Source organism: Arachis ipaensis, chromosome B6, assembly GCF_059453495.1.
Source record: "Arachis ipaensis isolate K30076 ecotype BB chromosome B6, ASM5945349v1, whole genome shotgun sequence".
NCBI lineage: Eukaryota > Viridiplantae > Streptophyta > Magnoliopsida > Fabales > Fabaceae > Arachis > Arachis ipaensis.
In genome coordinates this window covers 140863393-140935481 of record NC_142441.1, presented here as the reverse complement: position 1 = coordinate 140935481, position 72089 = coordinate 140863393, and the positions used below count along the sequence as shown (strand labels likewise).

At 36.7% G+C, this 72089-nt stretch overlaps 3 protein-coding genes across 4 annotated transcripts; 2 read left to right on the top strand and 1 right to left on the bottom strand.

The window, feature by feature from the left end:
* The first annotated feature begins 14375 nt into the window (after positions 1-14375).
* CCD7 (carotenoid cleavage dioxygenase 7) lies at positions 14376-22718 on the top strand. Its single transcript, XM_088491255.1, has 7 exons — positions 14376-15157; positions 18505-18633; positions 18772-18903; positions 19888-20163; positions 20695-20777; positions 21408-21728; positions 22428-22718. Exons 1-7 carry the CDS (start codon positions 14404-14406, stop codon positions 22581-22583), a joined length of 1851 nt encoding a protein of 616 aa, XP_088347381.1. The 5' UTR covers positions 14376-14403; the 3' UTR covers positions 22584-22718.
* Positions 22719-23806: 1088 nt separating this feature from the next.
* On the bottom strand, positions 23807-27697 carry AUG1 (HAUS augmin-like complex subunit). Of its 2 annotated transcripts, none has more exons than XM_016307119.3 (6): positions 27237-27697; positions 26181-26313; positions 25947-26081; positions 25677-25800; positions 24604-24741; positions 23807-24147 (listed from the first exon to the last, which is right to left on the bottom strand). In XM_016307119.3, the coding sequence occupies exons 1-6, from the start codon at positions 27484-27486 to the stop codon at positions 24040-24042; spliced, it is 888 nt and encodes a 295-aa protein (XP_016162605.2). In that variant the 5' UTR covers positions 27487-27697; the 3' UTR covers positions 23807-24039. The 2 variants fall into 2 exon arrangements, with proteins under 2 accessions (XP_016162605.2, XP_088347382.1); XM_088491256.1 differs by having other exon boundaries at positions 25947-26070; positions 26185-26313; positions 27237-27684.
* A 14595-nt stretch (positions 27698-42292) lies between these two features.
* LOC107647590 (uncharacterized) lies at positions 42293-43651 on the top strand. Its single transcript, XM_016351658.1, has one exon. The coding sequence runs from the start codon at positions 42293-42295 to the stop codon at positions 43649-43651; it is 1359 nt and encodes a 452-aa protein (XP_016207144.1).
* The last annotated feature ends 28438 nt before the right edge of the window (positions 43652-72089 follow it).

The window sequence follows — 72089 nt, the reverse complement described above, 5'->3', positions numbered from 1 at the left end:
ACAAATACAGGACGAGTTCTTCCCGGACCTTAGGTCAGGTCAAAATGGGAGGTTGGCTTAAAAACCTTTTGAATTCCTGGAATGCTTCTTCGCACTCAGGAATCCATTCGAACTGGCATTCTTTTCTTAGTAGAGAGAAGAGTGGCAAGGTTCTTAATGTTGATCCTGCCAATAACCTGGAGAGGGAGGCAAGTCGGCCGTTCAGCTGTTGGACCTCCTTTAAGCAAGTTGGGCTTTTCATTTCTAGGACTGCTTTACATTTGTCAGGATTGGCTTCGATCCCTCTTTGTGTAAGCATGAATCCTAGAAATTTTCCAGCCTCTACTGCGAAGGTGCACTTTGTGGGATTTAACCTCATCCCATGCAACCTTATGGTGTTGAAGACTTGCAAGAGGTCTGTCAAGAGATCGGTCTCATCCTTGATTTTTACTAGCATGTCATCCACATAGACTTCCATTAAATTCCCAAGGTAAAGAGCAAACACCTTATTCATTAGCCTTTGATATGTGGCTCCAGTATTTTTTAATTCAAAAGGCATGACCACGTAGCAATAATTTGCTCTAGGCGTGATGAATGATGTTTTTTCTTGATCCGGCTTATACATTGGATTTGATTGTATCCCGAGTATGCATCCATAAACGACAAGTACTGGTACCCTGAGCTGGAGTCTACTAGGGTATCAATGCTTGGAAGTGGGTATGGGTCTTTGGGACACGCCTTGTTCAGGTCGGTATAATCGATGCACATCCTCCACTTGCCGTTTTATTTTTTGACTAGCACTACATTTGCCAGCCATGCTGGATATTTGACCTCTTTGATGAACCCAGCTTCTAGGAGGGCTTTGACTTGTTCTTCCACTACCTGGGCTCGTTCAGGTCCGAGCTTCCGTCTTCTTTGCTGAACAGGTTGTGAACCGGGATAAACTGATAGTTTGTGCGATATGAGTTTGGGATCTATCCCTGGCGTGTCGGAGGCTTTCCAGGCGAAGAGGTCGGAATTTTCTTATAGGAGCTTTAAGCTTTTTCTTTAAATCTTCTTTCAGGTTGGCTCCTATATTGGTGTTTTTTCCTTCCTCTTCTCCGACCTGTACCTCCTCAGTTTTTCCCCCGAGTTGTGGTCGCAACTTTTCCTTGGCTCTGACCCCCCCCCCCCGAGCTCAATTTTGTGCACCTCCTTGCCTTTTCCTCTTAGGTTCAGGCTTTCATTGTAGCATTTCCTTGCGAATTTATGGTCTTCCCTAATGGTTGCTATTCCTTCTGTTGTTGAGAATTTCATGCAAAGGTGAGGGGTAGACACCACTACTCCGAGTCAGTTTAGAGTGGTTCTGCCGATTAGGGCATTGTAAGCCGAAGCCACATCCACGACTATGAAGTCGATGCTCAGAGTTTTGAATTTTTCCCCTCTTCCAAAAGTTGTGTGAAGGGATATATATCCCAGTGGTTTTGTTGGTGTATCCCCTAGGCCATATAGGGTGTCAGGGTAAGCTCTTAATTCCATTTCCTCTAACCCCAGCTTATCGAATGCTGGTTTGAAAAGAATGTCGGCTGAGCTCCCCTGATCTACCAGGGTACTATGAAGATGGGCGTTTGCAAGGATCATAGTTATCACAACTGGATCATCATGTCCAGGGATGATTCTTTGTCCATCTTCTTTGGTAAATGAGATGGTTGGGAGGTCGGGAGCCTCGCCTCCGACCTGATAAACTTCCTTCAAGTGTCTCTTGCGAGACGACTTTGTGAGGCCGCCTCCACCAAATCCTCCCGAGATCATGTGTACATGTCTTTCCGGGGTCTGCGGTGGTGGATCTCTTCGATCCTCGTCATCTCGCTTTCTTTTCCCATGATGGTCCGACCTTTCCATAGATATCTATCAAGCCGACCTTCTCTGGCCAGCTTTTCTATCACATTTTTAAGGTCGTAACACTCATTTGTTGAGTGACCATATATCTTATGGCACTCACAGTAGTCGTCGCGACTCCCCCCCTCTTTTATTTTTGATGGGTCTTAGGGGTGGTAGCCTTTCAGTGTGGCAAATTTTTCTGTATACATCAACTAGGGAGACTCTTAGAGGAGTATATGAGTGATATCTCCTAGGCCTTTCAGGGCCGACTTCCTCTTTTTTCTTGGGCTCTCTTTCCTTCTCTTTTGATGAGTGAGGGTGTCCAGGTCGCCAGGTCGGCTCTCGAAGTCTGGCGTTTTTCTCCATGTTGATGTACTTCTCAGATCTCTCCTGTACATCACTTAAGGAGGTCGGGTGCCTTTTCGATACGGATTGGGATAAGGGACCTTCTCGAAGTCCATTTACTAGGCCCATAATCACTGTCTCTGTGGGTAGGTCTTGAATCTTCAGGCACGCTTTGTTAAACCTTTTCATGTAGTCCCTTAAAGGTTCTCCGACCTCCTGTTTTACTCCCAGGAGACTTGGTGCATGATTTACTTTGTCCTTCTGGATGGAGAATCACATCAAGAAATTTCACGAGAGGTCGTCGAAGCTAGTGACCGACCTTGGAGGAAGACTGTCGAACCACTTCATCGCTGCTTTCGTCAAGGTGGTCAGGAAAGTTTTGTAGTGAGTAGCATCAAAAGCGTCAGCCAGGTACATCCGACTTTTAAAGTTGTTTAAATGATGCTTTGGATCAGTAGCTCCGTCATAGAGGTCCATATCAGGACTTTTAAAGTTTCTTGGAACTTTTGCCCTCATTATGTCCTTGCTGAATGGGTCTTCTCCCCCTAAGGGAGAATCTTCTCGGTCGCTACAGGAGCTTCGATTTTTGAGAGTAGACTCCAGCCTTAAGAGCTTTTCTTCTAACTCTTTTCGTCGCTCTATCTCATTTCTCATGTTTCTCTCTGCCTCTCGCTGTCGTTCCAGCTCTTGCTCTAACTGTTCCAAGCGCCCTTGGTGGCCGTGGAACAATCCCATGAAATCGGCTGCGTGGGGTTGTCCTTCCTTTTCTGATTCGCGCCCTTCAGAAGAGTTTGCTTTCGGATTTTTCAGTCCTGAGGTGCCTTCTTTGTGCTGATTGGTCACCCCTTTGTGAGTATCGACATCCTCATTGTTGTTTCCAATGTCTAGATTCTCTTGTTCAAAATCAGATGCTGTGTGACCATCCTCGAGTGAATTATCTGCCATTATTGGTTGATCTCTCGGGTCCCCGGCAACGGCGCCAATGTTATCATGGGTAACCGGAGATTAATGGGCTGGACTCGTTGGGTTGGCCCAATCGTCTGATGGAGGAAGCCTTCGAGCAGGTTCGCGCCTGGGAGCCTCTGTCCGACTTGTGTGTGAGAAAGAATGGGGGGTGGTACCTGCAAAGACACTCCGATGCTAAGTTAGCAAGGGTTTGAGCAAGTTTTGAGAGTATTAGAACTTAGAGATACCTGAGGGGTGTCAGTATATTTATAGTGGTGATCCAATAACCACCGTTGGAGTAGTTCCACTTTTTAAGGAGGATAATCGTCCCTTTATCTTAGGGAAGTTGAGATATGGCTCCTAGAAATGAGTTGAGAGATTTTGGGGGCAGTTACTTATTTGAATAAGTGTTATCTGCCAGCTAATCTTCACTTCCGACTTCCTTAGAGCAAATCATGGTTAGATCCGACTTCTTGAGAGAAGGTCGGTGTCGAATGAGAGCCAACCTTTAGATTGGGCCTTTATTTCGACCTGAGCCTTAGTGTTAGGTTAGGATATGAACAATTATTATTAGAAACCTATACAAAGAGACTTCATATTTTGTTAAATGTGATTTCCGAAAATTTAAAATACAGTCATGAAAAAGAGAGAAATAAAAAAATTAAAGTGGTGATAGAATGTACATCATACATATATAATGATTGAGTTATTATAATGCAACTTGCACATTTTCCTTCTCAACTATCATAATGAGAGGTTATGATTGCAGCTCCTATATGATGATCACACATTGCTCCCTCTCTCTTAAACTAAAACCAGCACATTGACCAAAGGGGAAAACCAGTAATTGTAGGATTCATGGAGCACCAAGCTCTACTCTTTCTTCTCTCTATTCCATTAAAACAAACCAAATATTAAGCAATTTAAATTAGTCTAATGATTAATTCATTAATATGTAAGTATTAAGAATTTAAATTCTATCTTATATATATAATATTCTAATAACTAACAATAAAATTTTAATCCATGACAAATTAATCATTAATTTGCCAAACTCAGTAGATATCTGAGAAAAAAAATGTTCAAAAGCAGACAAATCGCACAACCATGAATATTGAAATGCATTGTGTCTGCCACTGAAAGTGCAAGAATTCTCGTGTCCACCACATTGTAAATTGCTAACCATACCCCACATCAACATTGAAAGAGCACAAACTAAATCAACCATGCAACCATGAACCATGTATGTAAATTGCAAAAGCAGCGGTGGCAAATCTGTAATTAAATTAAACTCGTATTGCTCTAATGCTATTGCGTATAGCCACATACCAAACCTACTAGGTTAAAATTATAAAATATGATATTTGGACTTTTGATTTAATTTCTTTTTTTATACACAAATTTAGAAGGATGTTATGCGCATAATTTTCATGTATATCTATTGAATACTTTTTATCTTTTATTTTAAAAATAATTAATAAAAATGAGAAAATATAAAAAAAATCAACTTTTATATTATAAAAAGTATATATAAAAATATGACAAACATCATGCATTTCTTTTAAATTTAAGAGTATGGTAGTGAGATAAGAAAAATTAAATAAAAATAACTATATAAAAATTTTAATATAATTATAATAGACTTTATTTGTAATTTTGTATATATATTATTACCGTTAAAAACTTATATAAATATCTAATTATACAATATAACATTATTAAAAGTATTCAAGTTAAGTATTCACAATTTAAAAATGAATAAGCCGAAACAAATAATTAAATAAAAGTACAAAATTCTTTTATCTATTTTATAAATAGTGATAATTATATAAGGTACATATTATATTCATGATCTTAGTTATATGTATGTTCTTATGTGTATAATTATGTCGTGTAAGATATATAATATACAATATAAGAATATTTATATGTGTTAAAAAAATTGAAATAATAAAAATATAATATTTTATAATAAATATTTAGTTATGCTAAATAATTTTAGTTAATATTAATTGATCTTAATATATTTTAACATTTTTTTTAAATTAGAGTGCAATTTGAGTTTGAAATTTATTTAAAATAATAAACTAAAAAAATTACAAAAACTGATGGAATGGGGAGAATTGCCAGAACAGAACATAGACGAAACTGTTTAAAAGAAGAGCAAACATAACTACTGGAAAAAACGCAGACAAAATTACACTTCAAGAAAAATATTGATTACCGTCAAATTTACGGTTGGATTAATCAAATAAATCTGTCGCTAAATAGATTACCGTCGGATTTACTGTTATCCTATAATTGACGGTATAAACGGCGTCGGAATCTCCTTACCGACGGATTTTTTTGTCTGATGCTAATTACCGGCCGACAGATTTTTCATCGTTGTTTTCAATGGATTGTCGAGTCTGAGTTGATGATTATCAGTAACTTTGGCACCATTTCGCTCGTCGAATGAATCCAACTGTACATCCGCTAGTAGACTTTTTATTTTTTTTATTTTTTTTTTGGCACAGTTAGCCACAACTAACAGTCAAATCAAATTAAAATTCTTGTAACAAAATTGTTAGAAATCTAAAATTACCAGAAATCAACAAATTATTTTATTAAAAATAAATTGTATGAATACAATAAAATGTCACAGAAGTATAACACTGTACCCTAAACAAACAAAAAAGCATAAAACTCTAACCTTACAGATCCTGATAATCGTCGTCCTCGTCGGCGTCGTGGTCCCCCTCCTGAGGCGGTGGAGTAGGTGCTGTCGTTAGTGTCCCACTAGCAGTATGTAGTGGTGCCGCCACCGCTTCCTCTAGCGCACATCAGCTGGCTGTACTCCTCCATCTACTGTTGTTACCTATCAAGCTGCTCTAGGTTCTTCGTCAGGTCTGAGTTGACAGCAACGTGTGCAAGAATCTCTCGATACCTTTGCTCAGACTACTCATGCTGCCGGTGAAGCTCCTATGTCAGCTTCTGCACCTCCTCCCTCAGGTCGACAACTTCCTGGAGATCAGCAGGGATGTGGCAGAGGCAGAGAAAGCCGCCAACGTAGAAGAGCGGAGGCCACTAGTGAAGAACGAGCCCAACTCGAAGCAGTGATTCTTGTAGGGTTCAGAGAACAACCTAAGATTGCTAGGTCGCAGACTCCAACCTCTGCTGATACTCCTCTTACATCACACACGTTAATTGTGATTAGGATAATAGTTAAATAATTGACTTTAAACCAAATAAAATTGAAATTTAGGATTAATTTAAACTCATATAATGGTCCGCTGAATTATCATCAGCAAATCTCTCCTTGTTTGCCTTCAAAGTATAGGTATACTTGAAGGTCTCCGCCAGTGTCGCCTTACGATCCAACGACTTAGACTACAAATTAATATATCAACCAAACAATAAAATAAACGAACAAACTAAACAATGACAGACAAATATATATGAAGCAGGAAATCTTAATTCTAATTTTGAAAACATAATTTTCATTTTTTCGATTTCAATGTAAATCTTATGAAAATTTTGACAGAGTCTCCCCTGAAATTCAGATTTAGCCACCCTTGAAGGGTTCCATCCAAACCAAGTATCCATAATTTTTTTTTTCATAGTCAAGCATTTTCCAAACAATTTCAGCAGCAGAAATTAGCAATCAGTTCAACGATCCAACATTTTTTTAGCAATCTCAGAGTCTAATCTAACCTATTCTAACATATCCCAACCACCTAAATTCACTAAAATTGAAAATTAAACAAACTAAACTCTACTAACTACTTAAGCAATTTGATAATCAACAAGAAAATTAAACCGGTGAAGTAATTCTATATCAGCTCAGCTCAGTTCAGTTCATACAGGACTATATAAGTATATTTCAACAGAGCAAGTAACTTATAAAATAATTGAACAAATTTAAAAACTAATTCAAGTAACTACTATAACATAAAACAATGCCAAAATTCTTACCAGTCTCATCTTCATCTTCATGAAGGTCGCCGACCCACATGTATACCTCAACGACCTGGGCGAAGCTTTGTTGGCGATGTTTGTCAAACAGGGACGCTTAAACCCCTTGTTATCTCTAAAATGAGCTTCCAGTTCACTCTTGATGTTTGGATGGATCAACGATGTCATGTGGTCTTTTCCCTGACAAACATCACTCATCATCTACTGAAACGTTTGACTGCCTAGTGGTCGTAGATCTTCCGAATCATGAGGTGATGCTCCGCATCTCATATGAATTTCAACTGCACAAAGTGATTTACCAACATTAGTTAGTTGGAATAAAATACAGTTCAAATACAATTCAAATACAGTAAATTAATTCTAATCAAATTGGGTTCTTATTGCCTACTTTTAAAATCGGCACTCTCTGGTCTCAGCCGGAATCTGTGTGTAGGTCGGCCACAGGTGGTCATACATGGACTTAATGACCTCGAATATGTTTTGTGTGCAAGCATTGAGGTTTGATGCAAACCTGTCAAAAAACAAACCACACATTAACAAATAAATAAGATAAACAAACTCAAGATAAACAAAGTAAACATAAACAAACTTAAGATAAACAAACCTAATATTAAAAAATTAAACTCACGACTGCATGTCATCGGGCCAAATTCTTAGCCGGATGACGGGCGGTGGTGGAGGAGCATCCTGCTCGGGGCATTGGAGGTATCACCCATTGCTGTCTCTATCGACATCGTCGCTGCATCTGAAAGGGGGCATAGTAGAAGAAAGCACTCAATTTCGGTTTGGAACCATGATAACTTGTTAGTCCGATGGACCCGTCTGTGATGTGACAGGGGTCGACGGGGTAGGTGGGGTAGAGGCAATGATTGGACAAATCCTGGGAGATTCGGTGAAAGTCCGCCCTCTACCATGACCAAGTTTCCCACTTGACCTACCTCTGCTACCTGTCGTCATGTCTGTATAGCAAATATATTAATAATATATTAATAACATAACAACACCAATAAATAATAACATAAGAAAAAACTCAAAAAAATAACAAATAATTTGAAAAGTGGTTTAGTTTAGTAAATAAAAAAAAAAAGAAAATTACATAGTGTTTTAGTTTCAAAAGAACTAAATTAGACTTTTAAAGCATTCTAATTTTATTTTATCTTGTTTTCTTTTCAAAGTATTCTAATTTGTATAGCATTTTAACAAACCATTCTAACTCTCAAAACATTCTAATTTTGTTAACAATTTTTCAAAATATTCTAACTTTCAAAGCATTTTAACAACCCAAAAAATTTGAAACGCAAACTCGAGAAAGCACAAAATAACATGATGAAACATTACTAGCAATGCATACGGCAAAACACTATAATTAATCAGCATAAACTAGCAGTTCCAGTAGCAATATGAATCAGCAAAATAAGCATTAAAATAATAATTTCCTAACAAAGCAACAACAATCAAAGAATCATCAAAACAGTTAAACATTGCTCAAACAAATTCAACAACAATTCTTCAGCCAAATTAATAGTAAAACGCAGAATTAATGATTCAGACCAATGCAAATAATTCCAGCAACAAGAATCAACAATCTCATATAATAATTCCAAACACATTGAGCAGAGATCAGAACCTATCAATCTAACTAAATTATCCTAACCTAACCACCTAAAATCAACTACAACATAAATTAATCTACCAAAACTAATTACCAAAAATCAACTAACTAAATAAAATTAAAAATAACTAAGCAGAAATTAAATAGCGTGAGAAACATATTCAATGAAAACTCCTAACCACCTATAATCAACTAAAATAAAAATTAATCTAACTAAACTAATTACTAAAAATCAACTAACTAAATGAAATTAAAATTAACTAAGCAGAAATTAAACAAGGTGAAAAACAGATTCAATGAAAACCTGGAATGGAAAGCAATTAGAAGAGAGAAGATAGAAATGCAAGCAGCGACGGTCTTTCTAGCAGTGGCAGGACAACAGCGGTGGAAACAGAGAACAGAGAAAAGGACATTTTGAGCAACGGTGGCAGAGGTGGCATGGGCTAGAGAGAGAGAGAGAGGTGAGAGGTTAGAGAGAGAGAGAGAGAGAGAGAGAGAGAGAGAGAGAGAGAGAGAGAGAGAGAGAGAGAGAGAGAGAGAGAGAGAGAGAGGGGGAGGAAGAAGAAGAAGGTGAGAGATTAAAGAGAGAAATCAATTTCAAAATGAAGGGGAAGAGGGTTCGCGGTTCAAATTTAGGGTACGATTGCCGTTGGATTTACCAGCGAATTTATCCGAAGGTAACGTGGTGGGTGTAACCAAAAGGCAATGTTTCACTAAACAAGGTTCAATGTCGAATTTACTCGCCGGTAAATCTGACAGTAGCTAGCATGCCAAAATTTATTTATTCCCTCCAAATTTTACCGTCGATGTTACTGTCGGAATATCAACTCTAACAGTAATATTTTAGGGTGACGAATTTATTGCCAAATCTGACGAAAAATTCACCTCTAATATCCGATGCTAAATCCAATGGTAAATCTAACGGTTCTCAACGTTTTTCTTGTAGTGTTGGCAGAGGAAATCACTGACGAAACTATTGGGAGAAAGAACTGCCGAAAGGAAGCGCGAGGGGCGAACTACCTTCGAGAAGATGATGCACTGCCAAAAAACTATCGAATAAGTGACAAACTGTAAGAGAGGTGGTGAATTGTTAGAGAGATGCCGAAAAAGTGGTGAACTGTCAAAAAGGTATGCAAACTACCGAAAAACATAGTATAAACATATAAGAGATAGCGAACATGGAAAGGCGTATAAAGACACAGGCGGCAAATGATAGAGGTGTTTGACTTATTAGACTCGAAAATACAAGATAAAGAGGATGAGTTAATCGGTGTAGTGAAAATGTATAAATGAGACAAAAAAAAAAAAAAAGGAAAATGACATGAAAAATGTGGCGAACACTAGTGTGGTGAGGTGGGGGGAGAAGCTACTCTGCATGTGGGAAGGTGGTGAGCCTTATGAGATTGATTCTTGGACGTTGGATACGATCGGATGGTATAATATGATGGACGGTCATGATGATTCGATGGAAGATAGTGATGGTGTATGGGAGATTGTTGCCGGCGGCCTCTTGAAGCCTATTTTGTATGGTATGTGTCCGTTTCTTCTTCTGCATTATATTATAGCAGGCTAGCAGCTTTCTGATCTAGACCATTATTAATTATTATTTAAACATTTATTACACTTTTTTTAAGAATACATCTTTTCAATTTTTTTTTAGATTTTTTTTATATTTTTTAATTTTATTTAAAATATATATAATAAAAATCACCCCTCACAAAATAATTGAAAAAAAAATTAAAAGGATTATTTTTTCACATTCTCTTGTTTAAAATCTATAAGATAAATTAGTATAATGAAAAATGTTAAGATTTGGGACAATCAGATTTTGTGATTTATAGTTATTAATTAATTATTATTAATATTTTTAATAATATAAAATTATTTACTTTTATTTTATTAATTAAATACAAACTAAATTTTAATAAAAATAATGCCTATCTAGATTTTCTCTTAGTATAATTGATTAAAAACTTCTTGATTTTGGATTGGAATATTTAATTAATTCAGTAGTTGTTAGCAACTTCTTCGATACAAACAACTTTATCTCATCCAAACAAAACCTTTTATTATTACATAGTTAAAAATCAGATTGTAATTTATGTAATTTTAGTTAGATGTCAGATTGTTTGTAAACAAAAAATCAAAGATTAAATTGACTATTGACTCAAAACTTTAAGTAATTTTTTTTCATATCTCTCATTAATTTTTTTAAAATCAAAGTATATATTTCTAATCATTTTCTTAATTCTTAAGCATCATTAAATTGAAGACTTATTTCACATATATAATAGAAAATAAATATTATTATCATTATTATATGATGAAGTATTAATAATGAATTTTTTTTTTGGGCTTGACAATTTACACATGCATGTAGACAGTTAAATTCATTACATTATATCACATATCAATTCTTTCAATATAATACAAGTTAGATTATTATATTTTCTGGAGTGAAAAGTAAAAGCAGATACAGTAGGAAAACTCAATGAAATTAAAGGTGGTAGATCAAAAGATCAAAACACACACTCATCTATCCACTCCTCCTTCCTTGCAAGAAAGTATCATTATGCCAATCCCTTTACCATATCCAAAATATTTGATAATAAAAAAAATTAATTAATAATAACTATAATTTATTTTATTTTATTTTTATTAATTATTATAATAATTAATAAAAATTAAATAAAAATAAATTCTAATTATTTTTTTATTTTTTTTAGTATTATCTTATAATAAAGCATGGAAACATTTATCTAATTAATAAAGTGATTACTAATATAAAAATATTTTTATGTGAATAAAGTTAGAAGTGAGCCGATCCAAACTAAATTTAAGTTTGGCTCACGAAAATTGAGTTTGGCTCGTGACTTGACTCATTAACAACCGACCATATTTCTTAAGTTTAAACTCGACTCATTTTATTTGTGAGCTTAATTTCAGGTTCAAGTTAGACTCACCAGCTTATGGTTCAACTTATCGAGCTATTAACGAGTCGAGTTTGAGTTGGCTCATAAGCTGACTTGACTCACTTCCAGCCCTATACATAAATAGGATGGATTTTGATCCTCTAAATTTTAGATTTTACTTTATAAAATAAAGTGTAATTTCTTATTATTTATTTCATAAATAAGACTAAAAAAAATATGAGAGAGAAATCATTTAAGAGTAAGAGATCACATTTTACTTTTTAAAATAAAAATACAAAATTTAAAAGATCCAAATTCAAATAGAATAATAGTTAAAATATAGATACATATTATATTAAATCGTTTAATAAAAAATGTCAAACTATCATATTAAAGTTATTTTTATTTTCATCACTTTCATTTAAAACTTCAACCGCGCGCAAATATGTTTTTATTTACTTTATTATATATTTTATATTTAATTTGTTTTTTATGTAAGTGTAATTGGTTTTCTATTTTTTTTTTAAATGATTAAAAACACTTGAATCTCCAAGTTACGTTTAGAAATTTTTTTTCTTCAGAAAATTAAACTAAAACTCAGTTTTTATGATAAGTTTATATATAGTTAATTAATTTTAATAAGTTTATGCACTGCACATGGGTTAAGTAGTTGGTTTGAATGTAAATGCATTTATGAAGAAAATATAGTTAATAATATAGTATATGACAGGGCAAAACGGAACAATAATCGAATTAAAGTTGTTCCTTTTGTCCTAACTGCTAGTTCTTATATTAAATATTTTAGACATCTAGATCCTAGAGTTAATTTTAGTTTTATTTTATGCATCACGCACCAAACAATGTGTCTTTTCTTTTTGTTTTTCAATTTTTAATAAATCGATAATGGTTCGATTCTAATGGTCTGAGAGCGAAACTAACTCATCTTTTACAGGTATCAGGTTTCTATAAGCACATAAGAGGTTCTCGAATTAGACGAGTGCGAAGATAGAAAAAAAGTTCAAAAAGTGCAAAAGGCTAAAGAAGTGTAAAATAAAGGATTCGAGAAGTAAAATTGACTGAAATCGAAATGGCTTGAATTGAATTTTAAAGAAAGCAATTAAAATTTCTTCGATTGGATCAAAGAACTTTAGACATAGAAATTAAAGGTACCGAAATGTAAATTGGACATGGAAATTAAACAATGCTTGAAAGATAAATTTATTTGAAAAATAAAATTTTGCAAGAATCATAAATGAAAGGTAAAGACAGTGGAAGAAACCTTACAGAAATCGAACTCGAACTCGAACGCAAACTCAAGAATTTGCTGGGATATGAGTGTGCTTAAATGTATTTCTGACTTATTTCCTAAAACTTACTAATATTTATAACTCACTTCCATAACCGACCATTAATTACATGATGCTGTCTTGCATGCAAATTCTTAGATAACTCTTCCTACTTATTTAATCATGAACGTTACCAACAAAATTCATAACTTAGAGAAAACCATCAACTTCCCTATTCGTGTAACTGCTCGATTTTTCATTTAAAAGACTATTTAATTTTTTATTCGAGTGACTCGAGCGACTGCTCGATTTATCAAGATGTTAAAATTAAGTCCGTGTCATATAATTTTCACCTAATGCTTATACGTATGTCTTTTCAGCCTTTACTTCCTTCCTCACCTGCATTTTGAATCAACTTAAACTTTCGAAAATAATTATTTAGACTAACACTTTTATCATATATTCACTGTTAAAATTTATTGATTTATAATGTTGTACATATATAATGAAGAAATATTAGCATAACCATCTAGAGTTGGAAGTTAGCTGGAGAAGTAGGAGTAGAAGCAAGTATGGATTCAAATTAAGCGACACATGGAAGTGCTTCTAATTTCTTTCCATCTAATTAAATAAATAAATAAATAAGAAAATGAATAATGGTGGCAAAACTTAGTGTGGCACAAGGTGATATCATAACAGTAGTTTCCAAGGTACTTGTTTGCGCACTAATGTATCTGTTTTGAGGATTATTCCATTTACCCCAAAGGGAAATAAAGTAAAATAAAATAAATTTGGTTATTGATTTTTCAATATAAGGATCTTAATTATTACAAGTTAACTCTTTAAGTAAAGAATTTTGGAATAAGTATATAATGTGTATAATGGGTTGATTCTTTGGCCCAATAATATGAAGTAATTATTTATTATCGTACAAATTCGAACATCTAAAGTAAGATACTATTAATTTATCAAACACAATATACTTATATTATCTAAAATAACCATCCGGATATTAGATATCCTACTGAATCGAACATTCAATTTAAAATATTTGAAACTGTTCACACAAATACACCTTTACATATGAACAACTTTAAATAAACATTCGATACTTTAATTTTAATTTAAAATCAACCTCCATTATATGCATTGTACAGAACATATATTGACTCTCTATACTTCCTCTCAAGTATACTCAATAGTATAAATAATATTCTCAAATGCTTTATTTGGTTAAATCGAAGTGTTAAACATTATTAAACATAGTTAAATCGAAGTGTTAAGGATGTAATTTTGACAGCACTTAAAAAATAGTTAAAAGTATTAAAAATATAAAAAATATTATTTTAATTTTAATAATATTTTTATAAATATTATATCAAAATTGTATAATAATAGTAGTGAACGTACTAATAAGCATTTTAAACTCCAGGGTGCTATAAACTCTTTATATATCACATGTTGGTTGCCACCTTCACATAACAAGACCCAAAAGCCTTTACCTCTAAAAATGAACGCCAAACCAATTCAGACCACACCAACATACATTCCTCCTCCAATAAGGCAAATTCCGGTTCCCCAACAACTTCCATTGCCGCCATCACCACCAACCATACCTCGTGCAATATCCATAACCGCACCCGAAACCCATGTTGCCGTCCCCGTAGTACCTCCTCCATCTATAGACCTTGATGACTCCATAACCGCCTTTTGGGACTACCAATTCCTCTTCGTCTCACAGCGATCCGAAACAACCCAACCAATCACGCTACGCCTTGTGGACGGCGTCATACCGTCGGATTTCCCCTCCGGCACGTACTATCTAACCGGACCGGGGCTTTTCTCCGATGATCACGGCTCCACAGTGCACCCACTAGACGGTCATGGATACCTAAGAGCATTCACGATTGACAACAATAGAGTGACGTACATGGCGAAATACATTAAGACAGAAGCGCAAGTAGAAGAGCATGATCCAGAAACTGACACGTGGCGGTTTACGCATAGAGGTCCGTTTTCTGTGTTGAAAGGTGGGAAGAAAGTTGGGAATACGAAGGTAATGAAAAATGTCGCGAACACTAGTGTGGTGAGGTGGGGGGAGAAGCTACTATGCATGTGGGAAGGTGGTGAGCCTTATGAGATTGAATCTGGGACGTTGGATACGATCGGACGGTATAACATGATGGACGGTCATGATGATTCGACGGAAGATAGTGATGGTGTATGGGAGGTTGCTGCCGGCCTCTTGAAGCCTATTTTGTACGGTATGTGTCCGTTTCTTCTTCTGCGTTATATTATAGCAGCTTTCTGGTTTAGACCATTATTAATTATTATTTAAACATTATTACACTTTTTCTAAGAATACATCTTTTCAATATTTTTTAATTATTTTTTTATATTTTTTAGTTTTATTTAAAAATATATAATAAAAATCACACTTCATATAATAATTAAAAAAAAAGTTAAAAGAATTGTTTTTTTACTTTCTCGTGTTTAGAATCTGTCCGATAAATTAGTATAACGAAGAGTGTTATAATATCGAGTCAGTAGATTTTATAATTTATAGTTACTAATTAATTATCATTAATATTTTTAATAATATAAAATTATATTTAATAGTATAAGATTATTTATTTTTTATATATATATTGATTAAATATTAACCAAATTTTAATAAAATACTAATTTTTTAAACTTTTTTTTGGTATAATTATACATATTATAGATTAAAAACTTCTTGATTTTGGATTGAAATATTTAATTAATTCAGTCGTTGTTAGCAACTTCTTAGATACAAACAACTTTATCTCATCCAAACAGAACCTTTTATTACATAGTTAGAAATCAGATTGTAATTTATCTAATTTTAGTTAAATATCAGATTGTTTGTAAACAAAAAAAAAAAAAAAATCAAAGATTAAATTGACTATTGACTCAAACCTTAAGTAATTTTTTTCCATATAGCTCTTATTAATTTGTCTAAAATCAAAGTATAAATTTCTAATCATTTTCTTAATTCTTAAGCATCATTAATTTGAACACTTATTTCAGATATATAATAGAAAATATTATTATTATTATTATTATTATATGATGAAATATATATTAATAATGAATTTTTTTGGGCTTGACAATTAATATAATACAAGTTAGATTATTATATTTTTTGGAGTGAAAGGTAAAAGTAGATACAGTAGGAAAACTCACAATGAAATTAAAGGTGGTAGATCAAAAAAAGATCAAAACACACACTCATCTATCCACTCCTCCTTTCTTGCAAGAAAGTGAGCAGTATCATTATGCCAATCCCCTTATAATAACAAAAATATTTGATAATAAAAAAATTTAATTAATAATAAAAATAATTTATTTATTTAATTTTTATTAATTATTATATTAATTAATAAAAATTAATAAGACAAGTTTTGATTATTTTTTATTTTTTAATATTATCCTATAATAAAGCGTTGAAATATTTATTTAATTAATAAAGTGATTACTAATATAAAAATGTCTTTATGTAAATAGAGGTGGAAGTGAACTTAGCTAAGTCGAGTTAGACCAAGTTCAAACTCAACTCACAAAAATTGAGCTTGGTTCGCGATTCGACTCATTAACAATTGAGTCTATTTCTTAAATTAAAATTCGGCTCACCAAAAATTCACGAGTTGGCTCGAGTTGACTCAAATAATAGGAACATAATTTATAATTATATTTCAATAAATTATAATTTATATATTTTAAAAAATATTTAAAAAGATCAAATTTATTTATTATCGATCTATCAGTAAATTATAAATTTTTTATTTATATTTACATCAAAATTATATATAAAAATAAATATAAAATTTTAAATAATTAAAATCATTAATATATATATATATATATATATAATCGAAGCCAACTCACGAGCTAATGAGCTGACCTTATTCAAACTCAAGTTCAACTCATTTAATCTATAAGCTCAATTACAGACTCAAACTAGGCTCATCAGCTCACGAGTTCAGCTTATCGAGCTATTAACGAGTCGAGTTCGAGTTGCATTGACTCATTTCCAGCTCTATAAGTGAATCCTGGATTTGGATTTTCTAAATTTTAGATTTCACTTTAGAGGATAAAGTGTGATTTCTCATCATTTATTTCATAAGTGAGACAAAAAAAAATATGAGAGAGAAATCATTCAAGAGTGAGAGATTATATTTTACCTTCTAAAATAAAAATCTAAAATTTAGAAGGATCAAATTCGAATAGGATAATAGTCAAAATATTAATACACATATTATATTAAATCGTTTAATAAAAAATGTCAAACTATAAAGTTATTTTTATTTTCATCACTTTCATTTAAAACTTCAACCGCGCAAATATGTTTTTATTTACTTTATTATATATTTTATATTTAATTTGTTTTTTTTATGTAAGTGTAATTGGTTTTCTATTTTTTTAAAATGATTAAAAACACTTGTAAGTGTAATTGGTTTTCTATTTTTTAAAAATGATTAAAAACACTTGAATCTCCAAGTTACGTTTAGAAACTTTTTTTTGTTCAGAAAATGAAACTAAAACTCAGTTTTTATGATAAGTTTATATATAGTTAATTAGATTTAAGTTTATGCATTGCACAAGGGTTAAGTAGTTGTTGAATGTAAATGCATTTATGAAGAAAATATAGTTAATATTTAATAATATAGTATATGACAGGGCAAAACGGAACAATAATCGAATTAAAGTGGTTCCTTTGGTCCTAACTCCTAGTTCTTATATTAAATATTGTAGACATCTAGATCGTAGAGTTAATTTTAGTTTTATTTTATGCATCACGCACCAAACAATGTGTCTTTTCTTTTATCATATATTCACTGTTAAAATTTATTGATTTATAATGTTGTACATATATAACGAAGAAATTGCTCGTATTAGCATAACCATCTAGAGTTGGAAGTTAGCTGGAGAAGTAGGAGTAGAAGCAAGTATGGATTCAAATTAAGCGACACATGGAAGTGCTTCTAATTTCTTTCCATCGAATTAAATAAATAAATAAGAAAATGAATAATTGTGGCAAAACTTAGTGTGGCACAAGGTGATATCATAACAGTATTTTCCAAGGTACTTGTTTGCGCACTAGTGTATCTGTTTTGAGGATTATTCCATTTACCCCAAAGGGAAACAAAGAAAAATAAAATAAAATTGGTTATTGATTTTTCAATTTACGGATCTTAATTATTACAAGTTAACTCTTTAAGTATATTCAATAGTATAAATAATATTCTCAAATGCTTTATTTTTATGCTGACAATAGAAAAAAATTTAAACTTAATCTCATGCATGAATATAAATACTATCTAAACTCTTAAACGAATTGAAGTTAGTTGAATGATCAATTAACTCGTTTACTTAAATAAGTGTTAGAAATTTAAATTATATTATATATATATAATAATATATAGATCAATAATAAATTTTTAAATAATTTTTTAATTTTTTATTAGTTTATCAGACTAAAAAATACAATAAAAAACGAAAATCTATCTAAATCAAACTCTTCAATATTAAACCACTATTTTAGTGACTTGTACTCTTAAATTTTTAACCTGTAATTTATTGATTACAGGTGTGTTTAAGATGCCACCAAGGAGGCTTTTGTCTCACTATAAGGTTGATTCTAGTAAGAGCAGGCTACTTACTGTTTCTTGCAATGCAGAAGACATGTTGCTTCCACGCAGCAATTTTACTTTTAGCGGTAATTAAGTTATTACAATAATAATGGCATTATTTTTTTTTCTAATATCCCTTTCAATACGTATCAACTAGCTAGATTATTTTATTTTGATAAATTTGCCGGTTATTAGCTCTTATATTTTATTTCTTGTTTTTATAGAATACGATTCCAATTTCAAGTTGTTACATAAGCAAGAGTTTAGAATCCCAGACCACCTTATGATCCATGATTGGGCTTTCACAGATACCCACTACATAGTGTTTGCCAATCGCATAAAACTTGACGTGCCAGGTAATTATTATATTATTATATTATTCCACCAAAGGTAATTATTATATTATTGATTTCCATGGATTTACTCTTCTTGTGAATAATGGTATTGTATGTAATAGTAATACGCATGTAGAAGTAGAACTAGCATCCATGTCAGGAATATTGTAATCATCTTTCTGTTAAATAAATGAATAAAGCATTAGATGTTTTCAATATTTTTTAAACCTTAAAATAATTAATTTTAATTTTATTTAATAATGATTAGTTTAGATGATAAAGATATGATTATTTAGAATAAATATTATTTTCAGTTTTTAACTATTTGTTCGAAAGTTAAACTCTCCTTTGATTTGAAAATCTTTAATTGGTTCTTAACCATCAAAATAACTAGTTTAAGTAGTTTTTGACACATCAGTATGTTACGATTTATAAAAGCAGTTTATTAGACTAACTACTTAAATGATTGAAGACCAATTAAAAATTTTTAAATTATGAAAAAACTTTGTCTTTCTGATAGATGATTAGTGATTAAAAAAATATTTATTTTTATTTAATTTTATTAACAAATTAAATTTGTAAAATAAGTAATTTTGTGATATAGTATTAAAATTTCTATAATTAAAAAGATTTATGACATGATTCATATTTTCAAATAAATAAAAAAAATAGTTTAAGAAGAAAAAATCTATGTAAAATTCACCCTTCAAATGAGAAAAGTCTATAGCAAACATGATATTAGATTTTTTATAACAAAAAAATTTGAATTTAATTTTTGTTACCCAAACAATTTTAGCATAAACAACAATATACCTATAAAGAATTTACGTTCTAAGTAAAAAAATATATATTTTGCTTAAAAAAACATGAAAGATAAATAATAATCTTATACCTCAACCCAATAATTTAAAATTTTAAAATGAGTAATTCTAAGACAATGAGAATCTATAATTTTTTTTTTTTTTTGGTGCTGGGAAAATAATTGTTGTTGTTGATGATGATCAGGATCAGTGGCAGCAGTGTGTGGGATATCACCAATGATATCAGCATTAAAAGTGAATCCAAGTAAGAACACATCGCCCATATACTTGCTTCCTCGCTTCCCAACCAAATCCAAATCCAATTTCAGAGACTGGAGAGTCCCACTTGAAGCACCTTCACGGTTATGGCTGCTCCATGTTGGCAATGCCTTTGAACTTCGTCATGCCAATGGCAATTTACATATTCAAATCACTGCTGCTGCTTGTTCTTACCAGTGGTTCAATTTTCGCAACTTATTTGGTATATATATACATATGCACTTAATAATAATATCGATAAATGATATACACTCTTTCAGCCTCTATTCCAAATATAGTTTTTTTTTTTTTTTTATAACAGTTATATTATTTACACATAAAAAATCAACTAATCGTATAAAATATATATTAAAATATAAAATATATATTAAAAATAAATTAAACAATATATATATTTATATTAAATACATAATAGTTGATTTTGTGGCTGAATTTTTTGTATGTATATATTATTTTTATTTTTTATTAGAAATTTATTTGGACATTAGTTAAAAATATGAAAATATAAACCTTTATTAGAAGAAAAATGAGTCTATTTGATCCAACAATATATAAATTATTTTATTTTCATATTCTCCTATGCATTTACATCCAACGCATTAAGCATTTAATAAGGTTCAAATATTTCTAATCACGACATTTAAGAAGAAACAAAATTAAAATAATTGACTTAGTAATCATATATTTATTCCCAAGCATTTCTAACTGAAGTTGTTTTGGTCAATATTATCAGGATACAATTGGCAAAATCAAAAGCTAGATCCATCAATAATGAACATACAAGGTGAAAATAACTTGTTGCCTCATCTTGTTCAGGTATATATCGATATTCCTCTCCCCTTTTTCTTTTCCTCTGTGCATGCACTTTTAGTTCAACGAGTCATAATTGTTCTTCTAGAAACCCAACTGTTCTTATCAAATTTTTAATTATCAAGAGAATTGGTATATAAATTTTCATTATCAAAATTTTTTATATTATATATAATTTATAAAAAAAATTATTTTGTTCATTTCAAAAGTTGAACTCGTGAATTTTTAGTTTAAATATAACACACTTACCATCTTGATTAATTTTAAATTTATTATTATTATTATTTAATTTACAAAAAAGTAAATTAATAGGTACGTTACTAGTATTTGCCATATAATAACTCATATTCTATTATGTTTGTGCAATGTTTTTTTTTCTTCTACTGTTTATCATCATTTTTTAAATTTTGAATTACATCTTTTCTTGGCTGTTTGTATCACATTCTTACTTCTCAACCTCTTTCTTTCCCTCTCGCTGTCAATTTTAATATAAACTTTTAAATAAATATAAATTAAATTATCAAAGATATATCAAAAAGTGAGTTACGCCATAAAGGAAGAGAAAGTAGAATATTCTCCTAAATAGTCATCTTGATGCTGATCAACATTTATATGAAATGATAATAATGTATGCAGGTATCAATAAAATTAGATTCTGACCACAATTGCCAAGAATGCAATGTGAAGGCTATGAAGAAATGGAAGAAATCTTCAGATTTTCCTACTATAAATCCTGCATTTTCTGGCAAGAGAAACAAGTATCTCTATGCTGCAACTACTTTAGGGTCACGTAAAACATTACCAAGCTTCCCTTTTGATACTGTTGTGAAGTTAGATTCAGAGACAGATTCTGTGCAAACTTGGACTGTTGGAAGCAGAAGATTTATTGGGGAGCCTATTTTTGTCCCAAAAAGTGATTTAGAAGAAGAAGATGATGGCTACCTCCTTGTTGTTGAGGTCAGCACAAATTTTACCAGTTCTTATTTATTTATTCTCTAAACAAATGGCGAATGATAATAAATTATGTTATTTCAATCAAGTAATTGAATAAATTCAGGATTTAACTTAGCTTAAAGAACAATTATAATCTCATTTGCAATTACAATTGCAAATATATAATATTGGAAATGAATTTTGTGAGTCATATTTTGATAATGCCACTTTTTTTTATAAATAATTCATATAAATATATGATTAAAAAAATCATGTAAATAGGAGTGACAATTTCATTACCCTACAAATTATATTGTGACATCAGTAAATGTAATTGCATCAAGTTGTATCACAGTTCTAAAAGTCATAATATATATAAGGTGAAAATTCACATATAATTACTCTAGTATAAAGTTGATAGTTGAAATTGTTAAATAATATTTTACTCAAATATGTCAAATTATTTACAGCATTCAACTTCAAATAAAGATAACTGGAAGTGAGTTTGCACTTATATATACACTCATTTTAAGTTGAAACAGGAAAAAGAAAATCATGACACAAGGACTGCATTGCTCATTGTAAAAGTTGCAATGACTTCAATCACGATAACAACCACAAATATGTATAAATACACACACACACATCAATATAAAAGTTGCAAACGAGGTTTTGTTTATGCACATTTACTTAGCTGATGTTATATATCTATTTGTTTTGCAGTATGCAGTTTCAATGCAGAGATGTTACCTTGTTATCTTGAACCCAAAAATGATAGGAACCTCCAAAGCCCTCGTCGCCAGACTTGAAATTCCAAGGCATTTAAACTTTCCCTTAGGATTTCATGGTTTTTGGGCAGCTAGCGGGAACCAAATTTAAGTTATGAAAAACCTTCTACATTAAAATGAATTTTCACTCATGGTTCGCACAATTGATGGTTGTAGTTTATATGCGTACACGAAAGAGGTTAATGTAAACAACAGGTTATAATTGAAAATTAGATTATACTAAAAATAGTGTAAATATAAGCATGAACTCAGGTTTTTTGGTTTCAAAAAAGTGGATACTTATATGAGAATGTATTCATGTGAAAATAATAATTAAGATGCATATATATTATATTAAATAACTTAGTCTAACATGTCAAATCATTTAATAATTCTTAATTAATAATTTACACATCAAGACATCTTCTCATGAATAATTACATTGAATAAATGACACAAAAGTATGAGGAGCTGTACAATCAACGAACAAAAAGTAACAAACAGTAAACAAAAAAGGTTATTGACTAATTTTTTTCCTATTTCAGGTTAGTGACTTTATTATATAATAATGATTACATTTGTAGATAGGTTATATGCAATACTATCTTTACAATAATTGCTTAAACAGTTTTAGCTAAATACATTAAAGTATTTACTTATCAAACTTCTTATGATATATATGACATTATATGTTAATCAAAATTATATTTCTGTATATTACAAAGATTATCGTAAAAGACTGTAAAAGTATGTTGAGGTCCAAATTTTCAGAGAAATAAACAAAAATTAATTAGGATAAAATGATTGTTTAGCTATGTTACTTTTGATATAAGACAATTTATATTATTAAAAGATATAAAATTATCTTTTATTGAGTTGTCTTAGTATGATACTTTTACAATTATAAAGAATATCTTTTGAATTTTTAAATGTTATCAAATTTATTTTGAGGAATATATTGATCTTCTTTTTGTGATCAATAAGTTAATAAATTAAGAAAAAATAAAAGACAAATAATAAAAATGTTAACCCTTAACATTTATGAATTATTTATTCCAAAGTATATAAGAATGTTAATTAAAAAAAAAACTTCGTACTTGACATTAGCTATTAAACTTGTTATTGTAATTGTGTGAAAATAGGGAGACTAAATTGACTGTTACTCCTACTCCTAGCTTATTATATTAGACTTGCATTAATAGTTAGTGAGCATATTTGTACAAGTAACCCCAAATGATAATTGTAGAACTCTAGTTATCGGTGAACTTTACCTTACTGAGAATTCGTAATTGCCGCTGAAATCTAACTTATTTGGAATTTTCACACTGGACTCGATGGAAGCAGATTAGTATTCAACCATTGTGACAATCAATGTCGAACTTAATAGATACTCAAGCACTAATATCTCACAATTAGGTTGTGTGTACTACTAGCAAGTAGCAAAGCCATAACCTAGAAATGCATAACCTTTTAGCCTATTCTCAAGAGACAAGCCTACAACAACTCAATAAGCAAACATTTTCGAAAGTAGAATAAAAAACGAAATTTAAAAAATGGATGGTAGTATATCACCCTGAATTGGCAAGAGCCGATTGCAATACATCTTCAAGATATTTCTCCGCATCAGCATATTGTCTTTTCTTATCCTCAATAGCCAAGGCAGCCAAAGCTTTATCCTGGAAAATTCCCATTAGCCATAAAATGTTAGAATAGACAAAACATAGTTACTTTTTATACACTTATTCCACTCAATAACTCTTTACTGACATTAAATTTCATTCATCCAAACTTTGAATTAAAAGTCCACCATACAGATCATGTGAATGAAATTTCATAACGTTTGAAAATAATTTGGTGCTTCGTCATCCTCTTTATTTTGACAAATTTTATTTTTATTTTAAAAATACAAGTAAATGTTGACTAATAGAAAAAAACAACCATTGATGTCCTACCTTTTTGAAAATTTGATCATTAAGATAATATAATCAACTCAGTTGGATTCGTAAATTTCAATGTTGATAGAGAATTATCAGTGAACGGATAAGTTTTCCTCTTAGAGTAAACGGATTCCCAAATATATATATAGTTCAGCACGCGAGCAAAAACTGGAGAGAATGTAAAATATCAAATACCGGCGGCAAATCTTGGTAGCTCCTTAGTGTCTCAAGGATGGGCTTAGTTTTCTTCTCCAACTCCTTTTTATGCTCAGCCATTTCAACTAACACCCTGTGGCTAATCTCTGGGGTATAGCCTGCATGATTGAGAACTGCCTGCAAAAGATCAGAAGAATTAAGGAATGTAGCGAAATAACAACTATGTCAATTGGCAACAACGTTAACAGGCAATCAACGATTACAATTTACTAGTTTTAGAGTCTTTATACAAAAAGTGCTCCAGAAAACCCCCATTTGCTATAAAGAAAATGGCAAGCACGGTATGATGTATGAAATCTATAATCGCCAGCCTTAAAACGTCAAGAGATCCCAAAATTTTAAACCTTTATCAGGAACTTCTATCACCCCAACAATTTAGACTTCAATGTAGTGTGCTGGGAAATAGGTGACCCGAACTTGATACCAATAAAAACTTCTGATGAAAGCATAAAAGAACTTTATACTATAAACATGATTTATGGTAGGATACTATTCTCTAGTCTAATCCATCAAACTGGTCTCACCTAGTGGAACAGAGCAAGGTTGTTATTGTTTAACAGAACAGAATATTCAAGTTTAAACTTTGGGTAGGCTGATTCTACAAGATCCATATGTCCTTATTGATCAAGCTAGTTAATCAAAGATAGATATTGAAACGATTCTTAAATGAAACCTTTCAACATCTTCAAACATTTAAAGTATCAATTCATCTAGAGGTTTCAAGATAAATAAGAAAAAAACTTGAGAACATATGATGTTCTATGTCTTAGGAAAGTTGTTTAGAATGCAAGCAAAATATCTGTCCTACTGTATGGATTAATGGGTGCAAACTATAAAGGTGGATAATTCACAGTTTCTCCAATGACAGTAGTTTGCTTCTATACTCCCTGTCTGCGAAGTAGAAAACAACAACTCTTTGGCTATACTATTTTATCTACTTACTTATCCTCATCACTGACTATAACCCTTGCATGCTAGTTCTTCATCCTATCGCTTTCCATCCAAAATATAAATACAAACTAAATTTTGAGGACATAAACAAGAAGCATTACCTTGTAATTGGCGCATTGTTGTATGTATTGTCTTTCTTTTGCAGCCATTACTTGCAAGTTTGTCTTCCAGTTTTCCATCTGAACCTCACATGGAGGTAATTCATCTTCTAGTTGGGCAAGAGTTCTGCCAAAATTTATTTCGTAAAACTGAGTAGAAAATGAAAGAACATTTTTGACAAAAATTAACATACTTCTCAGTTTCACATCTACATTTCCAAGAAATTGTGCTTGCAAGAAGCACACAGAAACATAATTCATTTTAAAACTTACCTTTTTAGATATGTAAGTCTGGCTATAGCCTTTCTAGTGTAGTCAAGGAGAACCTTGGACTCTTTCTGCACTTTAGCCCTTTTCTCCTCAACACCAGTTTTCCGCAAGGAAATATCACCCATTGCTACAAGAAAGCTAAATACAGCCTTCAAGGTTCAAACTTCAAAGCAAAATATAGAAATAAACAATATTAAAATTCCCATCCCAAAAAAGATTTGGTAAAGCAAAACCAACCTACTGAGTTCAGTGTCCCTTATATTCAACAAGTTAGCCACATTGGCAAGAACTTGTGCAGATGCAACCACATTTGAAGGCAAACTCTCCTGTGCCAAACCCACATTCTCCAAAATCTCTCTAATTCTAGCAGCTACACAATGAAACCAACACAGAGATCAAGTTCAGGACAACACTGCAATTTTAAGAACCCAGCCAAAATTTACCAAACCACTTATCCATGATGAACAAGAGACCCTAAATTCATCAATTTCAATCAATTGTCCAAAATATTTTTAACCCTGAGAGTTACAACGACAATACCACATTAGTAAATGTTAGATTTGTTTTGTTTTCTGGTCTCATTCCAATATTTCAATTGATAAGAACAGTGCTACAATCACCAAGACGAACAAGCATGCTACCTCGATTTCATTTATTTTTAAAAGAAACTATAGAACCAGCATTCCTTTAATAAAATCTTGAAGATGAATAAAGCATATCAATCAAAAACAAAAACAGAAAATTAATCAAACCAGCTCTAAATTCCTGGAAATTTAGTATTCAGCGAAGCCACATTTAGCAAACACCTCATTCATCACCCATGAACAACAACCAGATCCAAAACCATAAGATTAATCAAGTAGTAAACTTCAAAAAAATTCCTAGCATCCATTCTATCCGATTCTCAACTCAAACGGTTACGTATTGAATTCTTCTTGAGATCGGTACATAATTTAATTTCAACAAAAATCTGCACATGCCATCATTTGATGTAAAATGAGCATAAGTAACTTGATCAAAGTATTGTCCTTCAAACAATCATCATCATCGTCATCTCAGATCACAAACCAAGAAAATAATAATAATTAAGAATAGAAAAATAGAATTCATCAAATCTGGACTTAGGAATTCCAGTAATCAATCCCTAATAGAAAAAAGATAAAATTAAAAATTAAAAAAGGAAATTGGTAAAGCGAGAATTGAGGCCCCAGTCAACAATAAATCTATAACTTCCATGATGCAGGAGTCTCACTAACTTGAATTAACTTGAATCACGGTTAATTAGAACCGTACCTTGGGATCGGTACTCAGAGGCCTTCTGGCGGAAATCGCGAGCGACGAGACGCGCAGCTTCGTCTTTGGCTTTGGAGACGGTTAAGAGACTATGCAAATGCGAGACGCTGCGAGGCGTGTACTCAAACTCTGGGACGGGTTTGCCGGCGGCTTCGAATGTCTTCGCCAGCCACTCACTCACTTCCCCAATCCGAGAAGACGCATCGGAGCCACTCTTCGGTTCTGGCACCGCAGGATTCTGATCGGCCATTCGTAATTCGAGCCGGGAGAGAGAGAGTGCGAAAATGAGAGGTGATTTTGGGATTTGTATTGACGTCACAGCTTGTTGCTGAAGATCGGCGGTGTCAGAGAAAGGCGTAGATGTCGCCGGGAAGGCCTGATCGGATGCTCTCGCTCACTGGTGGGGAAATAGTGGGTTGAAATTGAAATTGAAATTGAAATTTGAATTAATCTTTGTTCCTGTTCCCCACTATTAAAATACGATTATGTCTTAAGGACACTAAAATTAACTATTAAATCAGTATAAGATATAGGTTAAAATATAAATATATTTTATCACATATATATTTATATATAAATATATTAATAATTAATTTTAATTATTAATTTTAGTGTATAAATAATAATTTTTATTAAAATATTAAATAATTATTCAAATCATTCTTTTAAAATTTAAAAATCTAACACTTTTGTTTTTGTTATTTTAAAATACACAATATAATCTTTTATATTTATTTTTAATAGACAACATAATTTTTATCAATAATTTTTATCAAATTTAATTCAAAAAATAAAAATAACTTTTAAAAAATTCTCAAAATAATTTTTAAAATATTTTAAAAATTTTAAAATAATTATTTTAATTAAACCGATCACATTAAAAGAAGAATGTACTATTTAATATTGATAAATATTAAAGACTATTTTGTATATTTTAAAATCTAAAAAATTAAAGTATTGGTTAATAAAATCTCAAAAACTAATTTAGATAATTATTTTAAAATATTTATATAATTTTAAATTAGTCTTTAAAGCTACTTGCACAAAGAAGTTCTCCAAAATTTTAATTACACCACAAATATTTTCAATATTAAAAAAATTATACAACGTTAGTTTTTGTGCCTTTTTTGAGATTTTTTATTTAAATAAATAAAATAAATGTAATAATTACCAAAATAAATAATTTTAAAAATATTTACCGATTTAAATTCTCTAGTCTTATCTCGTTTACACTATAAACGAGATGATATTTTATGTATTTCGTTTACAGTGTAAATGAGATATGACACGTCAGCTGCAATATGTCTGTCTCGTTTACACTGTTTGTATTTATAAATAGAAGTTGTTTACAGCGGCAGTCTGGGCCTCATTTTGACTGAGTCAACCTCTTTCTCTCCTCTTTTGTCCCTTTCTTACCCTATTTTAGACTGATACGGTGATGGCGCGCGCCAGGCAGGGAACAACAAAGACATCAACAGGCTGAACGACACATCACATTACGCCGGGGTGGGGCGGCCAACTTCGAGGTTAGTTGCGTTCTGTTTGTTTAATCTAAGTATGTGACCATTGTTAAGGTAATCCTGAATTGACAAGAACGTAGTTAAATAGTTTAGTGATAGGTCTCTAAAAGGAATTTAGAACTCTATTTGCTTGTGCAAGGTTGTTATAACTTAATTGTTGGTTTGGAGCTTTTTTTTTTCTTGTGCTAGGTTGTTAGTATGTATAACATTCTAATTATGAAGGGTATCCTGGCATATGTAATTTAGAGACATGTGTAGGCTAGAAACATGGAAGTATGTTCTTAATTAGAAGTAACTGTAAGTTAGATAGAAATATTTGCTTTGTATCATATGTTAAGCTGATCTAAACACACAAAAAAAAGAGTAAGAATTCAATAATATGCATAAATTTATGATCATCTCTTTATAAGACTGAATTTTTATTTTATTGTTCAGAGGCCTCGCCTTCTACTGCCCCGATGAGTGAGCCATATCCTTCCTCCGCCAGACGCCATCGTCCCATATCTGGATAAGGTTGGATTCGGCACTCGTGAAGCGATGGCGTCCGGAGACGCACACATTTCATCTCCCGTGGGGTGGGGTCACTATCACCCTGCAGGACGTGACGTACCACCTAGGCCTACACGCACACGGCAACCCCGTTGGAGGGTGCCTCCGTGACTTCGGTAGGTGGTACAGCATGGAGATGTGGGTTATGGTGGAGCAGCTTCTTGGTGTCAAGCCTCCAGTGGCGACACAGTAGGTTGCGCAGAGGAAGGAGTCTTTCACACTGAAGCTAGTGTGGTTGCGGGATCGTGTCCGCCAGATGCCCCCCGACCGACGACCCGGAGATCCTCCGACAGTACGCTAGGTGCTATATTATGTTACTGATCGGAGGGTATCTGATGACAGACAAGTCTAACAACCTGGTGCACATACGTTGGCTACCGCTTCTCCGGGACTTCGGGGAGTGTAGGGCATTATCTTGGGGCTCGGCTGTGCTGGCCTGGACGTACCAGTCACTCTGTTCGGCGGCACAGCGGGGCATCACGAACATCGCCGGTTGCACTCCGCTGTTGATGAGCTGGATTTATCAGAGATTTCCTCAGTGGTGTCCACCAGATAGAGGAATCTACCAGTATCCGCTGGCTGCGAGGTAACCAATGTTTATTTTTGTATTTGCATTAAATATTGTTGTCAATTCATATGGTTTGTTACTTAACGAATTGTATATATTTCCTTTATTGTCAGGTTGGTTGGATTGCAGTAGTAGAGTAGGGATCAGCATTAGGCCAGGGTCCTGCATTGGAGGGTTTCGATCGACCAGTTACGATTCGATGAGGTTAGTCATGAAATAAAATATATTGTGATTTTAAATACTTGTTGTGTTGTCGTACGTTATATTTTCGACAGTTAGATAGATAGCATATGGTTACTGATGTCGGAGATATTTTTTATTCAGTTTGCATGGAGAGTCTACGATGAACCTGTGATGCAGGCTCTGTGCCTGCACTGGTTCCGTGAGGAGGAGGAGTGGGGGACCTGGTTGTCAGCCGTCCCGCTGGTCTGCTTCAACATTGTCCGGTTTTACCACGTTGATCGGGTGAAACGGCAGTTCAATGGGGAGCAGCAGGTGCCAGGCACTCCAGTGAATCTTGACAGGTATGAATGTTGGATAGTTTTTTGAAATTTATATGAATGTAGTTGTTTGTTATTCTGATAGTGATACTAGTTTATTTACTTAATGTATTGAACGATAGGTATCTGACCATCATTGGCCGTGGTGAGGATGTCTGGTGGCCAGAGCGACTCCAGCAGTGGTACGATGGTTGGTCCCAGAGGTTCGATCCCGGTCGCAGGATCACCGTGCTTTACACGTTTGACACCAGGCCGAACAGATGATACTATGATTGGTGGCGTGAGGCTTGCCGTGTGCGGCATCTATCGGGGCAGGAGGTTTTGGAGGACCCGAGGCTCGTAGAGTTATCCCCCGACGTCCAACCCACTGCCAGCCAGCCGAGAGACGATCTCACCCTTCCGAGTTGCCCCCCGACGTCCAGCCACACCGCTTCTCATGTCGCTCGTTCTCATCCATATCATTCTGGAATCTGGTGGACACGAGCCTTCCAGTCGCCTTCCGACGCATGACTGGATTAGGACGCAGCATCGTCCCATGCCACTCCGCCCACAACGACTCGTCAGGGATAGGGGAAAACTCTATCTCATACACCTTGAACACAGCTTCCTATTTGTACACTGGATGCACATATGGGGCCCACTCAATGCTAGCGGCGGCGCACTCGGCTAGTGCGTGGCGGCACGGATAGTGGAGAGATTGGAATAAGCCACAATCACACGTACCGTCCGATAGCCGAACACGGAAGGAACCTCCCCCCATCCTTCGAACGGCTTTAGCTCCTCCATAATAAACACAAAGGCCTGCATATTACAATGAGTGAGATGCATCTTTGGTATCCCTTCTCTGTTCTTCTCAATGGCGGCCAAGAGTCTTTGGGAGAAGCGGCATCCAGCCACCAGCTGTGACTGTGCCTCCCTGCCCTTCGTCACAAAAAACTTCTGCAATGTTTAGTACGTGATGCGCACAATGGCAGAAATCAGCAAGTATCGGGTCCCCTTCAACACTGCATTGATACACTCGGACAGATTTGTGGTCATGTGACCAAACCGCCGCCCGCTGTTGCAATGTTGTAGCCAAATCTCCTTCCTGAAATGACCCGCCCAGTCCACCATCGACGGGGAGACTCCTCTCAAAGCATCCATGTACCACTCGTACCCAGCCTTACTTGGACTGTAAGCAGCGTTAATGAGGTATCTGTTGCCCTAAGCTGACTTGAACCGAGTCATAAAATTCGCAGCCATGTGTCTGATGCAGTAAGCATGGAAGGCTCTTGGGGGATGCCAACCACTATCATTGGAGCTTAGCGCGGCCTTGATGGCCTGAGATCTGTCGGAGATAACCAGCAGGCCGTCCTGTGGGGTAACGTGGCATCTCAGATTAGTAAGGAAGAACGATCATGACTCGGTGCTCTCGGACTCCACAATGGCAAAAGCAATACGCAGGATGTTATTATTCCCATCTTGTGCCACCGTAATAAGCAACACTCCACCGTACCTACCATACAGATGCGTGCCGTCTACAGATACAAAGGGCTCGCAATGCTTGAAGGCCTCGACACATGACGGAAAAGCCCAAAATACCTTGTTGAACATATTGTAGTCGCGTACCAGGAGGTATCCATCATAGAACAGTTTGACGCGTAGGTCACATATGGTACCAGGAAAACAACTCTGCAGTACTTGAAGCAGCTTCGGCACCTTATTGTACGACTCTTCCCAATCCCCGTATATCTGTGCACTTGCTTTTTGCTTGGCCATCCACACCTTTCTATAGAATGGTTTGAAGTGATAGCTTACCTGGACCGCACCTTGCAAAATCGGATTGCTCATAGAAGGGTTGGACTGAATTAACGGCAAGATGACCTTGCAGATCAGACTACTATCTAACTCACGATGGTTTTGAGACATGGTAGATACTAGACAACTGTGCACACTACCAACCCTCCGAACCTCCCTGAACACAACAAAACAGTATTGCTTTAGCCATGTTTCAAACCTACTTAATATATAGTACAGAAGTATTGAAAAGCACAAGTAAAGTTGAGCTTACCAGTATTCGAGGTTCTGCCAAAGGGCCACACGGAGGCTCCATTGACACCCATTCTCAGCTTGACGGTATTGCACATGGTACTTTAACCGGATCGATTCGATCACCTGGTACTCCGCACTCCTGCGAATACTGTAGTTCTTCACACCCTGAAGCACTACCTCTCGGCTTCTAAACCTGTGGCCGACCCGAAACTCTACACCACCGTTTAGATTGTAATCATCTTCATCAGTGTCAGAAAACGGAGTCCTCTCATGCATGGCGTTCAGATCCAGACTGTGATAGTGAGATGGCACTACCGATAGCGCCGGAATTGGGTGAGGTGGAGTCCGGACATGGTGCGCCACTGATGCGTGAGCATCTTTCCTATCTTTTTCTAGTGAATTTGCATCAAATTTATTGAGTTTAATAAAGAATTAATTATCTTTTAGCCAATATGGATGCTACTTTGAGTCTTTTGCAATTTTGTTTATTTTAGGTAGTATTTGGCAGAATTTGATAGAGTTTCTGCAGCACAAGAATCAAAGGAGATGGTAGCGAGGAGCGACGCGTACGCGTGAATTTGGAACTTTCCATGGCGACGCGTGCGCGTGACTGACGCGTGATTTGAAGATTTGCTCAGCGACGCGTACGCGTGACTGACGCGTACGCGTGACATGCGCCACGTGCAAGAAACGCAGAAAAATGCTGGGGCGATTTCTGTGCTGTTTTAACTCAGTTTTCAGCTCAGAAAATACAGATTAGAAGTTGTAGAATGGACAAAACATGTGGTCCCCACCCATCAACTGAAGACTTGTTAATTAATTCAAATTTAAATTCAAATCTTAAATTTGGAAAAGATATTATTTTTATTTTTAATTTTAAAAATTAGATTTTAAATTTATTAGGATTAGTTATAAAAGGAATGCCAACAGAGTGATTCGAAGACGGGAACATTATTCCTATTCCAATTTACAATCCTTATTTTTCACTCCGAACCATGAGCAACTAATCCTCCATTGTTAAGGTTAGGAGTTCTGTCTATTGTATGGATTGATATTATTATTTTTCTATTTTAATTTATGTTTTGATTTATATTTCAATAATTATTTTCGTTCTTTATTCTATGAATTTGGGTGGAACAGAAGTATGATCCATGTTCTAATTGAGTTCTTGTATAACTTGGAAAATCTCTTTACTTGAACAATAGCTTGAAAACATATTATCCTGAATTCCTAATTGTTTGTATTTAACGGGATACGTGACATATAATCCCTTTATTTTTGAATAATTAGGATTCTTGTGGCATATGAACTAGAATTTGATCGTCACCCTCTAATTGGAATTAATTGACCAAGGAATTGACAGTTGATGAATTTTAGAGGAGACTAGGAAGGTCTAAGGAATTAGGGTCTAGTCACAAATAGTTTGCCATGAATTAAATCTTGCATGATTAAAATAGTTAGTAAGAAAAGTAAATCCGAAAAAATAGATAACTCTGAAGTATTAATTGCCTTCTCAATATTTTATTCCCAACTTATTTATCTACCTATCTTTAATATTCTAAATTTACTGTTAATGCTTTTGAACTTCCAAACACTATTTTCTATTTGTCTAACTAAGCCTACCAAACACTATTGTTGCTTAATCCATCAATTCTCGTGGGATCGACCCTTACTCGCGTAAGATATTACTTGGTACGATCCAGTGCACTTGCCGGTTAGTCTGTGATTATAAATACCACACTAAGGTAGCGTTTGTTTTGAGGTACTGAGACAGAGACTGAGAGACTGAGACTCAGTATCGTGTTTGTTAGTTCAGAGACTGGTACTAAAATTTCTGTCTCTGTCTCTAAAATTTCAGTATTTCAGTACCTCCAAAAAGTAGGGACACAGGGGACTGAAATTTTTAGAGATGGAGACTGAAACTTTAATAACATTTTATACCTAAAATACTTTCATTTCAATTAATTAATTCCAATTTTACCCTTCGTGCAAATTAAATTAGAGTTTCATTCTTGTTTTAATTCCTGTCTCTCATTTTGCACCAAACAGAATACTGAGATTTATTTCAATCCGTGTCTCTTAGTTTCTGTCTCTCAGTCTCAGTTTTTCCGTCTCTGTCTCTCCACCAAACGCTACCTAAGTTTTTAGCGCCGTTGTCGGAAATTGACTATGATTAACAACTATTAGTTATTTGATTGTTTAGATTAGGCATTTTAATTTTAATTTTATTTAAATATTATTTTATTATTTTTCAAAAAAAAAATTAAAAAATTTTCCTTGTTTTCTTCCTTTTCGTTCATAACCCCCCCCCCTGTCTTCGTTTGGTTTGATTTTATTTTTTTTCTTTCTTTCCGTGCATTCCTTTTCTTTTCTTTTTATTAATTTTTAATTTTTATTTTCTTGTTTTCAAAACTGTTCGTTTTTCATTTATTTTTTCTTTTTATTTTTATTTTCTTTTATTTTCATTTTTTTTCTTTTCATTAATTTTTATCTTTTTATATTTTATTAGTTTTATTTTATTTTTGTCTTTAAAAAAATATTTAATAATAATTTTATACTAGTAATTTTTCTTAATTTCTAAAACTAAGTTTGGTGTCTCCTAGTTAGTTTTATTTTAATTTTTTTTATTTTAATTTTTAGAATTTTGTTATTTCTTCTTTGCTTTCCTGTTTACCACATAGTGCGTTTAATTCTGTTTGGTATTTTGTGCTAAGGAAAAATGATGGAGAGAGATCATATGGGTTACTACTCACACCCGAGTAGTGACTCATATTATTGTGGATGGAAGAACTACCCAAATTTTGGTTGACAAAGTCAAAACCAAAGAAACTTCAGTGCTCCATGTTCTAACTATCAAGAACCACCATCTCCATATCCATACCAAGAACGACCACCTCTCTATCCATATCAAGAACCATCATCTTTTTACTCTTATCAAGAACCATCACTTCCTTCTTATTCATATCAAGAGCCACCATCTCCCTATTAATCTCAAATACCATCAGATATTGAGCTTCTCATGAAAGAATTCTTACATGATATAAAGACGAGTGTCAAAAATGTAGAGAAACATGTGCAGTCGATTATCAAGTCCCAGGAAGAGGAACAAGCAAATTTCTTCCCAAGAGATATAATGCAGGATCCTATGGAAGAAAGTGAGGAAATCAATCAAAGGAGTTTATACTCCAGTGAATTAGAGGATTTTCCACCCTCACATATAGAAGAAAAGGAAGATGTAAAAATAAAGGAGGTTGATGCACCAACAAAGAAGGAAGATGCACAAACAAAGAAGGTTGCAAGGGATGAAAACAATTATGGAAATCTACACTCCAATGAAGCAGAGAGTGGCATGGAGGGTGAGTTTATTGAACCACCAATTCAAGAAGTTCTTGATGAAGGGTACACTCTAACCATCACACAACACCCACATGTTGAAATCAAAGATGTGAAGATAACCAAGGGAAGCACTAAAAAGAGAATTGTGACAATAAAACAGAAGAAAATATCTATGAAGAAGAAAAGGTCAGCAAAAAGCAATCCAACCTCTACCCCAACAAGCAAGGTGAATCAAGCTAATCACAATAAAAGAAAGCTTGTTAGGAGGAATTTATATCAAGGGGCACTAATTTTCACCTCTCTCCCCTTGGAGACATTTCTTTTAACCAACTGGAAGAAGAGGAAGAAACTTCAATAATCAAGTGTCAAGCTAGTGACGTTAAAGAAGCGCTTGTCGGGAAGCAACCCGATAATTTCGTATCCTTAGTTATTTTTTGTAGTAGTAGTTTTCTTACTTATTTAAGTTATATTGAGTTTTTACTATTTTACTGATCATGCAGCTATTTTATCATAGGAACCGAACACCTCAAGCTATAAAAAACAAAAAACAAAAAAAAAGAGCACACGACGCGCAAGCGTCGCTGACGCGTACGCGTCAGTCATGTGTGCGTGAAAAATAACTTTGAACAAAGAGTTGCATGGGAATGATGCGAAAATGATGCCTCTAGCACAAACAAACCCACGCGTACGCGTATCCCACGCGTACGCGTCACTCATGATTTTGGCACTCCACGCGTCCGCGTCATCGACGCGTACGCGTGACCTCGCAATCGGCGTAAAAGGTGTTTGGGCAGAGAGTTATGCTGGCTTGGGGCTGGAAGTGTGCTAAAAGCACAAAATTGCCCATGCGTATGCGTCCCTGATGTGTGCGCGTCATTTGACCAATCAGCCATCCACGCGTGCGCGTGCATGACACGAACGCGTCGTATGCCAATATTGGTTCCATAGCCACGCAAACAGAGAGTTACGCGTGCGCGCGGCTGGCTTCGAGCGAATTGCGCAAAACCCAGGGCACGCGGACGCGTGCCTGACGCTGACGCGTCATCAAGGAAGTTCCGCGACCCACGCGTACGCGTGCCGTACGCGCATGCGTCGCCTTCGCCGCCCAGTTTTAATTTTCTTTCTCCTTCTCCCAATCCTAATTCTCTCTTGTTCTTTTATCCTTTCCTTTTTCTTTCATATTAATACTTGTCTCTTTTTATTTTCAGTTCTTCTTTGCTTGAGGACAAGCAAACCTTTAAGTTTGGTGTTGACGCTTCACTTAAGGGTTTTCTGTTTATTCCTATGGCACCAAAAGGGAGGCGAATCATCTTCACAGAGGAGCACAACTAACCTAAAGAATAAAACGACTGTTAGGATAACTAAGGTGGTTAAACTCCTTTCACTCTTTATTCCTCCCCTCTTTTTCTATATTATGTTCCGGTTTTCTGCTGTTTCTACTTTGTTTGTTGCATGATCATTGATTAGTTAGAATCCTAGGTCTAGTTTAGTTTTCTCTTAATTGATTTAATTCTGAAAAGATGTCTCATGTATTACTCACTGAGCTTGAATTCAAATAAAAAATACAGAAGTGATGTATTGCATGAGAAATTGAGTTAATTTTAAGAGTAGTCTTATTTACTTAGATGTGGTAGTAATACTTTTTTTCTAAATGAATGTTTGAACAGTGCATATTTTTATAGTGAAGTTTATGAATGTTAAAATTATTGGCTCTTGAAAGAATGATGAAAAAGAGAAATGTTATTGATAATCTAAAAAATCATAAAATTGATTCTTGAAGCAAGAAAAAGCAGTGAAAAAACACAAGCTTGCAAAAAAAATGGCAAAAAAAAAAAGAAGAAAAAACAAGCAGAAAAAGCCAATAACTCTTTAAACTAAAAGGCAAAGGGTAAAAAGGATCCAAGGCTTTGAGCATTAATGGAGAGGAGGGCCCAAAGGAATAAAATCCTGGCCTAAGCGGCTAAATCAAGTTGTCCCTAACCATGTGCTTGTGGCGTGAAGGTGTCAAGTGAAAAGCTTGAGACTGAGCGGTTAAAGTCGTGGTCCAAAGCAAAACGAGTGTGCTTAAGAACTCTGGGCACCTCTAACTGGGGACTCTAGCAAAGCTGAGTCACAATCTGAAAAAGTTCACCCAGTTATGTGTTTGTGGCATATATGTATCCGGTGGTAATACTGGAAAACAAAATGCTTAGGGTCACGGCCAAGACTCATAAAGTAGTTTTGTTCAAGAATCAACATACTGAACTAGGAGAATCAATAACACTATCTGAAATCTGAGTTCCTATGGATGTCAATCATTCTGAACTTCAAAGGATAAAGTGAGATGCCAAAACTATTCAGGATTGCAATTGTAAACCCCACTATAAGAAGAGACATGAGCTTAATCGAACTCTCATTCTCATGCAAATTCACATCCTAAGCCTATATTAATTTTGGTTGCTTGAGGACAAGCAACAGTTCAAGTTTGATGTTGTGATGCGTGAGCATCTTTCCTATATTTTACTAGTGAATTTGCATCTAATTTGTTGAGTTTAATAAAGAATTAATTATCTTTTAGCCAATATGGATGCTACTTTGAGTCTTTTGTAATTTTGTTTATTTTAGGTAGCATTTGGTGGAATTTGATGGAGTTTCTGCAGCACAAGAATCAAATGAGATGGTAGCGAGGAGCGACGCGTACGCGTGATTTGAAGATTTACTCAGCGACGCGTACGCGTGACACGCGAAGAAAACCATCGACGCGTACGCGTGGCTGACGCGTACGCGTGACATGCGCCACGTGCAGGAAAAACGCAGAAAAACGCTGGAGCGATTTCTGGGCTATTTTAACTCAGTTTTCAACCCAAAAAACACAGATTAAAAGCTGCAGAATGGACAAAACATGTGGTCTCCACCCATCAACTGAAGACTTGTTAATTAATTCAAATTTAAATTCAAATCTTAAATTAGGAAAAGATATTATTTTTATTTTTAATTTTAAAAATTAGATTTTAAATTTATTAGGATTAGTTATAAAAGGAATGCCAACAGGGTGATTCGAAGACGGGAACATTATTCCTATTCCAATTTACAATCCTTATTTTTCACTCCGAACCATGAGCAACTAATCCTCAATTGTTAAGGTTAGGAGTTATGTCTATTGTATGGATTGATATTATTATTTTTCTATTTTAATTCATGTTTTTTATTTATATTTCAATAATTATTTTCGTTCTTTATTCTATGAATTTGGGTGGAACAGAAGTATGACCCATGTTCTAATTGAGTTCTTGTATAACTTGGAAAAGCTCTTTACTTGAACAATAGCTTGAAAACATATTATCCTGAATTTCTAATTGTTTGTATTTAACGGGATACGTGACATATAATCCCTTTATTTTTGGATAATTAGGATTCTTGTGGCATATGAACTAGAATTTGATCATCACCCTCTAATTGGAATTAATTGACCAAGGAATTGACAGTTGATGAATTTTAGAGGAGACTAGAAAGGTCTAAGGAATTAGGGTCTAGTCACAAATAGTTTGCCATGAATTAAATCTTACATGATTAAAATAGTTAGTAAGAAAAGTAAATCCGGAAAAATAGATAACTCTGAAGCCTTAACTGCCTTCTCAATATTTTATTCCCAACTTATTTATCTGCCTATCTTTAATATTCTAAATTTATTGTTAATGCTTTTGAACTTCCAAACACTATTTTCTGTTTGTCTAACTAAGCCTATCAAACACTATTGTTGCTTAATCCATCAATCATCGTGGGATCGACCCTTACTCACGTAAGGTATTACTTGGTACGATCCGGTGCACTTGCCGGTTAGTCTATGGTTATAAATACCGCACCAGCCACAGTCTGGATAGGTGTCTCCGGAACACACTCATCCTCATCCCCACCATCGAACGAGTTGCTGTCTGCACTGTCCGCCACGTAATCCTCATCCGACTCCTCCTTGCCCTCGTTTGCCTCATCCATTGGAATGGCGACATGAATGGGTGGTGGTGCGAGAGGTCGGTCGTCCTGTACATAGGTCGAGTGTTATGATGATTCCATTTCAAATGCTATTATTCCTCCAACAGCTTTTTCCCCACTACTCAAGATAAGAAGGCTTTAGGATCTGGGCGATAGTGCTCGGTCTTTAGACGCTCGTTGCTTTTCACTCATGGGCAGCTGTGAAAAAGAAAGAGGAGAAAGCTGCAATGAAGACCAATCCGCAAGCTACTTCATCAAGCCCGGAAAGAAGCTCGACAAAGCCCTCTATCTATTATGGAGAAAGTATATGTGCTTTAGTTAATTAGCCCATTCCAATCCTATTAAAAGTTAAGCTGACACAGCCCTGAATATCCGTAACGATTATAACAGCCGAGGGAATAGTTGAAACGGAACTCCCACCACCACTGTGTCCTATCTCTACGGAAAGCTCCATTACCTGCTCCACCATGATCCTCCCATGGATGTCGAACATCAGTCGCACATGCTCGTCCCCTTGAAGTCGGAATAGTTGAAACCGGAAGACTCCGTTACCCATGGGTGCCAGCAACTTATACGTCACCCTTCTGATTTTTCTCATTTCTGTACCACCGAGCTTGCTCAATATCAAACTCTTCAAATCCGGCAACGTATTCACACGCTGAGTGCGAAACAATATCGGATCCTCACACTCAAATGTCACCTTGTTGTCGCCATTTCTCATATGACAATTGGGATAAACAAGCACAACTATGTATGGATTATTACTGGCCATTGATGCCCTGTATTCGTGAGAAATACTAGATAGAAAAAGTTTGTGAAGAATACCAAAGGTTACACATCCTTTTATAGCTGATGTGGTTGTCTACTATATATCTGTAAATGAGATGAACAATTCATGTATCTCGTTTACAGTGTAAACGAGATAGACAACACGAAATTTTTTAAATAAGACACTGATGTGTCTTATCTCGTTTACATTGTAAAGGAGATACATAAAATGTCATCTCGTTTATCGTGTAAACAAGATAAGACTAAAAAATTTAAATCAGTAAATACTTTTAAAATTATTTATTTTGATAATTATTACATTTATTTTATTTATTTAAATAAAAAATTCCTTTTTTTTGTAGTAAGTGACTTGCCACATAATCTTTTATGCAGACACACAAAATTGTATCACTTTAGTTTTAGGATTAATTTAATTTCCCAAACAAGAGGCCAGCACGAAAACAAAATTGTCTATGAGATGGTAATTGGCAAAGTAGTGAAGATAACTCGGTGACAAAAAAGACTATAGAGAATTTCACCACCAAAGCTGATGTGTGCAAATTGTTACATACATTTTTTATTTGGACATGAAATTGTTACTTACATAAAAATATTATTGGCATTTTTTTTTTGGGTCCTGTATTAACAAAGTCTTGGATAAAAATTTTGCTGTTCCACAAGAGGATCAAAAGATATATTAGTAAATTGATAAATAATAATTTTCAAACAAAATTTTCACAAATATAGATAAATAATATTTATTCATAATTTATTATCACATAATAAAACACATTTAAATTTAATTAAAATATATTATAATAATTACACACACAAATAGTTGCATATTAGCACCGCAAATATTCTCGTTATCAACTTATTTAAGAGATACTTTTAATATCTTCATTTCAGGAACAACAATGTATACCTTTTTAATATTATAATTATTTTGCCATGATCATATTTTCTTCTCATTTATATATATTGAGATTAATCACTGTTTCACCATTTTCTGCGCATCGCACGGACGGACTGCTAATACTCGATAAAAAAGACATTATTTAACCTTAATACTCAAACATGTTTTTTGTGCGGAATAGGATGGTATATGGTTCATTAATATTAAAAAAGTTGTTTTATCAAGTAATTAATATTACAAACTATAAATGTATAAGTACACATAGGTATCATCTCATTATTTTTTAAAGAGAACATGTAATGATTGACTTCAACAATGTTAGCAATTAAACAAGAAAATATCTGAGGCTGGCGTCACATTAAACAAGCTCGGAACAAGAGCAGATAAGCTCGGCCTCACCCATTCGAATAAAAAGACACGTGCATAATAAAGCTCGGTCCCGTATTAAGGACCGAAGCAGCATCACCCAACTGAAAATAAGAAAACGTGCTCAGCTGGTTTATAGCACCAAAACAGAACATCATAACCAACCTACAAACTAGGACTTATCCACTAACGGGTAAAAACCAACTCCTATAAAACCTAGCTAATATGCTCGGCTAGGTCTCAGGTTCTATCACTTTTAGTCTTTTACTTTTTACTCTAAACCCATTCACTCAAAATCATTACTGACTTGAGCGTCGGAGTATCTTGTGCAGGTATTCCTGCCACGGTGTTTGATTTTGGCCGACGTAAAGCTCTTCCCCTTCATCGGCGATTTGCTCGGAAGCGCTTAAGCTCGGCCTCCCTAGTGTTCGGACGAACCAATTGGCGCCCACCGTGGGGCCGAATACATCTAACCCCACTTTTTCCTTCGTTTAGTCTTCTACTCTATTTTGCAGGATTCTCGATCCTCGAACATGGCTGACAAGGAAAATTCACAACTCTCACAGGACGACCTCCTGGCTCAAATCGCCGAGCTTCAGGCGGAAGTACGAAGGATAGCCGAGCTGTCTACACAGAACAATGGAGAAACCTCCAAAAGCTCGGCTCAAGGCACTACAGACCCATTAAACATCATCCCGCCAAAGGAAAAGCTCACCCTCGACAACCCTTTCTCCGAGGAGATCACAAATTACCAGATGCCAAAAAATTTTATACTGCCCACCGCACTAGAGCCATACAAGGGTTTCGGCGACCCCCGAGCCCACGTGAAGAAGTTCCAATCAATGATGTTCTTCAATGGCCCTAACAATGAGCCCGTTCTCTGCCGAGCATTCCCCACATACCTAGATGGTGCTGCGTTACTTTGGTTTTCTAAACTTTCTGCAGGTTCGATTTCCTCCTTCGAAGACCTCGCCAGATCATTCAATGATTATTTCACTGCATCAAGAATCTACGTACATGGCTCGGACTATCTCGGCACCATCAAACAAGGTCAGCACGAGAGCCTGAAAGACTACATGACCAGATTCGCTGACGCCACTATGGAGATCCAAGACTTGGACCCGGCCGTTCACCTGCACGCTCTCAAGGCCGGCCTAAGGCCTGGCAAATTTCGGGAGACCATTGCCATAACAAAGCTGAAGACGCTAGAGGAATTCCGAGAAAGGGCGGCAGGTCAAATGGAGATCGAAGAACTCCGAGAAGCCCAAAAGTCGGACAAACAACCACATCGGAGAGATGAAGAAAGAACTCTCAGATCGCCAGGCAACAGGGACACTAAGAAACCTCCCAAGCCCGCATCAAAGTACAACACATACACCAGATTCAATACCAGAAGAGAAAACATCATCAGAGAGATCTTCAACGCCAAAATCATAAAGCCACCAGCCCGAGCAGGAAACTACCAGGATCAAAGGTTCGTGGACAAGACAAAGCATTGTGCCTTCCACCGGAAGTTCGGTCACACTACGGACGACTGCATCGTCGCGAAGGACCTCCTGGAAAGGTTAGCACGCCAAGGGCTCCTGGACAAATATATCGAAACCCGGAAGGGCAGAGTAGGAAACTCGGACAGGGTAGAGCATAAGCAAGCAATGCCCAGCGACAAAAAAGAGAGGACGACTCCTGATCCACCAAGAGGAGTCATTAACCACATATCAGGGGATTCGCAGGCGGAGGAGAAACAAGCTCGGCCAGGAAACGAAGCTATAGAGCGATGCTGGCAATCGAAGGAACTATACAACCAAAGAAGGACAAAGAACCAGATGTCACAATATCCTTCAACCAAGCAGACTTCAAATCGGCAAGCCCTAACCTCGACGATCCCGTGGTAATTTCAATCCAGGTCGGAGAATTGTTGGTAAGAAAAACATTGTTAGATCCAGGTAGTAGTGCTAATGTTTTATTTTACTCTACTTTTACAAAAATGAAATTATCAGAAAAATTGATACAACCCTCCTCCGGAGAGCTAATTGGGTTCTCCGGAGAGAGAGTCCCCATCATGGGACACATATGGCTAAAGACCACAATGGGAGAAATCCCTATGTCAAAGTCGATTGATATTCAATACCTAATAGTAAACTGTTACAGCCCTTACAATATTATACTTGGGAGACCCGCCCTGAATATATTCAGGGCAGTGGTTTCCACATTACATCTGTGTGTCAAGTTTCCAGTGCAGGAAAACAAGATAGCTACGGTGTATGCCGACCATCAAGAAGCTCGGCAATGCTATAACGCTGGTCTAAAATCAGTACAAACAAAACAGGAAGCTCGGCCCCAAGTTCAAGCAATCCACACGTCTGCCAACACAGCGACACTAGCCGATCTCGAACCCAAGGGAAGACCTCGGCGAAAGACCTCGGCCAATGGACAATCTTCAACAAGTAACACTGACATCAGATGACAAACAATGCACATATGTTGGAGAAGCATTAGAAGGGGCAGACCGAGCAAAACTCATTCACATACTGCGTCAGAATGCCGACCTTTTTGCATGGACACCAGATGACATGCCCGGAATCAACCCAGAAGTCATCTGCCACAAGCTAGCAATCGACAAAACAATCCGACCAGTTGCACAGAAGAAAAGGAACCTCGGAGAAGAGAAAAAACAAGCAGCACTCGAAGAAACCCAGAAGCTCATCAATGCAGGCTTCATCAGAGAAATTCGCTTCACCACATGGTTGTCCAACGTGGTAATGGTAAGGAAGAGCTCAGGTAAATGGCGCATGTGCGTCGACTTTACAAACTTAAATAAAGCTTGCCCTAAAGATGCATATCCACTGCCTTGCATTGATAAATTAGTTGATAACGCCTCTGGTTTCAAAGCTTTGAGTTTTATGGATGCATACTCTGGCTATAACCAGATTCTAATGCACCCAGAAGACCAAAGCAAAACAGCTTTTATAACAGAACATGGGAATTTTTGTTACAAGGTAATGCCCTTCGGTCTAAAGAATGCAGGTGCGACATATCAAAGGCTAATGGACAAGGTATTCCAACAACAGATAGGACGCAATATGGAGGTCTATGTAGATGACATGGTAGCAAAAACACCTATGCAGAGGTCACACTGCGACGACTTAGCAGAAATCTTCAGACAACTCCGAACATATAACATGAGATTCAATCCAGACAAATGTGCGTTCGGAGTACAAGGAGGGAAGTTCCTGGGATTCATGTTAACATCTCGAGGCATCGAGGCCAACCCAGAAAAGTGCAAGGCCATACTGAACATGACAAGCCCAAAAATGGTAAAGGAAGTCCAGCAACTTGCAGGACGAATAGCTGCCCTGTCACGTTTTCTACCTGCAGTGGCAAACCGATCTTATCACTTTTTCCAGACATTCTCTAAAGGCAGGAAGTTCAACTGGACAGACGAATGCGAAAATGCTTTTACCGAACTTAAACAACACTTGACATCACCACCAATCCTCCAAAGACCAGAGACAGGTAACCCACTGTACTTATACCTATCAGTATCTAACCATGCTATAAGCTCGGTTTTAGTAACAGAAACAGGAAGAAAGTAAAACCCAGTATACTTCATCAGTAGGGTGCTACAGCCAGCAGAAACAAGGTACCCGAAGATAGAACAACTGGCGCTAGCACTAATTACCACAGCAAGAAGACTGCGGCACTATTTTCAGAGCCACACAATCATAGTACGAACAGACCAACCGCTAAGGCAGATATTAACCAGACCCGAGCTCGCCGGCAGATTGATAAAATGGTCGGTCGAGCTCTCCGAGTTTGACATCCAGTACGAATCAAGGAAAACACTGAAGTCACAGGTGCTAGCCGACTTTATATCGGAGATGACTAATGACACACATAATACAGAGGCCAGTTGGAGCATACATGTGGATGGAGCGTCAAACAAAGAAGGCAGTGGGGCAGGGATACTACTAAAAGAAGGAGACAAAGTGGTGGCCGAACAGTCACTACAGTTCTGCTTCAACGCAAGCAACAATCAGGCAGAATATGAGGCCCTACTTGCTGGACTAAAGCTCACCCTACAACTACAGATACCTCGAATAACAGCCTACTGCGACTCTTCGTTAGTGGTACATCAAATAAAGGGCGAATTCCAGGTAAAAGATCCTTTGTTAGAGAAATATTGGCTCATAACAAAGGATCTAATTTCAAAATTTAAAGAATTCGATATTATTCATGTAAATCGAGAACAAAACACCAGGGCTGATGTGTTATCTAAGTTGGCCACGACTCGGCAAGCCGAAAACACATCGGCACTGTCCCAGCTAACACTTGACAAACTGAGTTTTGAGCAGGGTACAATTTTGAGTATAACACAGGTCCCAGATTGGCGAACACCTTTTCTCAATTACATAAACACAGGCACTATACCAAATGACGAACCGAACTTCCCGCTCTTCCGAAGAAGAGCAAGCTTCTATACAGTGCTCGGAAACACCCTATACAGGCGAGGACATTCACAACCACTACTCAAGTGCATCAGCAGAGAGGAATGCGAGGAGGTTATGGCTGAAACGCATGAAGGAGTCTGTGGAAACCACATCGGCGGCCGAGCATTAGCAGCAAAGATCTTGCGAACAGGATACTATTGGCCGACGATAAAATGAGACTGCATCACAAAAGTCAAAACATGTGATAATTGTCAAAAGCACGCCACCCTCTCAGAGACCCCGGCCGAGGAGCTCCATACCATAGAGGTAAGCTGGCCTTTCGATAGGTGGGGACTGGATATCCTCGGACCCTTTCCGAAAGCGCCAGGCCAGGTAAAGTTTCTTTTAGTGTCAATTGACTATTTCTCTAAGTAGATAGAAGCACAACCACTAGCGCACATAACAGCAGAGAAAGTGCGATCTTTTCTATGGAAAAATATCATATGCAGATTTGGTATCCCAAGAGAGATAATCTCGGATAACGGGAGACAATTTACAGATCATAAGCTCGCTACCTTTCTAACAAACTTTAACATCAAACATCATTTCAGCTCGGTAGAGCACCCGCAAACTAACGGACAGGTTGAACAGAATTATCTTGCAGGGGTTAAAGAAAAAGCTCGGCGATGCTAAAGGAGAATGGGCCGATCTCATCCCAGAAATCCTATGGAGCTATAATACCAGCATTCAGTCCGCCACGGGAGAAACTCCTTTCAAACTGGTATATGGCGCAGAAGCACTCATTCCAGTAGAAGTCAGCATCCCAACATTAAGGACCGACCTCTACGATCAATCCAATAATTTGCAAGCTCGGACAGCCGAATTGGACCTTGTAGAAGAAGACAGAGAAATTTCCGCCATAAAGCAACGAGCCAGAAAATGATACCTAGAGTGAAGACACAACAAAAGAGTAATTCACAGGTCTTTCAACAATGGAGACCTTATACTCAGACGAACAGAAGATGCTCGAAAACCACCAGCACATGGCAAATTAGCGGCAAATTGGGAAGGTCCTTTCCGAGTTCTTCACAATCTCGGAAAGGGGGCTTACAAACTAGAAACCCTCAAAGGAGACCAGCTACCGGGAACATGAAATATCTCCTCTCTAAAGAAATATCAGTCATAACATAGTATGCAAAATAGCGAATGATGGTACTCTTTTTTCCCTCCGAAGGTTTTTTCCCAAAACACATGGGTTTTACTCGGGAAGGGTTTTAACGAGGCCAGACGCAACAAGTCATTGTACCCACACAACTCAATGTGCAATCAAAACAGTTCTCATTCTGACAGTTAACATACACTTCAGCTAGTAAACACTCCAAATTATCCGAGCATAATCCTCGGAACCCTAACATCACGAGCCGAGCTTATTCCTCGGAAAACCTCGATCATAAGAACGAGTCAAAGTTTTTTCCAATGAACAAACTAGTCCGAGCTTCATACTCGGAATTCTAAATGCACATACCGAGCATAATACTCGGAAAAAATACAACAAACATCAAAATATTTAAACAAGTCCCAAGAGATCAACCAGCCATAACCCTTGTATTAGAGCTACTACTCTCTTTACCAACAATCAAGAAACAGTTGCAACTGTCACCAACACATAATCATGAATTCATCCAAAATATCAGTTTTTACAAAGTCATAACTAAGCCGAGCTATATGCTCGGAAAATAAAAGTATCGCAACCGAATTACATACTCGGTACCCAAAACGTTATCGCCAAATATTCGAAAACAAAGTTCAAGATAAAACAGCCACAAGTTTCAAGCATGCTACAAATATACAAAATAAACAAGATCAAATACTAAAAGCCTAGTTTGCCTTATCACCTATGCTAGATCCCTCACTCTCACCAGTACCTTCATCTTTGACAAGTTCACCATTAACAACCACTTTCATGACATCAAGTTTCGAAGGATCAGCTTCCGGATACACCACCTTGACCTGGGAGACAGCACTGTCAAACCCTTGGGCAAAGGCCTCATAAACTCCGCCTTCCAACTCTTTGACCCGGGCAGAGAGCTGATCGTTCTCAGATTCCACAACCTTCAATTTTTCAGACGAGGACTTTTGAAGTTTTTTCTCATCGGCCAACTCCAACTCCTTTTTCTCCATAGAAGCAGCAAGCTCAGCAATTTTCTGATCTTTTTCCTGAATGATCCCAGACAGCTCTTCTACACGGGAAACTTCAGTCTGCTCCCGATCCAGGGCAAGCTCCTGTGCTCGGCCAATGGCAACAATCCGAGCACCAATCACCTACGAAAATAAAATAACGAAATAAGAGACATCAACAAAAAGCCACAACCTCAAACAAAATAACCTATACCTGTAGAAACCGACTAACACCAGCTCGGCCAACTTCCTCAATCATTTTCATATCGTCCGGAAAGCAACACAGTTCGTCAGCCATAGTACTGAAAGGATACAACTTCGCCCACAGAGACCTAGCGTGCTCATTCTCGTCATAACCGTGAAGCCTTTTCTGTGACTCATATGCAGACTCAACCTTCTCCAAAATCATAGAAGACTCCCCCTTACCCTCCAAAACCTCGGCAAGGCTGCCCTGGGCTTGTCCCCTCTTCCTCTTATGTTTTGGCCCATGATGAATCAAGGCAGCTAAACCTTTTCCAGCATTCGAAGACACTTCCTTTTCACCTTTCTTGCGCTGGTTGAAGAAAGATTTCAGGCCCGCAGTTGTAATCGCAGGAGCCCTCTCAGCTGCAGAACAAAGACAAGCAAATAAAAACCAGAAAGAGCACCTTATAAAGGAAAGACAGAAGCATGACAAATTAAGTTACCTATGTGATCATAAACAGCCTGTCTATTAGTATCCCATTTCAACATCTCGGCAATCGATAACAACCCCTTCGGACCCAATGATTTAAATAAGAAGCTCATCATAATATCATCATCTGGATGCCTATCATCTACGTCTAATACCTGATAAGGTTCGGGACACCAAGACAAGGGAAATTTTTCGACCAAGTGCTCATTCAAATAGAAGGGAAACTCCTCGGGTACACTCCTCACCTTAACGAACATCGACTTAAAATCCTTAAACAAAGATTTATACAGACCAAAGATAGCCCGACGCGGATAACTGCTAAGATTTACCCACAACCCACGTCCCACCCCCTTAGCCTGAAACAACGAGAAGAAAAGCCTCAGAGAAGGAGGGTAATCTAATAACTCCATCAATACCTCGAAAGCCCGTACAAAACCCCAAGAATTCGGGTGCAGCTGGGTAGGGGCGCAGTTCAACCAGTATAAGACCCCACATTCAAATTCGGTAAAAGGCAGTTTGACCCCCAATTCAGTAAACAAACAGCTATACATATAAAAGAAAGACCAATCCCTCAACTGGTCACAGACTCGGTCCTCTTTACCACACGGCAATAACTCTATCCTAATGTTACTACCTTTTCTAACCCACAAATCCGACTCCAGTAACTTTACTGACTCCTCATCATCAAACTGAGATGCATATTCCCTCACCCTGGAATCAACCCACCCACACGGATCAACCACATCACAGTTCTCCATTGCAGACAAAGAAAGAAAAATAAAGCTCAAAAAGGTAGAAGAAAACGTGAATTCAGCACTGACCTTTGCTAGACATTCTCAGACAGGAAACCAAACCAAAACTCCTTTTTTCCAGAAAACAGCAGCAAATAGGAATTACAAAAAGCAAAGGTAATAAAGGAGTAAGCCCAGTAACCTAAACGGTTACACAAAACCCCCGCATTAAATCCTCGTCGTCAAAAAAGAGAGGCATTTAATGACCACGAAATCCAACGGACAAGGGTGCCTGAGGATGCGGGGCACGTTTCACGTCAATCATGTCAAATGGCGCGAAGAACGAAGCAAGTATTAAACACATAAAAAACCGTTTCGTAGTCCAAACAAAACCAAGCCGAGCTTGGGGGCTACAAGGACCATATGCGACAAACAAAATCGGCAACTGAGGATCCAGTACTCTTGGTCCGAAAGCTCGCCTTAGTCCTGTCCACACCAAGGCAAGCTTGGGGGCTATGATACGTTACCTGTATCCTCGGTCGCCCGGAATACTCGTCACGTAAATATCTGAGGCTGGCGTCACATTAAACAAGCTCGGAACAAGAGCAGATAAGCTCGGCCTCACCCATTCGAATAAAAAGACACGTGCATCATAAAGCTCGGTCCCGTATCAGCCGTCCGAAAATCTCGGCACGTGATCAGGACCGAAGCAGCATCACCCAACTGAAAATAAGAAAACGTGCTCAGCTGGTTTATAGCACCAAAACAGAACATCATAACCAACCTACAAACTAGGACTTATCCACTAACGGGTAAAAACCAACTCCTATAAAACCTAGCTAATATGCTCGGCTAGGTCTCAGGTTCTATCACTCTCAGTCTTTTACTTTTTACTCTAAACCCATTCACTTAAAATCATTACTGACTTGAGCGTCGGAGTATCTTGTGCAGATATTCCCGCCACGGTGTTTGATTTTGGCCGACGTAAAGCTCTTCCCCTTCATCGGCGATTTGCTCGGAAGCGCTTAAGCTCGGCCTCTCTAGTGTTCGGACGAACCAGGAGTCAATACTGCTCCACTTTGAACATGATTGACATTGGTGAAATCTTTTAAGTAATCACCAAAAATAGCTAAAACAATTGTCTCATTTGAAAAAAATTGTTTACCAATATTAGAAAAGAAAATATATTGATGGCGAAATAATCCTTCATGATTAACTTTGGTTTTTAACTAAAATAAACTCCAATTTTATAGTACTCGTGTATAAAAGCGTTGAATCATTGTTAATTAAATAATATGTATTAATAGCAAACATAATTAATCTTAATTTTATTATCACCTTACCTAAATTTTTGCTTGAAAAAAGTTTGTATTTAATCATTCGATATTTATCTGTCCCAAAAAGTTAACTAAATAAAAATGTTTTAGACCTATCTAAATATCAAATAGGCATTATGCTTAGAACAATTGATTTTCTATTATATTACACCTTTAATAATTATAATAAGATGTACAAATATTACATTTTACATGTTAAAATGGTTAAAATTAGAGTAAAAACTAAAATCATTATATATGCAAGCTTAACTAACTGACAACTTACTAAATTTATTTCTACTATTGTATTCTTATTTTGCAACGAAGCTTCAAAACTAAAGATGATGGATATTTTTGGTGTAGTATCAACTTACTAATATATCTTTTTGATATGGCATCTAACTTATCATTTTGCTAATATATCTTTATTTTCATTGTTTTCAGAATGCAGATTGAAATCTGCATTAAAATTTAAGACAAATTTACATACGCAATCAATTGGTAATGTTAATTGTTAAAGGAAACAAAATATGTTAGTAATAAAGCTAAATTTGTCACGCAATACTATGCCAGAAGGTAGTGGTGAGACAACAATTTCTATGGCTTAATGACGTAAAATATACTATTCTTAACAAGTTAGCAATCGTTTCTAAAAAAAATCTAATATTTTTTTAATAAAACCAAATACACAACAGTCTCCTATAAGGCCAGAAAATAAAGAAATATATGTAGCTCAACACATATATAGTATTAATTCAAATAAAATTTTTTTAAAAGTATACAATTTTTAATAACTCAAATATTTTTAATTGCCAACTCAATCCTCTCTTTTTTTTTTTATCTTATTTTAAAAGCATGAAACTTTTTCTTTTCTAATCAAATAAGTAATGGATATTGAGTAGCAGTAATCTAAATTCTAAGTAAAAAAAACAAAAAATAGAGAAAACTTATATCTAAATATACTAAAAAGAAATCATACAATCTTTTCTCCTAAATTATTTTTCAAAAAATGTATATCTTTGGGGCGACATTGCATTGCTCGTCTACCCCTCAAAAAGAAGGTTACAATGAAGCCTCATACACTTTCATAAATAGCTATATCAAAATACTCAAACCTAGAAACACTTAATTCACTCAATTTCAAAGCGCAAATGGTAATTGAAGGAAAACTTCACCATAAGATAATTTCCAGCTTATGCAAATTAATAAAAACAATAAAGTCAACTTTAATTCACATAATTTCAAGTATATGTGAATCATGAAATAGAAAATACATTAATAAGAGCCCTTTTATTGGAGAAGGATGAAAATAAAAGGATAAAAAAACAACCTCATGCAATTCCTATCATGCTTAATTTACTTCATTCCATTTCTTATCATACATTTTATCATTTGGTACAACCTCAAGAAGATCAAAGGTACTCCAAAATAGAATAATTGACCATTTGTACCCATGAGAGTTCAGAACGCTGACAAATGTACCCATAGTAGATGAAAACTGACTTTGTAACCATGAGAGATGGGCTCCGTGTGACAAAAATAGCCTGGATTGGGTTGGCACCTGCTTCGGGTTTGTAGCGTTCTACATGGCTCTCCGAACCTCCCAAAGCCCAATCCACGTGGATCTGAACGTTTGTATATGTAGGTAATGGTTGAAATGAAAACCCTAGCAAGTTCTCTTCCCCAATTTGAACCATAACCCCAAATCTGAAATATTGTTGCAATTCAAGTGCACCCAGAGTTATCTCAGAACCCCAGCGATGTCATCACGCAGATTTAACTCAGATGCAAATTTTGGAACTCGCAGCAGTTCTTCCAGTTCGAAGAAGATGAAGGAGAAGAAGCTCGACGGTAAATATTTCTGTAGGAGGGATGTTATGTTGATGGAGTCTGGAACGATTATGAACCCTAACAGATGGTTCATCAGATGTCCTCTATGGGCGGTAAAGGACATCTGCTGTTGTTGTTGAGGTGAGACAATGATTTCTGACTTTTAGTTGACAAATTTGGGGTTTTTTTTTTCTCTCAGACAAGAGATTGCAGATACTTTGTTTGGGTGGATGAACTCGAATAAGGATGGGAGGGCGTGGCAAGATGTTTAGCCAAGAGAAAGTTCGAGCATTGTTATGCAACGCCTGATGATGGATTGACGCTGAATGCAGGGGGGAAAATCTGCAAGCATCCTCAATGATGGCTAAGAAGATAGACAAATTTAGGGTTGAAATTAGGGGTAAAATTAGGGAAATTAGAGTGATGATTATTATTGTTGCACTGGGGGTAGCATTTTGTCTGTTTTGTGAGTTGTATTTGGTTATGAAATCATAAGACTTGTAAAATTGGAGGTCTTTGTTCTGTCATAGTTAAAATTTTTGAATGATATTGGCATAATATGGATTGTTTCTAATCTATACTGGTTTGCTTTTCATGTGATACATTGATGTAGATACACAATGTTTGAACTTGTTGCTGCAATCTGAAATGATTCTGATAACAAAATGGACATAATTCCGTATTTTCCCCTTAAGGATCAAATAGTAAGTTGGAAATTAGCAACCTGATAATTTTGTTTTTCAATATATGAGTAAGGACCAAATTGGGTGAAGAAAGTGTTGTAACAATAAGAATAGTGATATCAAAAAGAGGCAAAAGAAGGCAAGTATATAAATGCTTTAACAAGTAAATTGTTCATTATATATATATATATATATATATATGGATGCTGGAGGTTCCAAACATTCTGATATTAAACAAAAAAAGTCAAGTACTGGCCACTGAGTTTACACCCTCAAAAAAAGCCTTACTAATTCATATCTAAGCAATAGCATGAAAATGCATCAGAAAACACAAGAGTTATGTATCTCACAAGTGTAAACTAAAAACAACAAAAAGCCAGATTCTAAATTTTCAATATTAGTCTATGATATTTGGGTCGAGTTACTGCTCCCGCTTGATAAATCATTTTTTCCTCCGCTTGATCCACGTATCCTGCCTCGACCTCTACCTTGACCTCTCCTTCTATCAGATGTGCCTCGACCTGTAGCAGTTGGAGTCACAACTCCAGGTGTGGGCATGAACTGCATGAATTGGGTGCTTGTTCCTGCACTAGCACCTTGCAGTGGATGTGGTGTAGTTTGAGAGTTGTGTGTGGATGGAGTTGTTGCTGGCTGGTTGGCAGGTGGTGTACTTGGCTACTGTCATTGTCCGGTCGGAGGCGGGCGTTAACACTTCTCCTTTTAACCTGTTTTCTGGTTGTTGCATTTGTTGCTGGTGGCTGTGGCTGTGCAGTCGGTGGGGGAGGCATTGGGTGAGGCTGCTGCAAACCATAGAACAACGCAGTTATTATCACACAAGATTTACAAGGCAGCTTAGTTAAATGATTAAAACAATGTACTTACTTGTTGAGTGTTGGTTCTTGCGGTTTCATTTCCCTCTTCAGTGGCCTCCTGTTCAGCCTCTGCAGATTCTAATATCTCCTCATAGTATATTTCAGCCAGCATATCCTCATCGTCATCAGCTGTTGGTCCTTGTGGGGTAGAACTCCCTTCACCCGCAGCTTCCTTCCGCTTTTTACAACTTCTTTTATTATGACCAGCCTAATGATACAAGGATTAGTCGTAATTTGAACTAAAAATCACATTTATCAATAACTATAGAACAGGACAGAATTTCACCTATAATTGGTTTACCATACCTGGAGGCAGTACTTGCAGATAATAGTCCCAATCCTCTTTGTTGTTCTATGAGGGTCACTCTTCTCCTTAGGGCCATCATTTCTCTTGTCTCTCTTGAGTGTAGGTCACCTGATTGGTTTTCTATACCGAGGTGGCAGAATGGGGAGGGTATCAACATCGTGCTCCCAGTACTGCTGGCTTGGAACTGGACGCATAGAAGTTTGATAGGCTGCGTTGTATGCACCCATGGTGAGCCAGTTGTCGGCATATTCTTCTGGCCTTCTGTTCTAGTAAGCCAAAGCAGCACATGCATGTCTACATGGTAAACCTGTGATTTGCCATAGTCGACAGCTGCATGTACCTTTGCCAAGATCCACACTTACCTTCGTTGGCAGATAATGCACCTCATACACATTCCCTGCGTCATCTCTAGTAGGCAGAGGCCTCCATTTGTTGCTCTCTCGCTTTTCCCTCTCTAATCTGCTCTGTTGGGTTGGTGCTAGTCTTCCGTTGTACCTAACCAAAGCTTTTTTGTTCCTAGCCATAATCCTTATTACGTAGCACCTCACTTCCTCCAACATTGTAATTATCGGCTTACCCCTCATCTTCTTAACCTTGGCATTAAACACCTCGCAGTTGTTGTTGGTGTAGTTATCCAACTTAGGGTATTCACTGAAATGAGATCTGCTCCATTGTTTAGGACTAATCTTATGCAGGTACTCCCAAGCCCCAGCATTGATCCTTTTTAGTCTCTCCATGGCAGCATTGAAGTCTTGTGTTGTGGTTGCCTTGGCACAAGACCACATGCACATTTTCAGCTGTAAGTCAGTCCATTTCTTGCGAAAGTTTTGCCATATATGCATTGCACAAATCTGTGGTTGGCATTTGGGTAAATCTCTTGTATGGCTGGGATTAGCCCCTACAGTAATTCATTTAAGTAAACAGCGCTCAGATTTCAAATAAACCAGAAACAGATTTAAGTATTTAGCTAGACAATTTCCCAGCATTCCAATATCAGTCTCAAAACAAAACAGAATTGTTTATTTAGCTAAACCAGATTCCAAATTCCCAGTAACAGTCTCAGCACAAACCATAATTAACTAAATCTAAACCAGATTCCAATACTAAATCATAAGTCTCATTGACTATTTAGCTAATCCAACAATCCAAACATTTCAATATCAGTCTCATTCTGAAACAGAATTCGGTATTAAGCTACTAATGATTAAGCAATGAAATTTCAATTAACTTCTAAAACAGACCTAAACAAGACCCAAAACAAATAATCAGCCATACATTATTATACATATATTAAGAGAAAACATCAAAGTCACTAAACACATGAATCAGCCATACATGATTATAAGTAAATATGCACAAGTACCTTCTGCATATCTGACATGAAGTTAAACCCATTAGCTTGAAAATCTCCCACATCCTCCTGGAGTATCTCCAAAAACCACTTATAACTTTCTTTGTTCTCTGATTCAACAACTGCGTAGGCAATAGGATAGATATGATTATTTGCGTCCTGTCCTATTGCAGTCAGTAACGGCCCCCCATAGTATCCTCTTATGAAGGTCCCATCCAACCCTATAAAAGGTCGACATCCTCCCACAAACCCCTTCTTGCACGCATCAAAGCAAACATAGATCCTCAGAAAAACTGGATTTGAATCAGGCATGGGATTCGTTTGGATCCTTACTGTCGAACCTGGATTAGTCTTCAGTATCTGGTTACCATAATCACGAAGTCATGCATATTGTGCAATCTCAGAACCTTCAATCCGCTCTTTTGCTTTCTTCATAGATCTATAAATTTTTCTTTCATTGATTAGTACATCATACTCGGATCTGAAGTATTGGTCAGCCTCCCTAACTATCAAGTTTGGCTGCACTCGTATTCTCTCCTCCAACTCATCTATGACCCACTTTCCATCTGCTGACTTACAGCAATTGTCCCTACTACAGGTATGTTCATTTACGAATGTCTTTACCTGAAAACTTGCTGGAAATGTTCTCTTGGCACAGTATATTTGCCAAGGACAGTCCTCATCATAGCATATAGCCTTCGATCTTGTAGAATCACAATGAGCAAAGAATATGCTCCTTCCAATATTGATATTAAACTTTCTGATAGCCTTCCTGAAGTGGCTTAGAGTTTCAAACTCCATCCCAACCTCCAACTGAACCTGGTTAACTGGGGCATCAGCATTGCTCTGAGGAAAACCTGGCGTCTGTTCAGTATTCTCGTCACTTGCTATGCTATGCAATTCCTCTGATTCATAGCAATGATGACCAGGATTTTCATAAGAGAAATCATCATCATCAACAGGGACGTAGAAGGTTGGAGGCTTGTCTGGATCGGGGTTTGGGATGAAAGACTGGCCTGTAGGGGGGCCCTCTTAGTTGATCTCCTCTTGTTCACCTTTGGCCTTCCCTGAACCTCCTCTGAAGGATTGCTCTGATCATTCTGGGGAGTCCTATTGGTCTCAGAGGGTGGAACTGTCTGAGGGATTGATTGTGAGAGTGGATTCCCATATGAATGTGGGGTGTATTGGGTTAGTTGTTCTGGTTCAAGAGGTGCAGAGACATTGGGTTCAGAAGAAGGGACTGAGTCTGAACAAGCAGTGTGTGTTGGTTGCTGATCTTGTTCAATAGGTGGCTGGAAAGGTTGGGACTGAGTTGATGGTGGTTTATCTGGTATGCCAGGTGTTAGGGGAGGCTGAGAAACCTGTCCTGCCTCAACAGATCCTGAAAGTTGTGGGTCTGCTGTCTCCTGGGCCATAGTGATATTGTCCTCTTTTTGGGCCTCCAAACTAGCCTGTGTATGTGCTTTATAGGTCTCTTCCCTGCTCTGGGCCTCACTCCTTTTTCGGTCCTCCATCCCAACTTGCAGATTACTTACAATTTCAGCATCATCCTCATCTTCCACTACTATCAACCTTCTTTTTGGACTCTTTTTTGGAGTTGGAACCCTTTTAGCACAACGCTTTACTCTCATCTTTGATGGAGTCATGTTGTTCTCCTCAACTAATACGGGCTCATCCACCGGATGCTCTGTATATACATTTATTCTGTTACTGTTCTTCACAGCTGCCTCATACATTCTAACTATATCCATGTCAACCTTGAGGTCCCTCAACCCATCATCAAGCTCTTTCCCAGGTTCCAGCCAGAAAAAATTAGTAACAGATGCATATCCTATGTCCTTCACCAAATCAGCTACGAAAAAACCATTCAAGGTATCAACATTAACCCTCTCTATCTCTGTGACTTTACCACCAACGTAACTAAGCTTCCCACACGGCCCTCTCTCAAACCATCCTCTAAGATTAATACACAGTGTTATATGGATGGTGGCCATTTCTGAAAGTGAAATAAACCAACACATTCTAAGAAAACAGTGCATGTTACTACACCTAACACAGACCATAAATCAACTACTTAAGCACCTAACACAAACCCTAAATTAACTAATCAACTAATTTAGCAATTCTCAACTTCGATTTCATATGGTAATGTAATCTGTCCAACTAGTCTCAGTGACATTTGAAATTAATTAACACTGGCAACGATATACCTCAGCTCTCTGCCAACCAAAGGGGGTGACCTCTACACCGTCGGCGACGAAATCCCAGGATTCGAGCTCTGATGCCTATTCCTTGCAAGTTCTTCTTCCACGTTCTTGTCTTGATGGCTCTGTGCTACTCCGAATGCCTTTTCCAACTTCGGAATGACAACGTTGAAAGCCGTAGCTTCAGGGTGATGGCTTAGGAATGTTCCAGACGTCTTCTCCGGCTTGGAAACAAAACGACGATCTCTGCTAGGGCATCAGCAAAATCCTGTGAATTTCTCTTCAATGTTAAATTGTTTAATGTTAAATTTCACGTGGATTGGGCTTTGGGAGGTTCGGGGAGCCATGTAGGACACTACAAATCCGAAGCAGGTGCCAACCCAAGCCAGGCTATTTTTGTCACGCAGAGCCCATCTCTCATGGTTACAAAGTCAGTTTTCATCTACTATGGGTATATTTGTCAGCGTTCTGAACTCTCATGGGTCCAAATGGTCAATTATTCCTCCAAAATATAAGTGAACATTTTGCAGTAAATAACGCTGTGTTTGTTTTTGAGAACATGACAAGACAAGATACTGAGAACAAGACATAAAGGATAAAGGCACAAGATTTTGTGTTCTTGTATCCTGTTTGGTGATAAACTATAACAAATTATGAAAATCTAATTTATTCTCATTTTTTTTTCATTAAAAAAATTTGAGACGAAAAATATAATAATAAAAAATATAATTATAAAAAATTAATAAGAATAATGAAAAAAATGAAAAATAAGTTGTGTCCCTTGTTGATGTCTTTGTATCCTTCATGTCAGGATGGACATAAAATACATTAATTCAGTGTCCCTAGATACATTGTCCCTGTCCATGTCTCCCCTGTCAAATACGATTTTGTGTCTCAGTGTTCCTGTCTTTGTAAACAAACGCAGCCTAAAGGACACATACCCAGATATTAACATCTATGATGACAGGATGCTGATATTAAAAGGCTCTCACTTGTGCCACAAAGCCTCCTGCCTGTATACTAGATGAACATACGGAGCCCACTCGATGCTAGCGGCGGCACACCTGGCAAGCGCATGGCGGCATGGGTAGTGGAGAGCCTGAATGAGTCCACAGTAACACGAACCCGCTGATAGCCGAACTGGGAGGGAACCTTGCGACTAACCCTTGAACGGCTCTAACTCTTCCATGACAAACACAAAAGCCTACCGATCACAATGAGCAACACGCTTCTTCGGGATGCCTTCTCTATTTTTCTCAATGGCTGCCATCAGCCTCTGGGAGAACCTGTTTTTAGCAGCCAGTTGTGACTGCGCCTCCCTGCCCTTTATGTCGAACAACTTCTGCAACCGTTCGTACGTAATGCGCATGATGGCAAAAGTCGGCAAGTACCGTGTACCTTTGAGAATTGCATTGATGCACTCCGACAGATTTGTTATCATATGACCAAACTGCCAACCATTGTCGCAGTGTTGTAGCCATATCTATGGGTTGAAATGGCTAGCCCAGTCTGCTATCCCAGGCATAAGGTATCGCTTGCCCTCGGCTAACTTAAAATGAGCCATGAAGTTCGCGGCCATGTGTCTAATACAGCAAGCGTTGATCGCTCTAGGAGGATGTCAACCACTATCATTGGCATTAAGTGCAGCCTTGATGGCCTGCGATCTATCGAAGATAACCAACATGCCTTCTTTTGGGGTAACATGGCGTCTCAGATTAGTAAGGAAGAATGACCATGACTCTGTACTTTTGGACTCTATAATGGCAAAAGCAATAGGCAGGATCTTGCTGTTGCCGTCTTGTGCCACTGCAATAAGCAACACCCCACCGTATCTGCCATACAGATGTGTGCCATCGACAGAAACAAACGGCTTGCAATGCTTGAAAGCCTCAATACATGATGGAAAAGTCCAAAACTCTTTGTCGAACATGCTACAATCGCGTAGCAGAAGGTGCCTGTCGTAGTATGATACGGTCCGTAGCTCACAAATAGTTCACGGAAAACAACTCTGCAGCGCTTGAAGCAGTTGCCTTTTGCTTTGTAAGAACCGCACTTAATCGAACCGGTTAATTAAGTGGTTAAATTGCCCAAATTTGATTCTGAAAAGTTGTAGTGAGAATTTGAGGTTTTAAACATCATTTTTGGACTCAGTGGGTCTTTTCGAGTCAGAAAATATGTTTTCTACAAAGAATAGTGAAAAACCGCGAACCGGCAGTTGAACGGGTTGAACCGATTCAAGTCTGCCCGGTGCTACGCAGGAAAAAGTTGAAACAGTCAAAAACTTTAGAAAAACATTAGAAATGGAAAACCGAGCGTTAAATTTTAAAGGTTGGTCCCGAAGTTTGGCCAAACAGGCTAAAAATGCTAACGGGTTGAACCGGGCCCAAGTCCAACACATATAAAGGTTCATTTAATGAACCCTAACTTCATAAACACAGACACAATCAGAAATTGAAAGAGGGAGAGGAGAAGAGATTGAATACTATTCACCTCAATCTTCCCAAGTTCATATCTTGAGTTACGGTGCTTCGATTTGCGTGCCGTCAGTGGCTAGGCGTTCCTTGCAAAGAGCTCTACAAAACCCATGTAAGAAACTGGTAAGAAAAATTCGAAATCTTCTCAGTTTCTCTCTTGAAAATTTTGGGTACCTAGTTCTTAGCTTTGGGTTTTGACATCCAAATCTGTTGGGAAAGGTAAGAGGCTTTGATCTCTTGTGAACTTTTGATTTATGTTTAGGGATGACAATACCACCCGAATCCGCGGGTACCCACACCGCCCCTACCCGCTCAGGGCGGGTTCTTGGGAGGGGCGGGGCGGGGTCGGGTTTAGGTAATACCCGCCCCTACCCGCCCCGCTATATATATAATATATATAATTTTAATATATAATATGTATAATATATGTAAAATAATTAGTGAATAATTAATAATATTGTATCATATTTAAATTTTTACTTTAATTTATGTTATGTATGTGATGATAGTTATATAAATTTTGAAATTTAATTTTATTTATTGGATTTTAATAATTATAGAGGCGGGTAGGGGCGGAGCGGGTACCCGCAGGGACGGGTTAGGGTTCAACGTTTTACTACCCGCGGGTAGAAGAGGGGCGGGTTCTATGCGGGTTGTTGTACAGCGGGGCGGGGTCGGGTAAAGCAAAAACCCGTCCCGTTGCTACCCCTCTTTATGTTGAGCCCTAGGTTGATTTTGTGGTGATTTATATGTATATAGCTTGATTATTAAGAGTTTGGAGCTTGCTGGTGCTTGTTGGAGCTACAATAGTGGTTGGATTTTGGTTGAAAGCTCATTTGGTTCATAAAAAGAATCGGCCAAGGTATGGTTTCGATTTCCTCTATGTAGTATATAATATTCATGGACACTTAGGCTAGTGACCCATAGGATAGGATTGGATTTGAATGGTTGATGAGTTGTTGGATGTTATTGTATGATGATGCTTGATGAAATGATGATTTCTGGAGTTTGATATTGATGATTAATAGTGATATGATGAGGATGATTGATTTGTGAAGTTGAGGAGTGAATTATGTTGATAAATGTGATATTGGTGTTGATTGATTGGTAATGTAGTTGGAAAATTGTTAATGAAGTTTGATATATGAGATATATTGATATTGGTGTTGTGGATGAGGAAAAGTGTGGTAATTTTGGTAAAGTATGACATAGAGGGTTGATTTTGATGAAAAGTGGAGTTTGGAATGGTTTGGTTTGGTTTTGGTTGTGTTTTGCAAAACAATTGTGGAAATTGGGATTTTGGGTAAAAGTTGTTTTTTTTATGAACTTTGTCGGATCATAACTTTTATCTCGGTTTTCAAAATTGGTTGAAACTAGTTTAGAATTAAAGATCATTGAAAATCCTTTAAAACAATATAATATTTGTGAAATTTGAAATTTCGTAGAGGGAATTATGATCATTCGAAGTTGGTGTTGAAAATTTGAAATTTTGCAAAGTTACAGAATTCTGAGTTTTCTGGTATGTGCGCACGCACACTCTGCGAAAATTATGACCTGTGCACACGCACAAACCTGTGCATCTGCACACGCAGAGGCAGGCAGTCTGCTTGCAGTGCTGGCACAGCTTGTGTGCGCGCACACCAGTGGGAAATTGCAACCTGTGCGTATGCACAAACCTGTGCGGACGCACACGTTGGGAAGGCTAGTCTGTTGGGGGCGCTGGCACAGGTCGTGTGAGTAAACAGACCATTCTGAGTTTTGACACCCGTGCGTACGCACACCCCTGTGTGTACTGGTGCACAAAATTGTGATCTCTGGTAATGGCTCCAAAAACTTGGTGCTCTAATCTCAATTCATAATTTGTCACAACTTCGATACAACTAACCAGCAAGTGCACTGGGTCGTCCAAGTAATAAACCTTACGTGAGTAAGGGTCGATCCCACGGAGATTGTTGGTATGAAGCAAGCTATGGTCACCTTGTAAATCTTAGTCAGGCAGATAATAATTGATTATGGAGTTTTCGAAAATAGTACTAATTAAACAGAAAATAAGGATAGAAACACTTATGTAATTCATTGGTGAGAATTTCAGATAAGCATATAGAGATGCTTTCATTCCTCTGAATCTCTACTTTCCTGCTGCCTTCATCCAATCAATCCTACTCCTTTCCATGGCTGGCTTTATGCAAGGGCATCACCGTTGTCAATGGTTACATCCCCTCCTCTAGTGAAAATGGTCCAAATGCTCTGTCACAGCACGGCTAATCATCTGAGGTTCCCGATCATGCTGGAATAGGATTCACCCTCCTTTTGCGTCTGTCACTACACCCAGCAATCGCGAGTTTGAAGCTTGTCACAGTCATTCAATCATTGAATTCTACTCGGAATACCACAGACAATGTTTAGACTTTCCGGATTCTCTTGAATGCCGCCATCAATCTAGCTTACACCACGAAGATTCTGATTAAGAGATCTAAGAGATACTCATTCAATCTAAGGTAGAACGGAAGTGGTTGTCAGGCACGCGTTCATAAGGAATGATGATGATTGTCACGTTTATCACATTTAGGTTGAAGTGCGAATGAATATCTTAGAAGCGGAACAAGTTGAATTGAATAGAAAAACAGTAGTACTTTGCATTAATCTTTGAGGAACAGCAGAGCTCCACACCTTAATCTATGGAGTGTAGAAACTCTACCGTTGAAAATACATAAGTGAAAGGTCCAGGCATGGCCGAATGGCCAGCCCCCATGATCTAAGAACCAGACATCCAAAGATGTCTAATACAATAGTAAAAGATCCTATTTATAATAAACTAGCTACTAGGGTTTACAGAAGTAAGTAATTGATGCATAAATCCACTTTCGGGGCCCACTTGGTGTGTGCTTGGGCTGAGCTTGAAGTCTACACGTGAAGAGGTCATTCTTGGAGTTGAACGCCAGCTTTTGTGCCAGTTTGGGCGTTGAACTCCACTTTGCAACTTGTTTCTGGCGCTGGATGCCAGAATTAGGCAGAGAGCTGGCGTTGAATGCCAGTTTGCATCATCTAAACTTGGACAAAGTATGGACTATTATATATTTCTGGAAAGCCCTGGATGTCTACTTTCCAACGCAATTGGAAGGGCGCCATTTTGAGTTCTGTAGCTCCATAAAATCCATTTTGAGTGCAGGGAGGTCAGAATCCAACAGCATCAGTAATCCTTCTTTAACCTCTGGATCTGATTTTTGCTCAAGTCCCTCAATTTCAGCCAGAAAATACCTGAAATCATAGAAAAATACACAAACTCATAGTAAAGTCCAGAAATGTGAATTTAACATAAAAACTAATGAAAACATCCCTAAAAATAACCAGATTCTACTAAAAACATACTAAAAACAATGCCAAAAAGCGTATAAATTATCCGCTCATCACAACACCAAACTTAAATTGTTGCTTGTCCCCAAGCAACTGAAAATCAAATAGGATAAAAAGAAGAGAATATACTATAAATTCCAAACTATCAATGAAACATAGCTCCAATCAGATGAGCGGGACTTGTAGCTTTTTGCCTCTTGAATAGTTTTGGCATCTCACTTTATCCATTGAAGTTCAGAATGATTGGCTTCTATAGGAACTCAGAGTTTAGATAGTGTTATTGATTCTCCTAGTTCAGTATGATGATTCTTGAACACAGCTATTTTATGAGTCTTGGCCGTGGCCCTAAGCACTTTGTTTTCCAGTATTACCACCGGATACATAAATGCCACAGACACATAATTGGGTGAACCTTTTTAGATTGTGACTCAGCTTTGCTAAAGTCCCCAATTAGAGGTGTCCAGGGTTCTTAAGCACACTCTTTTTTTGCTTTGGACCTTGACTTTAACCTCAGTCTCAAGTTTTCACTTGACACCTTCACGCCACAAGCACATGGTTAGGGACAGCTTGGTTTAGCCGCTTAGACCAGGATTTTATTCCTTTAGGCCCTCCTATCCACTGATGCTCAAAGCCTTGGGATCCTTTTTATTTGCCCTTGCCTTTTGGTTTTAAGGGTTATTGGCTTTTTGCTCTTGCCTCTTGGTTTTAAGAGCTTTTGGCTTTTTTGCTTGCTTTTTCTTTTTTTCTTTCTATTTTTTTTCGCCTATTTTTTTTTCTGCAAGCTTTGTTCTTTGTTGCTTTTTCTTGCTTCAAGAATCATTTTTATGATTTTTCAGATTATCAAATAACATGTCTCCTTGTCATCATTCTTTCAAGAGCCAACATATTTAACATTCATAAACAACAACTTCAAAAGACATATGCACTGTTTAAGCATACATTCAGAAAACAAGAAGCATTGTCACCACATCAATATAATTAAACTAAGTTCAAGGATAAATTCGAAACTCATGTACTTCTTGTTCTTTTGAATTAAAACATTTTTCATTTAAGAGAGGTGATGGATTCATAGGACATTCATAACTTTAAGACATAGTTACTAACTACTAATGATCATGTAATGAAGACACAAACATAGATAAGCACTTAACATAGAGAAAATGAAAAACAGAGAAAGTAAGAACAAGGAAGGAGTCCACCTTAGTGATGGTGGCGTTTCCTTCTTGAGGAACCAATGATGTCCTTGAGCTCTTCTATGTCTCTTCCTTGTCTTTGTTGCTCCTCCCTCATTGCTTTTTGATCTTTTCTTATTTCATGAAGGATGATGGAGTGCTCTTGATGTTCCACCCTTAATTGTCCCATGTTGGAACTTAATTCTCCTAGGGAGGTGTTGATTTACTCCCAATAGTTTTGTGGAGGAAAATGCATCCCTTGAGGTATCTCAGGGGGTTCTTGATGATGAGCTTCTTCATGTGCCTGTTGAGATCCATGAATGTGCTCTCTTGTTTGCTCTATCCTTTTCTTAGTGATGGGCTTGTGAGATAAATCTTTCCATCTCCCATGGCTCAGAGGTGGAAGCAATTGTCTTTCCTTTCCTCTTCTTGAGGTTTCTCTGGCCTTAGGTGCCATTAATGGTAATGGAAAAACAAAAAGCTTATGCTTTTACCACACCAAACTTAGAATATTGCTCGCCCTCGAGCAAGAGAAGAAAGAATAGATGAAGAAGAAGAAGATATGGAGGAGAGGGAGAAGGGTTGTGTTTCGGCCAAGAAGGGGAAGAGAGGGTTATGTTGTGTGAAAATGAGGAAGAATATAGGGCTTTATATAGGGAAGGGAGGGTGGGTTAGGTTCGGCCATTTAGGGTTGGATTGGGTGGGTAAAGAGATGTTGAATTTTGAAGGTAGGTGGGTGTATGGATGTGAGTGGTGAAGTAGTGATAGGGAAGAGTGTTTATGGGATGGTGTGAAAGAGGGGTGAGAAGAGGTGAGTGGAGGTAGGTGGGGATCCTGTGGGGTCCACAGATCCTGAGATGATCCTGTGGGGTCCACAGGTCCTGAGGTGTTCAAGGATTTACAATCTTGCACCAAATTAGGCATGTAAAATGCCCTTGCACACAACTCTGGGCGTTCAGTGCCAGGTTGGTGCCCATTTTGGGCGTTCAACGCCCATTTGTTGCCCATTTCTGGCGTTGAACGCCAGAACCATGCTTGTTCTGGGCGTTCAGCGCCAGCTCTTCTCCAGGGTGCAATTCTGGCGTTCAGCGCCCAGATGCTGCCCATTTTGGGCGTTCAGCGCCCAGATACTGCCCATTTTCGGCATTCAGCGCCAGAACCATGCTCTGTTCTGGCGTTGAACGCCAGACAGGTGCTTCCTCTAGGGTGTGATTTTTCTTCTGCTGTTTTTGATTCTGTTTCTAAATTTTTCGTTTATTTTGTGACTCCACATGATCATGAACCTAAGAAAACATGAAAAACAAAAACAAAAATAAAATTAGATAAATAAACATTGGGTTGCCTCCCAACAAGCGCTTCTTTAATGTCAATAGCTTGACAGTGGGCTCTCATGGAGCCTCACAGATGTGCGGAGCTTTGTTGAGACCTCCCAACACCAAACTTAGAGTTTGGATATGGGGGTTTGACACCAAACTTAGAGTTTGACTGTGGGGGCTTTGGTTGACTCTGCTTTGAGAGAAGCTTTTCATGCTTCCTCTCCATGGTTGCAGAGGAATGACCTTGAGTTTTAAACACAAGGGGGTTCTCATTCCATTGAAGGACTAGTTCACCTCTGTCAACATCAATCACAGCTCTTGCTGTGGCTAGGAAGGGTCTTCCAAGGATGATGGATTCATCATCATTCTTCCCAGTATCTAGGACTATGAAATCAGCAAGGATGTAAAGGCCTTCAACCTTTACTAACATGTCCTCTACTTGTCCATAAGCCTGTTTTCTTGAATTATCTGCCATCTCTAATGAGATTTTAGCAGCTTGCACCCCATAGATTTCCAGTTTCTCTATTACAGGGAGGGGCATGAGGTTTATCCCTGAGCCAAGGTCACACAGAGCCTTTTCAAAGATCATGGTGCCTATGGTACAGGGTATTGTGAACTTTCCAGGATCCTGTTTCTTCTGAGGCAATGTCAGTTGATCCAGATCACTTAGTTCATTGATGAACAAGGGAGGTTCATCTTCCCAAGTCTCAATGCCAAATAATTTGGCATTCAGCTTCATGATTGCACCAAGGTACTTGGTAACTTGCTCTTCAGTAACATCCTCATTCTCTTCAGAAGAAGAATACTCATCAGAGCTCATGAAGGGCATAAGGAGGTTTAATGGAATCTCTATGGTCTCTAGATGAGTCTCAGATTCCTTTGGTTCCTCAGAGGGAAGCTCCTTATTGATCACTGGACGTCCCAGGAGGTCTTCCTCACTGGGATTCACGTCCTCTCCTTCCCTTACAGGTTTGGCCATGGTGATCAATTCAATGGCCTTGCACTCTCCTTTTGGATTTTCTTCTGTATTGCTTGGGAGAGTACTAGGAGGGATTTCAGTGATCCTTTCACTCAGCTGGCCCACTTGTGCCTCCAAATTTCTAATGGAGGACCTTGTTTCATTCATGAAACTCACAGTGGCCTTAGATAGATCAGAGACTAAGTTTGCTAAGCTAGATGAATTCTGCTCAGAATTCTCTGTCTGTTGCTGAGTGAATGATGGAAAAGGTTTACTATTGTTAAACCTATTTCTTCCACCATTATTAAAGCCTTGTTGAGGCTTTTGATCCTTCCATGAGAAATTTGGATGATTTCTCCATGATGAGTTATAGGTGTTTCCATAAGGTTCACCTAAGTAATTCACCTCTGCTATTGCAGGGTTCTCAGGATCATAAGCGTCTTCTTCAGAAGATGCCTCTTGAGTACTGTTGGATGCAGCTTGCATTCCATTCAAACTCTGAGAAATCATATTGACTTGCTGAGTCAATATTTTGTTCTGAGCCAATATGGCATTCAGAGTATCAATTTCAAGAACTCCCTTCTTCATAGGCGTCCCATTATTCACAGGATTCCTCTCAGAAGTGTACATGAACTGGTTATTAGCAACCATGTCAATGAGTTCTTGAGCTTCTGCAGGCATTTTCTTTAGGTGAATGTATCCACCTGCAGAAGTATCCAATGACATCTTTGATAGCTCAGATAAACCATCATAGAATATATCCAGGATGGTCCATTCTGAAAGCATGTCAGAATGACACTTTTTGGTCAGCTGCTTGTATCTTTCCCAAGCTTCATAGAGGGATTCACCTTCTTTCTGTCTGAAGGTTTGAACATCAGCTTTAAGCTTGCTCAGCTTTTGAGGAGGAAAGAACTTGGCTAAGAAAGCCGTGACCAGCTTATCCCAAGAGTTCAGGCTGTCTTTGGGTTGAGAGTCCAACCATATTCTAGCTCTGTCTCTTACAGCAAAAGGGAAAAGCATGAGCCTGTAGACTTCAGGATCTACTCCATTAGTCTTAACAGTATCACAGATCTACAAGAATTCAGTTAAGAACTGAAAAGGATCTTCCGATGGAAGTCCATGAAACTTGCAGTTCTGCTGCATCAGAGAAACTAGTTGAGGTTTCAGCTCAAAGTTGTTTGCTCCAATGGTAGGAATGGAGATGCTCCTTCCATGTAAATTGGAATTTGGTGCAGTAAAGTCACCAAGCATTCTCCTTGCATTTTTGTTGTTGGGTTCGGCTGCCATCTCCTTTACTTGTTCGAAATTTTCAATAAGGTTGTCTCTGGATTGTTGTAATTTAGCTTCTCTTAGTTTCCTCTTCAGAGTCCTTTCAGGTTCTGGATCAGCTTCAACAAGAATGCCTTTTTCTTTGTCCCTGCTCATAAGAAAGAGAAGAGAAAAAAAGAAAAGAAGAGGAATCCTCTATGTCACAGTAAAGAGGTTCCTTATTGTTAGTAGAAGAAGAAAAGAAGAGAAAAAATTCGAACACAGATAGAAGAAGGGGTTCGAATTTGGTGAGTGATGTGAGGAAGAGATGTTAGTAGATGAATAAATAAATAGAATAAGATGAGGGGGGAAGAGAAATTTCGAAAATTATTTTTTTTTTAAAGAGTTAGTGATTTTCGAAAATAGTTTTTGAAAAAGGTTAGTGGTTTTCGAAAATTAAAATCAAAAAGTAAAATAATTAGTTAATTAAAAAGAAATTTTTGAAAAAGAGAGAAGATATTTTCGAAAATTAGAGAGAGAGAGAGTTAGTTAGGTAGTTTTGAAAAAGGTAAGAAACAAACAAAAAGTTAGTTAGTTAGTTGAAACCAATTTGAAAATCAATTTTGAAAAGATAAGAAGTTAGGAAGTTAGAAAAGATATTTTAAAATCAATTTTTTTTTTGAAAAAGATAAGAAGATATTTTTGAAAAGATATGATTGAAATTAGTTTTGAAAAAGATTTTATTTTTAAAATGATAATTAATGACTTGATTCACAAGAAATCACAAGATATGATTCTAGAACTTAAAGTTTGAATCTTTCTTAACAAGCAAGTAACAAACTTAAAATTTTCGAATCAAAACATTAATTGTTATTGTTATTTTCGAAAATTTGATATAAAAATAAGAAAAATATTTTTGAAAAATATTTTTAAAAATTTCGAAAATAACTAAGAAAAAATGAAAAAGATTTTATTTTTGAAAAAGATTTTTGAAAAAGATGAGATTTTTAAATTGAAAACTTGATTTGACTCATAAAAACAACTAGATTTTTAAAATTTTTTGAAAGAGTCAAATTTAATTTTCGAATTTATGAGAGAAAAAGGGAAAGATATTTTTTTTATTTTTTTGAATTTTTATGATGAGAGAGAAAAACACTAAAAATGCTCAATGCATGAAAATTTTTAGATCAAAACAATGAATGCATGCAAGAATGCTATGAATGTCAAGATGAACACCAAGAACACTATGAAGATCATGATGAACATCAAGAATTTATTTTTGAAAATTTTATATGCAAAGAAAACATGCAAGACACCAAACTTAGAAATCTTTAATGCTTAGACACTAAGATTTCAAGAATGCATATGAAAAACACCATACAACAAAAAACACTAAAATATCAAGATCAAACAAGAAGACTTACCAAGAACAACTTGAAGATCATGAAAAACACTATGAATGCATGAATTTTTCGAAAAATGCAAGATGAATATGCAATTGACACCAAACTTATAACATGACTCAAGACTCAAACAAGAAACATGAAATATTTTTTTATTTTTTTGATTTTTTTGATTTTTTTGTATTTATTTTTTTTTTTGAAAATTATTATGAAAAAGAAAAATAAGGATTCCAAAATTTTTAATATGAATTCCAGGAATCTTATACTCTAAAGCTCCAATCAAAGGGTCAGGCATGGCTTAATAGCCAGCCAAGCTTTAGTATGTAATTCAGACATGACACGCCTAACATGCCCTACAGTCATGGCTTTACAGCCAGCCAGGCTTCAATGTGCTTTATGAAACACTAGAATTCATTCTTAAAAATTCTGAAGAAAATTATATTTTTGAAAACATTTTTTTTTAATTTTTTCGAAAACAAAGGAGAAGTTTTTAAAATTTTTTTGAAAATTTTTTTCAAAAGAAAACAAAAAGAAAGTTACCTAATCTGAGCAACAAGATGAACCGTCAATTGTCCAAACTCGAACAATCCCGGCAACGGCGCCAAAAACTTGGTGCACGAAATTGTGATCTCTGGTAATGGCTCCAAAAACTTGGTGCTCTAATCTCAATTCATAATTTGTCACAACTTCGATACAACTAACCAGCAAGTGCACTGGGTCGTCCAAGTAATAAACCTTACGTGAGTAAGGGTCGATCCCACGGAGATTGTTGGTATGAAGCAAGCTATGGTCACCTTGTAAATCTTAGTCAGGCGGATAATAATTGATTATGGAGTTTTCGAAAATAGTACTAATTAAACAGAAAATAAGGATAGAAACACTTATGTAATTCATTGGTGAGAATTTCAGATAAGCATATAGAGATGCTTTCATTCCTCTGAATCTCTACTTTCCTGCTGCCTTCATCCAATCAATCCTACTCCTTTCCATGGCTGGCTTTATGCAAGGGCATCACCGTTGTCAATGGTTACATCCCCTCCTCTAGTGAAAATGGTCCAAATGCTCTGTCACAGCACGGCTAATCATCTGAGGTTCCCGATCATGCTGGAATAGGATTCACCCTCCTTTTGCGTCTGTCACTACGCCCAGCAATCGCGAGTTTGAAGCTTGTCACAGTCATTCAATCATTGAATTCTACTCGGAATACCATAGACAATGTTTAGACTTTCCGGATTCTCTTGAATGCCGCCATCAATCTAGCTTACACCACGAAGATTCTGATTAAGAGATCTAAGAGATACTCATTCAATCTAAGGTAGAACGGAAGTGGTTGTCAGGCACGCGTTCATAAGGAATGATGATGATTGTCACGTTCATCACATTTAGGTTGAAGTGTGAATGAATATCTTAGAAGCGGAACAAGTTGAATTGAATAGAAAAACAGTAGTACTTTGCATTAATCTTTGAGGAACAGCAGAGCTCCACACCTTAGTCTATGGAGTGTAGAAACTCTACCGTTGAAAATACATAAGTGAAAGGTCCAGGCATGGCCGAATGGCCAGCCCCCATGATCTAAGAACCAGACATCCAAAGATGTCTAATACAATAGTAAAAGATCCTATTTATAATAAACTAGCTACTAGGGTTTACAGAAGTAAGTAATTGATGCATAAATCCACTTTTGGGGCCCACTTGGTGTGTGCTTGGGCTGAGCTTGAAGTCTACACGTGAAGAGGTCATTCTTGGAGTTGAACGCCAGCTTTTGTGCCAGTTTGGGAGTTGAACTCCACTTTGCAACTTGTTTCTGGCGCTGGATGCCAGAATTGGGCAGAG

Coding starts and splice junctions, on each gene's coding strand:
- CCD7 (XM_088491255.1), top strand. CDS start 14,404: ATGAACGCCAAACCAATTCAGACCACACCAACATACATTCCTCCTCCA. Junction 20,164..20,694: donor CAATTTTCGCAACTTATTTG/GTATATATATAC, acceptor CAATATTATCAG/GATACAATTGGCAAAATCAA. Junction 21,729..22,427: donor GCTACCTCCTTGTTGTTGAG/GTCAGCACAAAT, acceptor TTTGTTTTGCAG/TATGCAGTTTCAATGCAGAG.
- AUG1 (XM_016307119.3), bottom strand. CDS start 27,486: ATGGCCGATCAGAATCCTGCGGTGCCAGAACCGAAGAGTGGCTCCGAT. Junction 24,742..25,676: donor AACAATGCGCCAATTACAAG/GTAATGCTTCTT, acceptor GATCTTTTGCAG/GCAGTTCTCAATCATGCAGG. Junction 24,148..24,603: donor GCTACCAAGATTTGCCGCCG/GTATTTGATATT, acceptor GGAATTTTCCAG/GATAAAGCTTTGGCTGCCTT.
- LOC107647590 (XM_016351658.1), top strand. CDS start 42,293: ATGGCTGACAAGGAAAATTCACAACTCTCACAGGACGACCTCCTGGCT.